Consider the following 72,089-nt stretch of genomic DNA (forward strand, 5'->3'; position numbering starts at 1 on the left):
TGTCGCCCAGGCTGGAGTGCAATGGCGTGACCTCGGCTCACTGCAACCTTGGCCTCCTGGGTTCAAGCAATTCTCCTGCCTCAGTCTCCCGAGTAGCTGGGATTAGAGGTACATGCCACCAAGCCCGGCTAATTTTTTGTATTTTTAGTAGAGATGGAGTTTCACCATGTTGACCAGGCTGGTCTCTAACTCCTGACCTCAGATGATCCTCCTGCCTTGGCCTCCCAAAGTGCTGGGATTACAGGTATGAGTCACTGCGCCTGGCCACAAAACCCCATCTCTACAAACATTACAAAAATTAGCTGGGCATGGTGGCATATTAGTCATTAATGATCTTTTGTATTTTTGCAGTATCAGTTGTAATGTCTCTTTTTTCATTTCTTATTTTATTTACTTGGATCTTCTCTCTGTTTTTCTTAGTCTGGCTAATGGTTTGTCAATTTTGTTTAACTTTTCAAAAAAACCAACATTTTATTGTTGATCTTTTATATTGTTTTCTTCATTTCAATTTCATTTATTTCTGCTCTGATCTTTATTATTTCTTTTCTTCTACTAATTTTGGGTTTGATTTGCTCTTGCTTTTCTAGTTCTTTAATATACATTTTGTTTGTTTGTTTTTTGAAATGGAGCCTCGCTCCACTGCCCCAGCCGGAGTGCAGTGGCATGATCTTGGCTCACTGCAACTTTACCTCCTGAGTTCAAGTGATCTCGTGCCTCAGCCTCCCGAGTAGCTGGGATTATAGGCACCCACCACCACACTCGGCTAATTTCTTTTTGTACTTTTACTAGAGACAGGGTTTCACTATGTTGGCCAGGCTGATTTTGAACTCCTGACCTCAAGTGATCCGCCTACTTTGGCCTCCCAAAGTTCTAGAATTACAGGCATGAGCCACCATTCATGACTGGATGCATCATTAGATTGTTTATTTGAAGTTTCCCTATTTTTGATGTAGGCACTTATAGCTATAAACTTCCCTTTTAGTATGGTTTTTGCTGTATCCCATAGGTTGTGGTATGTTGTGTTTCCATTATCATTTGTCTCAAGGATTTTCAAATTTTCTTCTTAAGTTCTTCACCAACCCACTAGTCATTAAGGAGTATACTGTTTAATTTCCATGTGTTTGTATAGTTTCCAAACTTCCTCTTCTTGCTGATTTCAAGTTTTATTCCATTGTGGTCAGAGAAGATGCTTGGTATTATTTCAGTTTTTTGGAAGTTTTAAGACTTGTTTTGTGACCTAACATACGGTCTATCCTTGAAAATGATCCATGTGCTGAGAAAGATGATGTGTATTCTTGAGCCATTGGATGAAATATTCCATAAATATCTGTTAGATCTACTTGGTCTATAGTGCAGATTATGTCCTATGTTTCTTTGTTAATTTTCTGTCTGGAAGATCTGTCCAATGCAGAAAGTTGGGTATTGAAGTCTCTAACTATTGGTGTCTATCTCTCTCTTTAGCTCTAATAATATTGGCTTTATTTATCTGGGTGCTCCAGTGTTTGCTGCATATATAATTACAATTGTTATATCCTCTTATATCCTGAATTGATCTTTTGATCATTATATAGTGACCTTCTTTGTCTCTCCTTATAGTTTTTGTCTTAAAATCCATTTTGTCTGATATAAGTATAGTCACTCCTGCTCTTTTTTGATTTCCGTTGGCATGGAATATATTTTTTCACGCCTTTATTTTCAGCCTATGTATACCTTTATAGGTGAAGTGGGTTTCTTGTAGGCAACAGATCAAAATCCCAGCACTTTGGGAGGCCGAGACGGGCGGATCACGAGGTCAGGAGATCGAGACCATCCTGGCTAATACGGTGAAACCCCGTCTCTACTAAAAATACAAAAAAACTAGCCGGGCGAGGTGGCGGGCGCCTGTAGTCCCAGCTACTTGGGAGGCTGAGGCAGGAGAATGGCGGAAACCCAGGAGGCGGAGCTTGCAGTGAGCTGAGATCTGGCCACTGCACTGCAGTCCGGGCGACAGAGCGAGACTCCGCCTCAAAAAAAAAAAAAAAAAAAAAAAAAAAAAATTTATTCAGCCAGTTTATGTCTTTTGATTGAAGAGTTTAGACCATTTACATTCAATGTTATTATTGATAAGTAAGGATTTACTCTTGCCATTTTGTTACTTGTTTTCTGGTTGTTGTGGTTTTCTCTTCCTTCTTTTTTTTCTTGTCTTCCTTTAGTGAAAGCGATTTTTATCTTTTGATATGCTTTAGTTTCTTGCTTTTGTGTGTGTTTGTATCCATTATATGGCTTTTGGTTTGAGGTTACCATAAGGCTTGCAAATACTATCTTATAACCCATTATTTTAACCTGATAACACATTAACACTGCATAAACAAACAAACGAACAAAAAGAAAGAAAACTAATAAAAACTCTATGCCTTAACTTCATCCCCCTGCTTTTTAATTTTTTATTGTTTCTATTTATATTTTATTGTACTAAGTCTTGAAAAGTTGTTATTATTTTTGATTGGTTCATTGTTTAGTCTTTCTACTTATGATAAAAGTAGGTCACACACCACAGTTACAGCGTTATAATTGTCTGTGTTTTTCTGTGTATTTACTATTACCAGTCAGTTTTGTACCTTCTGGTGATTATGTATTGCTCATTAATGTTATTTTCTTTCTGATTGAAGTACTCCATTTAGCATTTCTGGTAGGACAGAAATGCTGGTGTTGATAAAACCCTTCACCTTTTGTTTGTCTGGGAAAGTCTTTATTGCTTGTTCATGTTTGAAGTATATTTTCACCAGATATACTATTCTAGGGTAAAAGTTTTTTGTTTTTTTTTTTCCTTCAGCACTTTAAATATGTCATGCCACTCTCTCCTTGCCTATAAGGTTTCCACTGAAAAGTCTGCTGCCTGATATGTTGGAGCTCCATCTTGCTTTTTTTTTTTTTTTTTTCCTCTCTCTCATTGCTTTTAGGATTCTTTATCCTAGATCTTTGGGAGTTTGATTATTAAATGCCTTAAGGTAGTCTTGTTTAGGTTAAATCTGCTTGGTGTTCTACAAACTTCTTGTACTTGGATATTGATAACTTTCTCTAGGTTTAGGAAGTTCTCTATTATCCTTTTGAATAAACTTTCTACCCCATCTCTTTCTCTACTTCCTCTTTAAGGTCAATAACTTAGATTTGCCTTTTTGAGGCTATTTTCTAGATCCTGTAGGTGTGCTTCATTATTTTTTATTCCTTTTTTTTTTTTGGTCTCCTCTGACTGTATATTTTCAAACAGCCTGTCTTTTTTTTTTTTTTTTTTTTTGAGACGGAGTCTCGCTTTGTCACCCGGGCTGGAGTGCAGTGGCCGGATCTCAGCTCACTGCAAGCTCTGCCTCCCGGGTTTATGCCATTCTCCTGCCTCAGCCTCCCGAGTAGCTGGGACTACAGGCGCCCGCCACCTTGCCCGGCTAGTTTTTTGTATTTTTTAGTAGAGATGGGGTTTCACCCTCTTAGCCAGGATGGTCTCGATCTCCTGACCTCGTGATCCGCCTGCATCGGCCTCCCAAAGTGCTGGGATTACAGGCTTGAGCCACCGCGCCCGGCCTGTCTGGGCTTGTTTGTACCCATCCTTCTTGGGAAGGCTTTCCAGATATTTGAAAGGGCTTGGGTGTTGTGATCTAAGCTGTATCTGCTTTAGGGCACAACCCAAGCCCAGCAATACTGTGGTTGGTACAGACTGACAGAGGTACCACTTTGATTGTCTTGGAGACAATTGATCTGGGAGAATTCTCTCTGGATTACCAGATGGAGACTCTTGTTCTCTTCCCTTACTTTCTCCCAAACAGAGTCTCTCTCTTTGTCTGTTCTGAGCCACATGAAACTGGGGGTGGAGTGATACAAGTACCCTTGTGGCCACCATCACTATGACTGCACTGGGTCAGACCTGAAGCCAGCATAGCACTGGGTCTTGCTCGAGGCCTCCTGTAACCACTCCCTGGCTACTGCCTGTGTTCGCTCAAGGCCCTGGGGCTCTGTAATCAGCAGGTGGCAAAGCCATTCAGGTCTGTATTTTTCCCTTTAATGTGGAGAGATCCCCCAGGCCCTGTGTGGGTCCAGAGGTGCCATCTGTCTGAGAGCCAGGGACTAGAGTAAAAAACCTAAGAAGTCTACCTGGTGTTCTATTGTACTGTAGCTGAGCTGGCACTTGAACCCCAAGACATAGTCCTTTTCACTCTTCCTTCCCCTTTCCAAAGGCAGAGGAGCCTCACCCTATGGCCACTGCCACCTTAGGCCCACACTGAATAATGCCAGATTACTGCTGATGTTCCCTTAAGTCCTGAGGGCTCTTCAGTCAGCTTGTGGTGCATGCTGCCTGGCTTGGGACTCACCCTTCAGGGCAGGGGGCTACCCTCTGGCCCAGGACAGGTTCAGAAATGCCATCCAAGAGCCAAGTCCTGGAATCAGGGGCCCCAAGAGCCTACTTGGTGCTCTACCCTTGTGGCTGAGCTGGTAACTAGAGTCAGCAGGTCTCAGAGTCTCACCCAAGGCTCTTGATGTAGTATCTGGGTATCACTGGTGTTTATTCAGGGCCCAAGGGCTCTTCAGCGAGCAGGTGATGAATGCTGCCAGGACTGGGTCCTTTCCTTCAAGGCAGTGGTTTCACTTCTGGCCCAGGGTATGTCTAGAAATGCCCAGGAGCTAGGGCCTAGAAAGGCAGCATCATAACTCTGACCATGCCCTGTTCTTCTGTGGCTGGGTTGGTATCTAAGATGTAAGACAAAGTCCTCCCCACTATTCCCTCTCCTCACCTCAAGCAAAAGGAAGGGATCTCTTCTGGAGTCACAAGCTGTGCATCTTGGGGTTAGGAGAGGGGTGATGCCAAGTACTCCCTTAGCCACCCCACCTGGTGTCTCAGTATGTCTCCTGCTCCCCCAGTCCACTGTCTCTGGGTCCAATTCAGTACTAGGAGCCTCCTAGGAGTCGTAGTCCTTGTGGCCTGGACTGCCTTTCAAGTTTATTTAAAGCCCCAGAGCACTTTCGCCCATGGTGGCAAGGCTTATGGGAATGAGAGTTCTGACCTCTGGGATCAGTGATTCCCCTCTGGCTAGGGCTGGCTTAAATCCTCCCTCTGTGGTCGGGTGGCAACTGAGTTTGATCTGGTTTTCCTTTCTGCTATAACAAAGGCAGCACTTAGTCAATGCCTCACAATTACTGGGTTCTCCCTTCCCCAGAGCCCAGAGATACTCTGGGCACCAGGGGCCCCTGCTGGGGGTGAGGGAGGGGTGGCGTGGGTGATTCAAGACTGTTTTTTCTTTTACCTCTTTAGTGCCTCTTTCAGCCATACGAAGTTAAAATCAGGTACTGTGAGTGCCCACGTTTTTTGGTTCTTAGGAAGGTGCTTTTTTTTCTGTACATAATTGTTAATTTGGTGTCCTTGGAGTGGGGGTTGGGGGACAGGACAGATCAGTGGAGCTTTCTACCATCTTGCTCTACCTCCTCCCTATTTTACATTTTGATAACCACCATTCAGTAGCCTCTCTTGGGCCGTACAATGCAGTGAGGAGCTTTGATGCACAAATGTTTGCATCCTGAATCGATCCTTCACTACGCGTTTGATCTTTAACAAGTTATTTAATGTCTCTGGGCCTGTTTCCTTATCTGAAAATGGAGACAATGAAAGTGTAAACATCACAGGGTCATTGTAAGGATTAAATGAGATAATCTCATGTAAAATCCTTAGTAAGCACTCAATGAAGGAAAGGAGGAAGGATTTTCTGTGTTCCTTGACTCATTAGCAAGCCCCAGAAGTTAAATAAACAGTCAGTTAAATGGGGGGAAGAAAGTTGTGTGTGTGTGCATATGTGTGTATTAAATAATCAGTTCCAAACCACTTAAAAAATTTTTAATATCACCACCACTCAGACTTAAAACTAACATGTAGTAGTCTTTAGTGTTGCCAATAATTACTAATGAGTAATTAGTAATTAGCTTGGTTTTGTTGGTTACATCAATGTTGCTAAATTTAGTTTTTCTTTCCAAGATTTAACTTTAGCCAGATTGGTCTAAGTAATAAAATTAACCCTATCATCTTACACAGTAGGGGCTTATCTTTAGAGAATGAGTGTAAACTTTTCTTAATAACAGAGAAGATAACCTTAAACTTCAAGGATGGGTGGGGTGATTGATAGCGGAGCAAGGTGGGAGAGAAATGTTTCCAGAGAGGATGATCACATTGCCAACACGGATCCATGGATCAGTGGAAGTCCTTTGGCTTGCTGATGAAATAGAGAGCTCAGGGTGGAAATGACAGCCCATCCTCTGGCAAAGTAGACTGTGGACCCCTGCACAGGCTATGAGTGTCCTATTGCCCAACAGGGACTCTGTAGGCTATGGGATCTGGGTGTGGACCAGCAGCCTTTCCTCCATCTGGGTGGACTTGTGTTCATGAAGTATCTTCTGGAAGTCCAGCAGATAGAAAGTAACATACAGAAAGAGCAGACCAGGACTTGAGAATTGGGGGGCACAGGGAATATGAAGGATGAAAATAAGCAGGACAGGGCTTTTTCAAATGTTCTCTTAACACCGAGGCTGAAACAGGCATAGATCATTCCCATAAACCACAGAGAGTTTCATGAGAAACTCTCCTCTCCCCACCTTTTGGGACTATAGATCTTCAACATCTATTTAGTTATCTAGGTGCATTTCCTCAATGTTAGTAATTCTGTGGGGAGGGGAGAGAGCAGTCACCACCAGAAAGATCGAGGCGATGTCTCAGGTTGGCTTGGCCCTGGCTGCCGGCCAAGGTCAGACACAAGCATAAGTGCTGTCATGTCCAGGCAGCAGGAAAGAATGGAAGGAGGTTCAGACTCAGTCTTTCAAGTTCTACTCAAAGCCCAACTCAAATGGTACCACCTGTGGAAAGTCTTCCTTGGTGCTCCAGAGCAGGTAGTGTCCTTTGCCCTTAGATGGACGTATGATGGTATTTACTCAGTTGATTACCTGTTACTCTTCCCCAATGGACAGTAGACTGGCTGCTTGACAGCGGGGATTCTTTTCTCATTAATCAGTGTATCCTTTTGAGAATGATGTATCAGGTATCTTTTGCTGCATAAAACTTCCCACTCTTTATGTATTAAAATTACAAACATCTTTATTATTTATCACAGTTCTGTGGATTATCTGTACAATTCTTATGGTCTGTGTCAGCCTGACTGGGGTTAGATATAGTCTAGGATGGCTTTACTCATGTGTCTGGAAGTTGGCAGGCTGGTTGATCTGCGGACAGGGCTCAACTGGGACGATTCATTTATGTTCCACGTGGTCTCTGATCCTCCGGTAGGCTAGCCCAGGATGCTTTACTTGGTGGTCTCAATTCCATAGAGCAGCAAGCAATGTAAGTCCTGATGCATAGGTTATTACCAAACCTCTGACTGCATCACATTTATTAATGTTCCATTGGTCAAAGCAAGTTACAAGGCCAAGATCAAATTTAAAAGGGAGAGGCTGGGCGTGGTGGCTCACACTTGTTATCTCAGCACTTTGGGAGGCTGAGGCGGGCGGATCACCTGAGGTCAGGAGTTTGAGACCAGCCTGGCCAACATGGTAAAACCCCACCTCTGTGAAAACTACAAAAATTAGCCGGGTGTAGTGGCAGGTGCCTGTAATCCCAGCTACTCGGAAGGCTGAGGCAGAAGAATTGCTTGAATCCAGGAGGTGGAGATTGCAGTGAGCTGAGATTGTGCCACTGCACTGCAGCCTGGGCAACAGCGAGACTCCATCTCAGAAAAACAAACAAACAAAAACAAAACAAAACTCACAAACAAACAAAAAAATTTAAGGGATACAGATATAGACTCCATCTTTTCATAGGAGCAGCTGCAAAGTCACATTATCAAGAGGAATTTATGATCATTTTGTTTGGCACACAGTATGTAATCAAGAATGCATGTTGCAAGAATTAAGAGGTAAAGTCTATTCAAATAATTTTCATGTTCACCCCTCATCCCTCCCCATTGGCACATCTACTTCCATGCCTCCTGTTCATGGTTGGGATCTTTGAGTTGGGAGGAAATGTTATCTAATGGTTTGAAATGTTTGTTGCCCCTGATTTAATACGTATGGCTCCTTTCTATCTGAGAGTTCACACTGGTCATCTTGGCCCTACCCATCTCAACACTGGAGCCGTGCACAACTTTCTGACTTGTGGATTATGTACCCACCCTTAGTGTTTGCGTTTTGAACAGACCCAGAAAAGGGAAAACTGGTTGTCTGCCAAAGCGTGGACAGTCTCAGCTGGCTGCACCTCCTTCGGCCAGTTGCTGCCACTTGGGGCCCTCTGGTGACTTCTTCTTGCATAGCTCCAGGTTAGGTATGAAATTCACCGTGCAAATTGTCATAAGCTTGGATAGAGTCCAGAGCCTTCCAAGGGAAAGCTCACAATGTGGTGGAATGCCAGAGGTATGAAAAGAAGAAGTAATAAACAAAACAAAATTTTAAAAAAAAATACCGTTTAGAGCTTGTAGCTTTCTTGTTTCACCATGACTTTGCCCAGAGAAAAGGCAAAGCAGTGACATAAAGATAATGCATATAAAAGAGATCTGGCTGGGCGAGGAGGCTCACGCCTGTAATTCCAGCATTTTTGGAGGCCAAGGCGGGTGGATCACCTGAGGTTGGGAGTTCGAGACCAGCCTGACCAATATGGAGAAACCCCATCTCTGCTAAAAATACAAAATTAGCCAGGCGTGCTGGCCCATGCCTGTAATCCCAGCTACTCGGGAGGCTGAGGCAGGAGAATTGCTTGAACCCAGGAGGTGGAAGTTGCAGTGAGCCGAGATTGTGCCATTGCACTCCAGCCTGGGCAACAAGAGTGAAACTCCGTCTCAAAAAAACAAAGCAAAACAAAAAAACAGAGATCCATATCATTAAAAATCGGGTGCTGGTGGGCAAGGAACAGTGCCAGGCTCACCGAAGAAAAGTGGTGGAGTTGGAAAACGGGGGAGAGTCATCTGACTTGAGCAGCTCGTCCAGGGCCTGGTAGGTCCCCACCACAAAGCCCACAAAGCCCAGGATGCTGATCAGGGCGTCCTTGAAGATGGTGAGGGGGTTCATGCCCTCTGAGTAGAAGGTGGTGACCTCCAGGAGCGGTGGGATGATGAGGGCCAGGGCGCTGCTGCTCACGGAGCCCACCAGGGAGATGACCAGGTCCAGGCGGGGGATGAGGACGGCCAGGAGGCCTGCAGGGAGGGGATAGGGGACAGATAGAGAATTCCAGGCTTAGCCAAGCTTTGAAAGTTTGTTCTTAAAGTCCTCTTCTTGGCCGGGCACAGTGGCTCACACCTGTAATCCCAGGACTTTGGGAGGCCGAGATGGGTCAATCATTGAAGGTTGGGAGTTTAAGACCAGTCTGTCGCACATAGTGAAATCCTGTCTCTACTAAAAATATACAAATTAGCCGGGTGTGGTAGTAGGAGCCTATAATCTTAGCTACTCAGGAGGCTGAGGCAGGAGAATCGCTTGAACCTGGGAGGTAGAGGTTGCAGTGAGCCAAGATTGCACCACTGCACTCCAACCTGGGTGACAAAGTGAGGTCCTGTCTCATTAAAGAAAAGAAAAAAAAATCCTCTTCTTAAAAAATAAACCAGTTGTTTCGCAGAAATTCAATTACAGAAAGAAAAGTTGAAAGTCCTCCAATATCCCTAATCATATTCCCTAGAAGTTACACATTAAAAATTCAGCCAGGCATAGTGGCACATTCCTATAGCCCCAGCTATTTGAGAGGCTGCAGCAAGAGGATCTGGAAGTTCTAGGACAGCTTGGGTAACATAGTGAGACCCCATCTCAAAACAACAACAACAACAACCACAACAAAATTTGGAGTGTCTCTAATTGTATTCATTCATATTGTTCATTCATATTGTTGGGAGGAAATGTACTCATTCAAAAACTTTTCCCCTACCAACTTAGAGTCAGTGGTTGGGGGCCTGTGAATGTAACTGACAGTAGGTAAGATTAACGAGAGAGAAGACAAAGTGTGTTTATAAGCTCCAGAGCCTTGAGATGAATTGGCTTCCAGAACAGCCAAAGACACCCCCTTAATACGGTGAAAAGGAGGGAGGAGGAAGGGCTTTTATGGAAGAACAAATGGAAGATATGACAATTTCAGATAAAATGTGTTAAACAGTTAGTAATTCCAATGATAATGCTAAGTTTCTTTTCTGGCTCTAAACTTCCCAAAGAAGGGATTTATGGCAGCTGTATTTTTCAGGAGGTCCTGCTTACGTCAGCAAAAGACAATTAGATAAAGTTTCTTTCTGCAGCTTCTTTTTGTTCAGATGTTTTTAGCTTAAAATAATCTTTATGCTACCAAGGTGCATTTTGGATCCTTACATAGCCAATAAAACTTAAGCTCTTACTTAATAAATAACACTAAATAACAGTGCTGGGAACCATTCAAGCTGTTTGGAATGTATCAATGTACAAACTCTCAAGGTTTGTACTATGAAAATTTGTATCAATGTACTAATTTTTTTAGAAGTCTTGTCTTTTTTTAAATGCCTAGCATTTTAATAAATAAAAATAATATAAATAAATTAAATAAATAAATAACTTTTTAAAATGCCAAGCATTTTAATAAATAATTAACATGAGTATGAAAACCTCTTACTTGCAAACAATTAGAATATGAAATCATTTATATACAAAGAGATCTTCAGTTGGAAGAAAATCCACAAGGTGTCTTTAAAGAAGTGTCTTCTCCAGGTTTTACATACATGTCAGAAAACACCTAACAAAGAAACATGAAAAGCTAAACATTTTGAAATTGTGTTTTTTTAGCAGGATGTTTTACAGACCTGGGCTTTTACATTTTTTATTATATTTGATGAAAAATGTTCCTGGTCATCAAGAAGTCCCAGGAGCCATGCGCAGGCCTCCTTTAGAGGAGGAGTGTGGTAGAACAGAACAGGTCTGGAAGGCAGGAGTCTGATTCTTTCTTGTATGGCCTTGCCCAAGTCCCACCCCTTCCTCAGCTTATTTCCTCAGCTGCAAAATGGAGATGAAGGCTACTATCCTTTTAGGTATTGTAATTCATTCTGCATAGGACGTAAAAGTCTTCAATGAGATTTTTCATGTAAAGCATTCAGAAAAGTTATCTTTGCTATTACTTCAAGTTATTTACTCATACATGCTAATTGATAATGTATAAAGTGTAGTGTAGGATTAAGGGATTGTTGTCTTTATACTGTGGGGCAAATTCCTTCATCTATCTGGAATCTCTAAGATACTGGATGGTTCCTGCCTTCAAGGTCAAACTGAGAATGAATCACTTCAAAAGAAGAAAATCAGTGTCGAATAAATGCTGTGGGCTGGCCTAGAAAAGCAAGAATCAAGAGCCACCTCAGCCGGTCAGTCTCAGGGGATCCAGCAGCTGCTGCAGGCCAAGACACAGCCACTGAGAAGGTGTCCAAGTCTGGGCAAAAGACACAGAGGCTGAAGCAGGCCAAGGGGGCAGCTGAGGCTGAAACTGAACAGCACCGCCTGAAGAGGGAGAAAGAGTTCAAGACCAAGGAAGCTGCAGCCCTGGAATCTCACAGTGGCCGTGGCACTCAAGTGGCACAAGAGGCTCAGAAGAAGACCAGCCTCCAGAATTACTTCCAGCAGAACAGGGGTGAAGGCTTGGCTAGCCTCTTGGCTTTTGTCTGTGACACCTGGACAGAAATCCATGAAAACTACTGCATAAATGAAGAAGAGTGGGAGAAAGACGTGCCTGTACCATGGATTGGCATTTTAGATGCCCTTGAAGAATATGAAGCTCAAGTTATATTCTTATGAAAAGGCATTACATGATTTCTGTATATTATGTAGCAGGTCCCTTCACTTCTCAGAGAATATAAAATCTAGCTTCTTTGTACAGACTTAGAACTTATCTATAGATTTTCTTTTTACATCGTATTTCCTAGAAATTTAATGGGTATATGTCATCTGTTTTCCCATGCCTTTTAGCTCGAGTAACAAATATATCAATGTATCAGTGTTGACTTTTTCTTTCTTTTATCTAGTAAAAAAAAGTGATTTGAAGAAAGAAAGAGATTAATCATTTTTTTCCCTATAGCGTTTTCTTGAGCTGTGTCAATCCCTTAGGCTGAACACCAGGATTCTAACTATGAAAAAGTAGTAAATAGTTATTTGTAATCTGTGTGAAGCAGCAGCCACCCTTAAATTAGTCCATTCCTGCTAATGGTTAGAATAATGAATACTAGTATAACTGGGCTGCTTTTAGTTTCTCTTAATTAAAATTACTAGATGGTAGAATTCACGAACTTGTTACATGTTATTACTCGGTGTACCGATAATCATCTAAAAGTAACACTTTGTCATGCAAAAAAAAAAAAAAAAAAAAGAATTTCCTAAATGTCCATGGGCAGATGAATGGATACAGAAAATGTGGTTTGTACATACAGTGGAATACAATTCGGCCTTAAAAAAGAAGACACTTTTGCAATTACAATTAAAAGGCATCTTAGGGACAGCTGGGCCACCTCCACTCTATACAGGAATCTCTAGCCCTCTCCTTTGGCCTCTGGTGGAATACTTGCAGATTGGGGTGCTCCGGGTCATGGGGGCTGCTGTGAGCCGGGGAGTGGGAATGACTCAGCCAACAGGCAAGCACAGGGCCGTCCAGGGGCCAAGGAACCCCAGCTGATTGTTGCCGATGGGAATGTGATCCCAGGCTTGCCCAGTCATTTTATAGTAGCCCCACCAAAAAATTTTTAAAATCTGCATTTGTATGGAAGATTGCCCACATTTTAAATGTTGGCCCACATTTATACAACATCATGAGGTTCAAACAACACCTGTTGCCAAATTAGAGTCCCATTTTCAATGTCTGCCCTGGAGGTAAAGGGCACTGGCTCTAGACTTATATGACTTGAATTCAAATCCTACCTCTGACACTTTCTGGCCAATTATTAATCACTCACTGCCTCAGTTTTCTGTTTCATGAAGTAGGGTTTATCATAGTTCTACCTCATGAGAATTGTTGTGAGGACTGAATAAAATATTATGAAATCTAGACTAGAAAGAGCTGAACACAGTGCCTGGCACACAGTAAGTGTTCAATACATGTCAGTTCTTATGATTTATCTATTTACTAATGTGTTTATTTGAGACAGGCTCTGACTCTGTTGTCCAGGCTGGAGTGCAGTAGTTCAATCTCAGCTCACTGCAGTCTCGACCTCCTGGGCTCAAGCAATCCTCCCACCCCAGCCTCCCAAGTAGCTGGGACTATAGACATGGGCCACCAAGCCTGGCTTCTTCTTTCCTTTTTTTCTTTCTTTTTTTTTTTTTTTGTAGAGATGGGGTTTCCCCATGTTGCCCAGGCTGGTCTCAAAACTCCTGAACTCAAGCAATCTGCCTGCCTTGGCCTCTCAAAGTGCTGGGATCACAGGCATGTGCCAGAGTGCACAGCAAGTTCTTACAATTATTGTTTGATAAGCTGTGTCAATCCCTTTGGCCGAACACCAGCAAATCTGTCTAATTAGGTACATGTAAGAATGGGGTTGTCCTTGAGGCTTAGATGAGTGAACACTTGTAAAGCTTTAGAATGGTCCCTGGAATACAGTAAGTGCTCAGCAAATGCTGATTGTCATGACTGCCCTCTACCATCTGGCTAATTCTTTTTTTTTTTTTTTTAAGATGAATCTTGCTCGTCGCCCAGGCTGGAGTGGCACGATCTTGGCTCACTGCAACCTCTGCCCCCCCACATTCAAGTGATTCTCCTGTCTTGGTCTCCCGAGTAGCTGGGATTACAGGCACATGCCACCACGTGTGGCTAATTGTTGTATTTTTAGTAGAGACAGGGTTTCCCCATTTTGGCTAGGCTGGTCTGGAACTCCTGACCTCAGGTGATCCACCCACCTCGGCCTCCCAAAGTGCCAGGATTACAGGTGTGAGCCAGTGCATCTGGCCTATTCTGGCTGATTCTTGACAGCCCTCAGAAAAGAGCAGCAGGAACACTGCACTCTCCTTTCTACTCACAAGTCAGGCAGACCATGGCGAGGCGAATGGACAGATCCAGAGGCAGTGCCCAGCGTGTTGACACCTGGGAGATGGCAAAGGGGATGATGATTTCTGCAGGGACGTAGAACTGCAGGGCATAGGTGCACAGGATGCCGGCAATGTAGAGAAGCTTGACAGACTGGTACAGCCTGCAAGACAAACCACAGCGCTGCTCTCCACGGCCACTGTGTTCTGACACTGGCCTCCTTGGAACATTAACCTCTGACCTGGGGACAATGACTTGGGCTTTTGTTTTCCTTTCTGAAAGTGACTGAGAGGGACTTCCTAAGAGTCAGGAGGGAGTCACAGCAGAGCATGCAGTGAAAATAGAGGGAAGCTTTCCTGATTCTGTGGAAACAATTGAAAGGGTCATTTCTAAATGAAATAAAAACCATCTTGAGCTTGAGTATATATTGCATCTTTGCAAATCACTACCATCTGATGCTCAATCTTACGTTTTAGAAAAGAGAGGCGCAGGCCAGATACTTTGCCCAGGGAGACACAGATGATAAGTGGCTAAGACCGAAAGCCTGGATCTAAAAGACTCTAGTCTTTTGTGATTTGTCAGTCCTTAGGAATTATCTGGATTCCCCAAAGCTCTTGGCACATAACAGTTGTCTCTAGTTGGTTGAGAGAACTGCAGAATCCCACATCCTTGGAGGAAGAGACAGTTTTTAAATAGGGCTATGTGGAAGTTAGGGGGAGTCGGGGTGGAATACAAGGAGAAACAGGGTTACTTGCTGGCCTCAAGCTAGGGGCAGAGAGTGTGTGAGGCTTCAGGGGATATACTGAGTTCTAGCTAAGCTTTTTTCTTTTTGATCGATTGAGATGTGACTATTTTCCTTCAGTCCACTAATGAAGATGCTTTTCCATGTTTAATAAATGTGTGTGTGACACTGGGCACAGTGGATCACGCCTGTAATCCCAGCACTTTGGGAGGCCGAGGGGGGTGGATCACCTGAGGTCAGGAGTTCGAGACCAGTCTGACCAACATGTCAAACCCCTGCCACTACCAAAAATGCAAAAATTACCCAGGTGTGGTGGTGCACACCTGTGATCCCAGCTACTCGGGAGGCTGAGGCAGGAGAATCTCTTGAACCTGGGAGGTAGAGGTTGCAGTGAGCCGAGATTGCGCCACTGCACTCCAGCCTGGGTGACAGAGTGAGACTCTGTCTCAAAAATAAAAAATAAAAAATAAATAAATAAATAAGTGTGCGTGTGTGTTTAGCCCATTCCTTAAAAAGGCTAACTTCCACATTACTGTGTTTCTTGCTCACACTAGTCCTGCTGCCTGGGCACCCTCTTTACTTCATTTCCATCTGTTCAAACCCCTCCAAGTTTTTGAAATTCCCCTCTTCTGAGCAGGTACCACAGCCAGATGCTTTTAGACACAGCCCAACTTAATCCTCATGACAACTCTGGTTTATAAATGAGGCAACTGAGGTTCAGAGAGGTGAAGTAAATCATCCACTACCACAAGCTAGTAGGTGGTGCAACTGGAACTTGGACTCAGGTGTACCAGAATGGTCCATGTTTGGAGAGAGTTGACCTGCTGGACAATGAGTTTCCCTGTTGTCTCCTTCCGATGTGCTTTCTTTCCTTGGAAATCCCCAAGGCCTGTTTGCTACTCTGGAGAGCTTCTTTTTCTATGTTATAGTTTGTGTCCATACACTATTATCTGTCCCTCCACCATTACCACTGAATCAGGAGCCAATGAAGACAGTGAAGCTCCAAGGTCATAGTCTACTCATACCAGTGTTGCTTGGCATCTGCTTCTAATTGGCATGCAATAAATGCTTGATGAGTGACTATATCATCTTAGGAAAGGAGCCCCATTTAGGCAAATTAGGGCTCCAAGTGACTGTGACTCTCTGCTTGAGAAGATCCAAATGTCCTTTAATTAATGACATTACCTGGTGTGGGAGAAAATCTTGCACAGTGGGATGTGGGTTCATGTGTCTGTTCAATATGGCACTGTTGAAGTCTGTGGGGGCTAACTATTGCATGAATTGGGTATGTTAGAACACAAAACTTTTACAGATTCCAGTGGTCTTCCCAAATCGTTTTGCTTGTTTTTTTCTGAGACAGAGTCTCTGCCACCCAGGCTGGAGTGCTGTGGTGCCTGCCATCTTGGCTCACTGCAACCTCCACCTCCCAGGTTCAAGCGATTCTCCTGCCTCCGCCTCCTGAGTAGCTGGGACTGTAGGTGTGTGCCACCATGCCTAGCTAATTTATTTATTTATTTATTTCTTTTTTTGAGATGGAGTTTCGCTCTTGTTGCCCAGGCTGGAATTCAATGGCACCATCTCGGCTCACTGCAGCCTCTGCCTCCCAGGTTTAAGCGATTCTCCTGCCTCAGCCTCCTGAGTAGATGGGATTACAGGCGCCCACCACCATGCCTGGCTACTTTTGTATTTTTAGTAGAGACGAGGTTTTGTCATGTTGACCAGGCTGGTCTTGAACTCCTGACCTCAGGTGTTGAACTCCTGACCTCAGGTGATCCACCCACCCTGCCTCCCAAAATGCTGGGATTACAGGCGTGAGCCACCATGCCTGGCCTGTTTGTTTTTAAGAGATAGGGTCTCACTGTGTCACTCAGGCTGGAGTGGAGTGCAGTGGTGCGATGACAGCCTTCTGTAACCTCAAACTCCTGGGCTCAAGTGATCTTCCTACCTCAGCATCCCAAATAGCTGGGACTACAGGTATGAGATATCATGCTCAGCTAAGTTATGGTAATTTTTTTGTAGAAGTGGGGTCTTACCATGTTGCCCAGGCTGGCCCAATTGGTTTTTGTTTTCCATTTTTTTATCTGGTTACTCTGACTTGGGGAATGTGAACCATTGGCTGTGGCAAACAAGACTATGGGAAATGTGGCCACCCCCGACTCCTCTGTCCGTCTCTTGCCATCTCCCAGTGCCTCTCCCTTCTCTCCTTAGGAGACCAAGGGCTCTCACTTTTGTCCTCTCTTTTTAAGTCACGTCCTCCTTCAAACTAAGATGTCAACGCTTAACTCAATTTGGAAGGCTGTTGTTGAAGGAGGAACTCCCAGGACAGAGAATCTGGAGACCATGGTTCTAATGACAACTCTGCTTCTTCTGTGAGAGGCTCTCTAGACCTCGGTTTCCCAGCTGTGGAAGAGAGGAGGAAGTGACCTACAAGTTTCCACCCATCCCTGAGTCCCCGCCACCTGACAGCCCATGAAGATACCAGCAGTTAGGCAGGTTAAGGCTTATGCTGGCCTTGATGTCATCTCCAAACCGCAAGTAGCCCAGAGTCGCAATGCTGATGTACAGGGAAGTGACGATGGACATTCCCAAAGACAGGATGGCTGGGAAGTGGCGGGCATTCTTCATCTTGTTTTCCAGAGGCAGAACCTACAGAAACATCACAATGTAAGAAGGAGAAAGAAGGAAAAAGAGAAATATGAACATAAAGAAAAATGGCATCCTACTTCTGGATGTCTACCCCAAAAAACTGAAAGCAGGGCCTCAAAGAGATATTTGTATACTTATGTTCATAGTAGCATTATTCACAATAGCCCAAAGGTGGAAGCAAGCCCAAGGGTCTAGCAACAGAAAATGGATACACAAAATGTGGTGTATCAATGCAATGGAATGTTATTTAGCCCTTAAAAAGAAGGAAGTTTTGTCTCATGCGGACGGATCTTGAGGACATTATGCTGAGTGAAATAAGCCAGTCACAAAAAGACAAGGACTGCCTGATTCCACTTATATGAGGTACCTGGAGTAGGTAGGTCCAAAGAGGCAGAATGCTAGTTGGGAAGGACTGGCATGAGGAGGGTATGGGGAGTTATTGTTTAAGGGGTACAGAGTTTCAGTTTTGCAAGCTGAAGAGTTCTGCAGATGAAAGGCAGCGATGGTTGTGCAATAATCTGAATTTACTTAACATATATGTATACTCGAAAATGGTTAAGATGAGTAAATTTTATGTTAGGTGTGTTTGACCACAGTTAAAGAAAAAAAGGAAATAAAAGAGGAGGAAAAAAGGTAGGAAGATGAGGGTAAGGAGGAGGAAGGAGATAAAAAGAAAGGCCTGGAGTCACCTGATGAGCCCCGGACCCTTAAGAGCTGGAAGGGCCCTGAGATTTTATCCAGACCAAAGATCTCAACACTGGGTCAGCTAGATCTGGCCAGCAGATGCATTTTGTTTTGACAGCACAGTCTTTGATAATTGAATATGAATGCCTTTAGGCACAACATTCTTTTCCCATTCACCAGGCCCTCCTCCCCTCACCCTCAGCCACCAATGAATAATACCTGCCTTCCAAAGGCGTTTGTGTTGGAAACTCCTAATTCCAGTGCAGACTCCCCCCACCCAACCCCATCACTGTACAGTGGGGAGTCTGAGACTCCAGGAACAAAGGGAGCTGGTGGCAGCTGGGACCAGACAGTGCTTCCTGGTTCTGCCAGCAATGCATTTCCCCACACCCCAGGTTCTCACTTTTCTGTTCTCAGAATCCTGCTTCCCCTAAATGCATACCTGGTTCTAAGAGAATCCAAGTTGAGGCCAGTCTGCCTCTTGCCGGTTGGGCATTTGAAGATCTCTTCTGTCTTTGAAACCAATCTTCCTGTCTCTCATCCCATAATTTCCTCCTCAGACTCTTACTGTCCAAGAGACCACCCCTACCTTCTCCTACTCCTTGTTCAGGCTGTGTGCTAAGCACTCTCTACATGCACTATTTAGCTAATCTGTTTTCTTATGTGAAAACGGGCTCAAATGAATTTTGTTTTGTTTTGTTTTTCTTTTTTGGAGAGTCTCACTCTGTTGCCCAGGCTGGAGAGCAGTAGTACAATCACAGTTCACTGCAACCTCTGCATCCCGAGCTCCAGAGATCCCTCTCATCTCAGCCTCCTGAGTAGCTGGAACTACAGGCACGTGCTGCCATGCCCGGCTAATTTTTGTATTTTTTTGTAGAGACGGGGTTTTGCCATGTTGCCCACACTGGTCTTGAACTCTTGGGCTCAAGCGATCCTCCCACATCGGCCTCCCAAAGTGCTGGGATTACAGGCGAGAGACATCACACCTGGCTGAATTTTGCAAATTTTGTGGAGAATTACACAAGCACCATAATGGCACATCAAAGGCTTAGTAAATATTGGCGGTTGTTATTTTTTAATGCTGTGAAGACCATAACTCTATGAAGGTGGTACCTCCATAATTCTTGTTTTACAGATGAGGAAAACAAGGCTCTGAAAGTGAGATAACTTATCCCAAGTTGCAGAACCAGAAAGTGTCAGATTCAGGTTGTAGACCAGCACTGTTATTCAAAGTCCAAGTACCTGCTTCTACTCCTATAGCAATGGATGTATTTGTTACTAAGGAATTTAGTATCTTTTCCCTTATACGGTTGAATTCTTTTCTGTCGTACATGCAGACTTCCAGCCCTGAAACTCCCTAACCCTCCCTCTATTCCAGGCATTTGGAAGATGCTTGAGGGCAGTGTCAGGCTGGGTCATCCCTGTGCCTTTCCACTTTCTTCTGGATTAGGTCTAGTTGCAGCAGGTGCTCAGGAGGATGTTTGACAATTATACAATAATTGTATGGAGAGCAGACAATCCAACCTGAACTCTTGCACCCTGCAACACAATTTTGTTGCATATATTCTCAAGGCCAAAAATGATCTTTCCACAAGGCCTGCTCAGACTGGGTAGCTGGCTTCCTTTCTCTCTCTCTCTCACTGTCTCTCTCTCTCTCTCCACAGTCAATCAATCAAAGAGATAAATGGCTATTGATATCGAGTGGGAGGGTCCCTGGACTGATAGTCAGATGTACTAGGCTTTAATCACATCTGCACAGTTCCTAGCTGGTGACCTAACTGAAGTCCCTTTCTCTCTCTGGGGCTGTCCCTCTTCTGTAAAATTGAAGACTGGGCTAGAAGAGTTCTTCTTAAGATAATTTCAACTAATACTAAGAATCACCAGCACATAGTAGGCATACAAGAAATACTTACTGAACAAACATTGTCATCATTTTATAGTTGGAGTGTTAGAGTTCAGAGAGTAGCCCCGGCCAAAGCAAGATTCCAGCACATTCTGCCTCCAAAGTCACTTGCTGAACCACTGCACTCTGCTTCTGTCCATGACTACTCCAAATTCTAAAAACAAAGTGCTTCCAGTTCCATCTAGATGAAGTAAGCTCACTTCACAATACCTCTTTCACTAATTACGACTAAAAATCCTGGACGAAATACATAAAGCAATTGTGCACAGGTTCTGAAGAGTAAATAGTAGCAGGTAAAATGGGGAGGGAAATCAAAAAGAAAAAACGACTGTCGTGGTGGTGAGTTTCCTGATTTTGTTTCTTCCCATATGTCCCAGTTTAACCTCAAGGGACACCCAAATCTTAGAACTATGTGGTGCATACAGACAGAAAATAACGCAAAGAGAAACTTCTTTTTGGCCAGATGACTTAGAATAGGGTCCCCTGTGGGATGAAAAGCATGGAGAGAATCTCTATTTTTCTGTTTCTTTGTTTTATCTCCAGGCCGAGACCTCAAGGCAAGTCCCAGTCACTAAGCAGCATTCTGGTATATCAGTGGCTGTAGTGGTCACACAGGCACCCAAAAATCTGAGATAAAAATCCTCTCTACACAATAGTACTAGGAAAATGGGCTTTAAGAGTCTGAAGAGTGTGGGAAATCAGGACTGGCTACATAATTTATGGGCCCCAGTACAAAATGAAAATGCAGGGTTCCTTGGTGAAAGATGGTTCCAGCAGAGTGTTAAACTAAGTGCGAGATCCTTCTGAAGGTTGGACCTTATGTGGCTGCATGATTCGCCTGCTCATGAAACTGACTCTGGAAAGAATCACTATTATGCTTTTTCTTTCTCTTTTCACTCATTGCTCATCCCCAGAGGCAGACCTGGTCACAGGAAGTACATGACAGTGTAGGAGGCTAAAATCCTGGCTTTCTAGCCAGAGGATGGGAAAAAGAAGCCACTGCGAGCTGGCGAGTGTCCAGGAAAACACAGAGGAGAGAAAACTGGAAAAAGGAATCTCCTAAAATCTGTGAATAATATCCTGGGCCCAGCCCTGAGCTGTACATGTGTGGAACTGATGGAGGCATCAAAGCAAAGGCTTTGAGAACTGAACTACTGTGTAGAGTCCTGTCTGCCGATTGGCACTAGGTGGCACATGAGCAGGGTAGAGCCAAATATCACTTTACCGGCTTTGAAAACTAATTGGATATTGGAACCATGGCCCATAGAAGGTGAGCAAGGACTTATGATCTGAATCTAACTAGGTAGATGGTTTGCTAAAACCAAAAATCAACATTCTGAAGAGGATTTTAACAGGATCCTGAGTCTCCTAAAATAATATTCACAATGCATAGGATACAGTCTAAAATTATTCAACCTACAAAGAACAAGAAAAATCTCACCAACTTTCAAGAGAAAAGACAACAGATGCCAACCTTAAGATGACTCAAATGTTGGGAATATTAGGCAAAGACTTTAAAGCAGGTAATATAACCATACTTCAAAAAGTAAGGGAGAATGCTATTAAAATAAATGGACAGATACAAGTTCTTAGCAAAGTAGAAGCAATGTAAAAGAAACAAATGGAGATATTATAACTGGCAAATAAAATAAGAAAAATTTAAATACCTCACTGTAGGGGCCTGATAGCAGAATGTAGATAACAGAAAACAGAGTCGGTAAATTTGAGGATAAACAAGAATGACAGAATCTGAACAACAAAGAGCAGAAAGATTTTTTAAAAAAATGAACAGAGCCTCAGAAACCTGTGGGATATATAGTTGACTCTTGAACAACATGGGTTTGAACTGTGCAGGTCCTCAAATAAGTGGATATTTTCAACCAAATGCACATCAAAACTACAGTATTCATGGACTGCAAAACCTGTATGTAGGGAGGGCTGACTTTTCATATACTCAGGTTCTGCAGGGCCACCTGCAGGACTTGAGTAGGTGCAGATTGGTTATACACTGGGTATGTGTGTTTAGGGGAGGGGGGAGCGGGGTCCTGTAACCAATCTCCTGTATATACTAAGGGATGACTATATATCAAAAAGTCTAACATTCAGGTTATTGGGATCTCCGATGGAGAAGAAAAAGAGATTGGTGAAGAAAAAAAAAATCTGAAAAAAATAATGGCTGAAATTAGGTAAATTAGGTAAAAGACAAACTTTCACAGATTCAAGAAATCCTGTACAGGGCAAACTCAAAGAAACTATATTAAATATAATACAGTATAACGGCTGATTAGAAAAGATTTTTAAAAATTATGAAAGCAACCAGAGAAAAACACATAGGACAGCAATGATTCAAACAATTGCAGATTTCTCATCAGAAACCACTGAGGGCAAAAAGAAAGGAAATCATATTTTCAAAATGATGGAAAAAAATTGTCCACCTAGAATTCCATATTGTGAAAAAATATCCTCTAGGAATAAAGGCAAAATAAAGACAATCTCAGATCAAGAAAATGAAGATAATTTGTCACTAGCAGACCTGCTTTAAAAGAAATGTTAATGAAGGTTCTTCATGCTGAAGCCAAATGATGCCAGAAGGAAATGCGATTTCAAGAATAAAGAAAGAGCAATAGAAACGGTAAATATCTGAGTAGATATAATAGCCTATTTTTTCCTAGTAAGTTTATTACAAGGACTATGTATGACTATTGAAAGCAAAAATGATAACATTATTGGTGTTTCAGTGTGTTTAGATACATATGACAATACAACATAAAGGGGGAAGTGCCCTATACGATTGTAAAATGTTGACAGTTTACCAGCAGTGATAAAATATTAATTATCTCAAAGTAAACTGTGAAAACACATATTATAGTACCTAGATAAACTACTAAAAGTACTATAGAAAAAGATATAGTCAAAAAGTCAATAGGCCAATTAAAGTGGAATACTATAGAACTATAGTAATCAAAACTGTGTGGTTCTGGCATAATGGTAGACTTATGATCTTATAGACCAATGGAATAGAATTGAGAGTACAGAAATAAACCTATATATCAACAGTCAATTGATTTTTGACAAGGGTGTCAAAACTATACAACACGGAAAGAATAGTCTTTTCAACAAATTGTGCTGGGACAACTGGATAACCACATGTGAAAACATGAAGTTTGACCCTTACCTCATACCACATACCAAAATTAACTCAAAATGAATCAAAGACCTACATGTAAGAGCTAAAACCATAAAACTCTTAGAAGAAAACTCTGAGGTAAATCTCCATGACCTATGATTTCGTTCTTTCTTTCTTTCTTCCTTTTTTAAGGACAGGGTCTTGCTCTGTCACCCCGGCTAGAATGCAGTGGTACAATCATAGCTCACGGCAGCCTTGAACTCCTGGGCTCAAGTGATTCTCCCACTCAGTTTCCTAAGTAGCTGGGACTACAGGTGTGTGCCACTACACCCAGCTAATTTTTAAATTGTTTTTACAGAGACAGGGTCTCTGTATGTTGCCCAGGCTGGTCTCAAACTCCTGCCCTCAAGTGATCCTTCTGCCTTGGCCTCCTAAAGTACTGGATTAAAGGTGTGAGCCACTACATCTAGCCATGAACCTAGATTTTGCAATAGATTCTTAGACATAACACCAGAAAGAAAGAGGATGATGGGACTTTATAAAAATTAAAAACTTTTGTGCATCACAGTTCACTATCAATAAAGTGAGAAGCCAGGTGTGATGGACTATGGTCATGCAACTATAATCTCCACTACCTGGGAGGCTGAGGCAGGTGGATCACTTGAGCCCAGGGATTAAAAACCAGCTTGGGCAACATAGCAAGATCCCATCTCTCTCTCTCTCTCTCTCTCTCTTTTTTTTTTTTTTTATGGGACAGAGTCTTGCTCTGTCGCCCAGGCTGGAGTGCAGTGGCGCGATCCTAGCTCACTGCAACTTCCACCTGCTGGGTTCAAGTGATTCTCCTGCCTTAGCCTCCTGAGTAGCTGGGATTATAGGTGCATGCTTCCATGCCCAGCTAATTTTTGTAGTTTTAGTAGAGACGGGATTTCACTATGTTAGCCAGACTGGTCTAGACCTCCTGACCTCAAGTGATCCGCCCGCCTCGGCCTCCCAAAGTGCTGGGATTACAGACGTAAACCACTGCGCCCGGCCCCATCTCATTTTCAAGAGGAAAAAATTTTAAAGAAAAAAGAAGGGAGAAGACAAGAATAAGAAAAAATATTTGCAAATCATTTTTCTGATAAGGATTTAGTATCTAGAATAAACAAAGAACTCTTAAAATTCAACAACAAAAAGACAAACACCCTAATTAAAAATAAGCAAAGGACTTGACGTTTCTCCAAAGAAGATGTACAAATTGCCAACAAGCAAATGAAAAGATGTTCAATGTCAAAAACTTGTACACAAATGCTTACAGCAGTATCATTCATGATTGTCAAAAACTAGAAACAACCCAAATGTTCTTTGACAGGTGCGTTGATAAGCTGTGGTACTGCCCAGACAGTGGATGCTCTGCAATAGAAAGCAAGGTGTTATTGATGTGTGCAACAGCATGAATGAATTTAAAATGCATTAGGCTAAGTGAAAGAAGCCAGTCTCAATCTCATACATACTGTATGATCTCATATATGTGACACTTTGGAAAAGAGAAGACAGTACAGGCAGAGAACAGAAGGATAATTGTTCTGTATCCTGATTTTGGTGCATTTATTCCTCTACGTGCTTCTCTAAACTTACAGGAATGTACACCAAAAAAGTGAATGTTACTGTATGTACACTAAAAGTAACTTTTAAAAATATATAAACAACACTAACCTTCCGCAAGTGTGGAAGTAGAGACTATAGACTGTAAATACACAGAACTTTCTAGGTTAAAACTCCACTATGTTTAATCAAATCCTTTAAATTGGACACCATGGTTTGTCTTGATTTTAAAAGATTAGGAAACTCATATCGATAGGAGGACAGATGTTTAATAGGTATGTGGGGACAAAAATAAAACTGTCTCTTGACTGCCTCTCTTTTGTAATCAACTTTTCTCTTGCTGGTGACAGCTGTCCCAAGTGAGGTCAGAGGTTACTTTCTCCCATGGGCATTTTCTAGCAGGCCCAAAACAATGGCCAGTGGGACACAGAAACCCAGAGCTCCCAGCTCCTTTCCAGAAGGTCACTCACAAGCACTAGGGATAAGGCCACCTCAATTTAAACCTTACCACACCAATGCTTTCAAAAGAAAAAATGGCTGTTCCGAAGAAGAGAGGGTAGGTCTTCCAGCTTGCTACCAGTGGCAACCGGCTGGGGTCTGGGATTTCCTAAAGGAGAGAGAAATGCTATGAGATAGTCACTCTTAAAGCACATTTGAGTTCCTTTAAGAGAAGGGTAATCTGAAATGAGACCTGATTTTTTTAAATTGAATATCAAGAAGTTTAGAGAACTTCAAACGGATGTAGGCCACGATCAAAGTTGATTTCAACACTGCACGATACCAAAGAGCCAGAGGACAGTATTGTCAAAGTACTGAAGGAATAGTATCTCATAGAGGGAAGTTTGGTTTATCAAAAACCTCTAAAAAGGCTGGGTGTGGTGGCTCACACCTGTAATCCCAGCACTTTGGGAGGCTGAGGCAGGCAGATCACTAGATCAGGAGTTCAAGACCAGCCTGGCCAACATGGTGAAACCCCGTCTCTACTAAAAATACAAAAATTAGCCGGGCGTGGTGGCGGGTGTCTGTAGTCCCAGCTATTCGGCAGGTTGAGGCAGGAGAATGGCGTGAACCTGGGAGGCGGAGCTTGCAGTGAGCTGAGATTGCACCATTGCACTCTAGCCTGGGCAAAAGAGCGAAACTCCATCTCAAAAACAAAACAACAAAACAAAAAAATCCTCCAAAAGAAAACCTTATACACCAAAGATTAGCACTGAACACGCCCACGAACACCTTTGAATGGACAGTGGTCATGGGTGCTGGAAATTCCTGTGACTGCAGTCATAGCAATAATCTGAGGAGCCCAAAGTATGAAATATGAAAGATCCATTTTCTTCTTTATTGAGCTGTAAATTGAAGAGGAGAAGACTGTGTAAAATAAATATTCTATGTATTGTGTGACCCAGAATGTGAAAATGATGACAGAGCCATTTTTCTAACTGGGCAACCTTTGGAATTGTCCAAAAATGTATTAAAGGTAGCTATCTCTTTAGGAAATTCAATTTTATAGAATTCATCAGTATCTTCTAAGGAATATAAGACTGATCTGCAGTTATTCTAGAAAGGTTGACTTATTTTTACTGAATTTCATGGAGAATATAGCTTTTTTTCTCTTGTGGTTTCTTAAAAGGGAAGAACAACTGGAATTTATTAAATATGCCAAGGGGCTTCTGAGACTTAACTTTCTATGTAGTGTTGTCCATTACAAAAGAAGAATTAGGCTGGGCTTGGTGGCTCATGCCTGTAATCCCAGCACTTTGGGGGGCCAAGGCGGGGAGATCACTTGAGGTCAGGAGTTCGAGACCAGCCTGGCCAACATCGTGAAACCCCATCTGTACTAAAAATACAAAAATTAGCCGGGAGTGGTGGCTGGTGACTATAGTCCCAGCTATTCGGGAGGCTGAGGCAGGAGAATCGCTTGAACCTGGGAGGCAGAGGCTGCAATGAGCTGAGATTGTACCACCGCACTCCAGCCTGGGTGAAAGATCGAGACTCTGTCTCAAATAAATAAAATACATAAGTAAATGAATAAAAGAAAAACTAGAAAGGATAGCAAATTAGGAAACTGAGAGAAAATCAATGTCCATAATTCAACATCAAAGACATCATAACTAACATTATAATAGATTTGCTTATAGGTTTTTTTCAAAATTAGTAACAAGACACTTATTGAAAGCTTATGGTTTCTGAGACTCTCTATGTATACCTCTGTGACTAAATATTAGATTTTTTTCTCTTGCCTTCCTTAGGGGTAATATTGGTTACCTGAAATTGTACCCTATGGGTAACTCAATAACTTTTAGCTGTAGTATAAGAACCTGTTTTCACCTGCCTTTTGCTGTCAGCCAACCATTATAGGAATGGTCTACAGTTCACCAACCAAGATATTTTCCTTGCAAGCACATTTTTTTAAAAAAAAGCCAGAATTTGACATAAAAATAGGTATTTGGAGAAAGAACATGAACAAGGAGACAATCAGAAGAATGGGATTGCACGGAGACATCCTTGTAGAAGAAATGCTACAGTGAGGTGCATGTCTCTCAGAACACTCTTACCCACCTACAGGGTTGCCTCCAGGTGTCTGAAGCTCAGTCTATCCTAGATACAAAAACCCTGCCCAGTGGAGTGGGTAGGTGCGTGGTGTGCACTCACCTGGGTAATGTACTGGGTGATGATGACCAAGCTGACCAGCATGCTGATGTTGGCCAGCATGGAGAAGATGGTCAAGATCCTGAGGTTCCGGATGAAGACCAGCAGCACCAGTAAGGGCAGGAAGGAGAGCATATAGAGTCGTGAGTCCATGGTGGGGGTCAGAATCACCGTCTCATTGGAATGGCAGTTGTTGGTTGTGCTATTAACAGCTTCCACTACCTGAGGAAGGAATGGGAGAAGCAAAAAGGGGAGATGATGACTCTTCTAACCTCATGGTTGACTCAGTGCCTTGCCCCTAATCAAATTCCCTCACAACGAATGGGAGTGTCCCACAGTGCCAAATCTCACAGTGAGTTAGGGTGAATTTAGAACTTATTCTGGGCCGGGCGCGGTGGCTCAAGCCTGTAATCCCAGCACTTTGGGAGGCCGAGACGGGCGGATCACGAGGTCAGGAGATCGAGACCATCCTCGCTAATACGGTGAAACCCTGTCTCTACTTAAAAATACAAAAAACTAGCCGGGCGACGAGGCGGGCGCCTGTAGTCCCAGCTACTCGGGAGGCTGAGGCAGGAGAATGGCGTAAACCCGGGAGGCGGAGCTTGCAGTGAGCTGAGATCCAGCCACTGCACTCCAGCCTGGGTGGCAGAGCAAGACTCCGTCTCAAAAAAAAAAAAAAAAAAAAAAAGAACTTATTCTGAACCCTCTGCACCATACTACCTCAGAAGAGGCTGAACAGGTTGGTCGCAGTGGCTCACGCCTATAATCCCAGTACTTTGGGAGGCCGAGGCAGGTGGATCACTTGAGGTCAGAAGTTCGAGACCAGCCTGGCCAATATGGTAAAACCCCATCTCTACTAAAATTCAAAAATTAGTCATATGTGGTGGCACACGCCTGTAATCTCAGCTACTTGGGAGGCTGAGGCACAAGAATTGCTTGAACCTGGGAGGCAGAGGTTGCAGTGAGCCAAGATCACGCCACCACACTTCAGCCTAGGCAACAGAGTAAGGCCCTGTATCAAAAAAAAAAAAAAAAAAAAAAAAAAGAGGTTGTACAAATAGTTAAAAATAAGTGTAATACCAAATAAATAATTGGATTCACAGTGGGTATTTGTTAGCTTTTAGCAACTAGTGTCCATTTCTCCTGATACCAATTTGATTTTGGTGAGTTTTCTCTTGTCACTGAACGCAGTGTTGGAGGACTGTAAATCACAGTCATGTGGTAGAGCTAGGGGATTAGTCTTTGGCTCAAGCTGGGGCATTCAGACCCTCTTCCAGGAGTCTGAATGTAAACCTAAAGCATAGGGACCTAAGAACGGACTAGAAAAGGGTAAAGATGCCGATAGTGGATTCCTGAGGAGGCTGCTCATTAGTTCTACCATCTACATCCTCCTCGCTACCCTGGCTCCTGTTCTTCCCTCAGATCTGCTTTTTAATTTAGTGGAAAGTAATATCCTTCCATGGAACTTATTTTCTGCTTAAATTCCCTCAGAATCTTTTTTTTTTTTTTTTTTTTGCGTATAACCCAAAAGCTCCATCATTTACTGTTTCCTAATTAACACATACACTTACTGATTCCTAATTGGTACAATACTGGCATTTTAAATAAAAAAGTCTTTCTTGTGTGGATTGGACCACTCGTTGCAGAACATTTAGTAGCCCTGGACCCCACCCAATGAAAGCCATGAGCATCCCCAATTATTGTGATAAACAAGAAACCATCCCCCACTCCCCCACACAATATAAACACCCCCATGTAAAGTCAGGGGTAGGTGGATGCTACCACCCTCCATTTAAAGTCAGCATGACCTAACTGATACAGTCTTATTGGATAAGCAATACAAATCACTGCAGAACAATTAGGAACTAGAGTTTAGCAGGAGGAAAATGTAAATGCATTGATAATCTCAGTACCAAGATGCTAACATCTTGGAAGATACTCATCTATATATTTTCTACACAATATCACAAATTACATATATTATACCCATTCTTTTTATTTTACAAGACTTCAATCATAGCATTCACTCTTTTTTTTGAAATGTCCCTTGTACTTAACAATACACTGTGGATACATAAATGAATCATTTAAGTATTGATTTTTTCTGATTCCTCACTACAATCAGAAAAATAACTGGAACATTAGCTAGGAACACTAGCTAGGACCATTTAGGCTCTCCATAAATGGTCCCTATCAAACCTTCAAAGTTTCTTCCTCTCCCATGACCTACTCTTCCTCCTGTAACCAATTGTATTGCTTCTCCTGGGCAATCCCGTAAGTTCCTGCCTCCTGGTTTTCACTGATTCCTTCTCCCACCTTGGCTGCCACCACTTTTTTTCTCCAACCTGTCAATACGCAGCTCAGATGCACCACCCCCCTGGAGGAGGCTTTCCCTGCTCCAGTGATCTCTGCAATGTAGTTTGCACCCTGACCTCATGTTGTTGTTGTTAGTGGCATCCTGGCCTGGCACCAAAATATCATATTGATATTTAACTTATTAGGTTTTAGAACACACTCAACTTGGCCTGTAAACTCCTTGATACAGTGTTTGCCTTGATAATAAATGCAGATGATAAATAAATGCAGATAATAATAATTGCAGATGGTGAGTATAGGTCTGTACATGTCAGATTGCTTTCTAAAGAGCAATCTGGCAATGTTTTAAGAGCCTTCAAAACAATCAAACTCTTTGACTCAGTAATTTTACTTTAAGAAACATTAAGGAAATAAAGAAGTGCACAAAGACCTTTGCGCCAGCCAACGGATTATAGTAGAGAAACAAAGGGAAATAAGGGAAATGTCCAGCAACACAAGATTGATTAGGTTATGATCAATCTGTGTGATGGAATATTATGAAACTATTAAAAATTACATGACAAAATGTAAGGATATTGCAAAATGCTGACCAGTTAAGGTTACATTAAATTATAACCATGAATAATTGGATTAAGAGTAATTTTATTTTATTTTGTTTTCTTTGCAGAAGAAACACAGCATAGGTTTAAGAACTTGAGCACTGGTGTCAGAAGGCCTGGGTTTTTAACTCCGGCTCTGTGACCTTACATTATAGAGTTTATAATCTCAGTCTTCTCATCTGCAAAATGGGAATAACCACAGTACCTGCTCTAATAAGGTCATGGAGATAATTAAATGAAGGAAAGCATGTAAAATGCTCAGCACTGTACCTGACATAATAGAAGCTAACTCTGAAAGCTTACTATATTTTTCTTCTAGCTAGTTTACATTTTTGAATTGCTGGTATTACTACTATAAGCAGATAAAGAGCCCTAAGGAATAGTTTTCTTTTTAAACTTACTGATTAAGGATGGCCTCTGCTATTACCCATATTATTTTGCTCAAATTGCTGTAAGATAACTTGTAGGTTAGATCAGAAACAATTCCTAGGGAAAACAACTATTAAGCCATAGATTAAGTACCAACGCTGGATGTGGTGGCTCACACCTATAATCCCAGCACTTTGGGAGATAGTGGGAGGGTCACTTGAGCCCTGGGGTTTGAGGCCAGCCTGGGCAACATTGCAAGGCCTCGGCTCTACAAACAATAATAAAAAAATGAGCCAGACATGGTAGCACACACTCGTGGTCCCATCTACTTGGGTGGCTGAGGCAGGAGAATCACTTGAGCCTGGGAGTTTGAGGCTGTAGTGAGCCGTGATCTCACCACTACACTCCAGCCTGGGTGACACAGCAATATCCTGTCTCAAAAAAAAAAAAAAAAGAAGAAGAAGAAGAAAGAAACATGACCCAAAGAAGATTAGGAATCATCAAAAGAAGACCCATATCGATTTTAGAAGCATTAAGTATAATTAAGCTTCGAGGCAGGAAGACTGAGAAAATCCAAGGGTCTTTCCAGTTCAGTAAAGATCAACTTTGAGGACAGGTCTAAGATACAGGACAAAGGGAACTGTGGCAAAAGTAACCACACAGAAATCTGCAGATATATGAAGCAGGGGAGGCAAGTCTGACAACACCCAGTTTAACTTCCTTTGTTGTTTTGATGAGGACCCAAAGAAGCAGTTTGTTAAACAACTAACAGTGGTGTGTCCTTGTCCATCTTTTCCCCTCCCGTTTTCTCTAGAAGCCTCTACCTGTTTTAAATTATCAGCCAAAAACACAATGTACACACAGCAGAAGCCAAGTTGGGTGACAATAAGGAAGAAGCTCACGATATGCCTAGAAGGGAGAAGAGAGGGAAAAAGAAAACTCGTTATAAAATAAGTCAACTTGTCAGTTCCATTTCTTGCCATTCTGCCCTCTGTCCCCAGGGGTTGGTGGCCCTGCACCAGCACACTTGGTCCTTCCACCACAATCAACAATGGGGCAAAGAAGTGAGGTAACAATAGTTCTTTTTTTTTTTTTTTGAGATGGAGTTTTGCTCTTGTTGCCCAGGTTGGAGTGCAATGGCAGGATCTCGGCTCACTGCAACCTCCACCTTCCAGGTTCAAGCAATTCTCCTGCCTCAGCCTCCCTAGTAGCTGGGATTACAGGCATGTGCCACCACGCCTGGCTAATTTTGTATTTTTAGTAGAGATGGGGTTTCTCCATGTTGGTCAGGCTGGTCTCGAACTCCCGACCTCAGGTGATCTGCCCGCCTTGGCCTCCCAAAGTGCTGGGATTACAAGCATGAGCCACCATGCCTGGCCAACAATAGTTCTTTTTAAAAGATGATTTTTAACCACCCTCACACTCTCAGCTCAGCAAGTGGTAAAATTCTTCCGGTCATGAGCCTCCCCCGATACCTGGCTTGGTGGCATTCCTCATCATTGATACTAATTAATGTAGGGCAGCAGGCACAATGTTTTTATTAGCTACCATTCACATTTGAAATTTGTTCTGCCATGTGCCAGAACTATGTTGGGCACTGAGAATATAGACAAATAACATACAGTCCCTTCCTCTTGTGGTTTATAGACTAATGGGTTAGGTGGACAAAAATTCTTATGACATATCGTTAAGGGCCATGGTGAAAAGGGCATTTTATCAAATTATGGGCAGACAGAAAGCCTTGTTAGCCTTGTTAGAAAACCCAATACCTAAGAGACAGCCCCTTGGGAAAGGGAAGAAAGAGAGTTGGGGGGAGGAAGAGAGAGGGAGAGAGAAGAAGGAGAAGGAGAGAAAGAAGAGGAGGAGACAGAGGAGGAAGAAGAGGAGGAGGAGGAAGAGGAAGAGGAAGAAGGAGGAGGAGGAGGAGAAGGGGAGGAGGAGAAGGGGAGGAGGAGGAAAGGAAGGGAGGAGGAGGGGAGAGGAGGAGGAGGAGAGGATAAATAGAGGAGGAGGAGAGGAGGATAGGAGGAGGAGGAGAGGAAGAGAAGAGGAGGACAGGAGGAGGAGAGGAAGAGAGGAGGAGGAGAGGAAGAGAGGAGGAGGAGAGGAGGAGGAGGAGAGGAGGAGGAAAGGAAGGGAGGAGGAGGGGAGGAGGAGGAGAGAAGGAGAGGAGAAGGGGGAGGGGAGGAGGAGGGGAGAAAGAGAGGAGGAGGAGGGGAGGAGAGGAGGAGGAGGAGGAGAGGAAGAGGAGGAGGAGTGGAAGAGAGGAGGAGAAGAGGAGGAGAGGAGGAGGAGAGGAAGAGGAGGAGGAGAGGAAAAGAGGAGGAGGAGGGGAGGAGGAGAGAAGGGGAGGAGAAGGAGGAGGGGAGGAGGAGGAGGGGAGGAAGAGAGGAGGAGGAGAGGAGGAGGAAAAGAGGAGGAGGGTAGGAGGAGGGGAGGAGGAGGAGAAGAGGAGGAGGGGAGGAGCAGGAGAGGAGGAGGAGAGGAGGAGGGGAGGAGGAGGGGAGGAGGAGAGGAGAAGGGGGAAGAAGAACTAAGAAAGAAGAGGAAGAGGAAGAAGAAGAAGAAGAAGAAGAAGAAGAAGAAGGAGGAGGAGGAGGAGGAGGAGGAAGAGGAAGAGGAAGAGGAAGAAGAAGAGGAGGAGGAGAAAGAGAAGGAGAAGAAGAAGAAGACAAGAAGGGGGAGGAGGAGGATAAGAACAATTTTAGGAGAAGGGGAAGAAATGACACATTCAGAATCTGAATCTTTGAGCTTGAGGTTCCTATAGGAGACATTCAGGACAACTAGATGTTGGGGTCTGGAACTGTTGAGTTGTAGTAGTGGATAAAGCCTTGCAAAGGCAGAGCAGTGTTAGAAAGTGTGCAGAATGAGGAGAGTAGAAGGCAGTGTTCAACCTTGGAGAACATCAACATTTAATAGAAACAAAAAAGCCTACAACAAATGCAAAGGAGTGGCTAGAAAGGTAGGAGGAAAACTAGGGGGAAAGAGGTTTAATAGTAGCCAAGTGGGGAGAGAATGTTGAAAGAAGAGAACGGTCAATTATACCCATTACTGCTGAAAGGTTCTCTAGGGCAAGGAAGAAGCAACAAGAAGGTCTTTTAGGACACTGCTTGAAAGACCTTCAGCAGAATTATAAGGACAGCAAAGCCAGGTGGCCTGTGAAAGAGGTGTGGATGGGATGTAAGGCAGTAAAGTCAGAGGGTGGTCCAGTGTTGATGGCGCCCATTTGCTCATTACTGTAGACCCATTGTCTGAAGCACTTTATGACACATTGTAGGTACTGACACACAGTAGACATTTGTTGAATAACATATATTGAATGTAAGATAGGATGGTGGCTACGATGGTAAGGTCCAGGAAGTTTTATTTACTTGGTTTATTATTATTATTATTATTATTATTATGATATCTTAAATTCTGGGGTACATGTGCAGAACGTGCACTTTTGTTACATAGGTATACATGTGCCATGGTGGTTTGCTGGAGACACAGGAACACATTAAATGCTGAGAGGAAGAGCCCATGCTAAAGGAATTCCAGTTATAGGAGAGGCAGTAATTCATGAAAGAAGATCCCTAAATGGAGCAGGGAAATCTTCTTTATATGCCCAACAACAAGTAGAAGGATTTGAGGGTCTGTGACAGGCAAGTCTCCTCCTGGGTCACACAATTGAGAAAATTCTGGTCATTATCCAGTAGTCTTCCTTGTCTGTCCCACAGACTGAATTTGTGGATTACTCTTGTGAGTATGGGCTTTGAGCAAAGGGTGGTGCCAGGCCCATGATACCATACAGACTACCTGCCACAGGCAGGGGCACACCATAAGTACTGCAGCAGTTTACGGAAGCACAGTTCAAAAGAGACTTTGACAGTCTAGATGGTGCTCAACAAGAGGAGACAAGCAGGTGGGGACAGGTCTGAAACAAGGACAAAGGAGTAGATTTAGTCCCAAGTACCAAAGGACAAAGGGTGTTGACCTGTTCTCTGTCACCCCTGAGAGCTAAAAGGTGGGATTTTTCAGGGAGGAAGACTTTGTTCAGCTCGACAAATGGTTCTTAAATTCTTGGTCTTTTCTTCTCTTTTCTTCTCACTATATAACCTCTCCCTAAGAGACCTCTCTGTCCCTGGCTTCATGGCTGATGACTTCAATTCTGGATTGGTGCATGAAGATAGGCTTAAACCCATACATTCCTACTAGACATCTCCACTTGAGTATTTCTCAGGCACCCCAAACTCAACTTGTCCAAAATAGAAGTCATCAGAAATGTGAGTCAACCTCGACTCTTCCTTGTCTCCCAATCCCAGGATCCAGTTCATGATCAAGTCAACTTTTCTTCATCCCACTGTCACCAGCTTGGTCCAGGCCACCACTGTGACCTGGCTGGACACTTGTCAATGGCCCCCCATGAATCTGCCTAAATCTGCTCTTACTTCCTTACAATCTATTCTCCTCACAGAAGCCAGACAGATCTTTAAACAATACAAATATGATGACTCCCCTGATTAAAACCCTCCAATGGCTTCGTGGTTGCTTTTAAGAAAAGAACAAATAGAGTCTGTTTCAGAGGGTCTAAAATGTACCACTTGATTGGGCGCCTGGCTCCTTCTTCAGTTTCACCTCCCTGACTCTCTGCCCTCAAGCTACCTGGTCTTGTTGTACCTTGAATCTGTCACCTATACCTTCTTGCTTCAGGGGCCTTCACACCCTTTCTTCCTTCTTCCAGCCCCACCCTCCAGGCCCCTGTCCACCTTCCCTGAGGTGATTCCTCATTCTTCAGGACTCCTTCCTGCAGAACTCATCTCACCTGTCCCACCCTAGAAAGCCCTCCTCTCCCCCAAGCCAACAAGCATCTCTTAACCTGCCTGGTGGCAACCAGTCCTTCTTTCCTTCATCGTACATATCCAGGCGGTTATTAAATAACTCTTTTTTTTTTTTTGAGATGGAGTCTTGCTCTGTCGCCCAGGCTGGAGTGCAGTGGCCGGATCTCAGCTCACTGCAAGCTCTGCCTCCCGGGTTCATGCCATTCTCCTGCCTCAGCCTCCCGAGTAGCTGGGACTACAGGCGCCCGCTACCTCGCCAGGCTAGTTTTTTGTATTTTTTAGTAGAGACAGGGTTTCACCGTGTTAGCCAGGATAGTCTCGATCTCCTGACCTTGTGATCCACCCGTCTCAGCCTCCCAAAGTGCTGGGATTACAGGCTTGAGCCACCGTGCCCGGCTGGTTATTAAATAACTCTATTCTAGGCTGTTTAATATCTGCCTTTCTCACTGGACTATGGGTTCGATGAGGGCAAAGCCTTGGTTTTCTTGGTCCCCATGGCATTTCCAGGGCCTTAGGAGTAACTGGATAAATGTGGTTTAATAAAAGAGTAAATAATATTAAAGCTGCATAGCAAAGGAATGAGCACCCTGTCACTGGAGATATATAAGAAGTGGGGGTGGATCAGGGATGTTGCCAATGAATCCTTTCCATGGACAACATCTAACACAGAAGTGCCAAACAAACCACTTTTCCAGGGAAGAAGTCATCCCTGATAGCAGCCTTTTCTCCTCCTGTGTCCTACCCCACCGCAGGCACAGCAAGAACAGGTTACCTTCCCCAGTGAGCGTGGTTCTGGAGCCAGGTGCTGGGGCTGGCTTCTAGTCCATGCATCACCGTGTCTCCATAGTCCATAAAGGGCTTGTTAAGCCTGCAGAAGAGAGTGCATAGACAATTTCCAAGAGATAGTTTAGCCTAAAATCACATGGTCAAAAGTCAGGAGACACAGAACAAGGAAGGACACAGCTAAAGAGCAGAAAGAACACCGGGGCAGAGACCTCAGGCTTTGACACTCAGCAGTAATTCCTCAGTGGCTTGTTTTCCTTACCTGTTAAATGAGGTGGAGACTACACAGCAAGAATCTAATGCACACCTTGCATGGGGATGGTAGTTTTCATATCCATGATCCCATTGGATCCTCATGACCATTCTCTGCACAGTTTGTGCCCAGTTTCCAGAGGAGCCAACCAGATAAGCACAATGGCCTGACTGAGATCTCCTAAGGAGCCATGCAGAAGAGCCTCACCTGAGCTCCCTGCTCCTGAATGCTCTTCTCTCTTTCTTGGCCTTATTGGAGAAAACTAAGAAGTAAACTTCTATTATGCATAGGATGTTTCTGGGCTGTCCCTGAGAACCATGTACCAAAGAATTGACACAAGGAGGCTGTTTTCCTCACCTCTTACAGAAGCGCTGGGCACACCTGACCAGGATGTGCATACAGTGGCAGGCGATTAAGCCCATCACCAGCAGACTGAGTGGACCCATCTGGAGGAAGGGAAGGCAAGGGGTGAGGGAGGAGAGAAGAGAATGCATTTATGAAGAATACTGCAAGCTGGGATTGGTAGCGCAGATATCATGCAGGACTCAAATAACTCTCTAGCAAACTGGGTTTAAAGCCCTTTTGTAGCAGCAACAGCTGTTCTTTCAAATATGACCTCAAGTAATATTCCAATAAAGCACATAAAGCAATTACAATGGGGTATACTGATGGGAGTAGGGGGACACAGAATCCTGACCATGTGTGCACTTTGTGGCCCCTGAAACATCCCCAAGGAGACCTGGTTCTCTATAGAGCATACTTGGAAAACTGGGCATAGTCCAATCCTTGCATTCTGCAGGGGAGGAAACTAAGGCCCACAGAGCAGGCAAATGACTTACCAAGGGTATAAAGTCTGTGGCGGAGCCAGAACTCAAACCCAGGCTAGATGTCTAGACCCTAACCCCGCACCAAGCTGCCTCCCAGAAAGACTGCTCACCACAGGTTGCTAAACCGCTAGAGCCTCTCCTCTTACTTCCCTTCTGCAACTGACCATAAAGCCCCCACATGTGGCGCCTCTCTTACCAGGATGCCCGCGTTCTTCACAGCGAGGGATAGTCCCAGGATCCCTGTGCCCATGTTGCCTTTCACCAGGTGAATCAAGGCCTGGATCACTCTAAAGGAGAGGAAGGAGATGTGAAGTATGGGTGTGTGGAGGTGAGAAGATCCAGCAGTCATTCCCTCGCAGCATGCCAGCATCTGATAGGCGGGCTCCTAGCCATCTCTCAGTCCATGTGTCCTTGCCTGGCACATCTGGGTCTCCTGTAAGGTTACCAACCATCCAGTTTGCCCAGAACTGTCCTGGTTTTAGCAGATAACACTCAATATATGCTGCAACACTTGCTATATGAGACACTGCTAGGTGCTTTGAATGAGTATTATCTCATTTAATCTTCTTGCCGAGGCTCTGACAAAGATACGATTATCATCTTGCAGGTGAAGAAACGGAGGCATAGAGATTTATTAATGACTTATCCACGATATATTGGGGAGCCAAGATTTAATGCAGGCCTGCTTCAGAGTCCCTGTTCTTCACCCCTACTTCTGCTGAGCTGCCTCCCAGAGATAAACTCAGACAGCGTAAGTAAAGAAACAACCCCATTTCATAACTGAGGAAATGTAGTCTCAGAGCGGGGCAGAAACTAGCTCAATGTCGTAAAACTAGTAGTAGAGACAGGCTTGAACTCAGAGAAAAGCGGAAAGGGCAGGCAGAAAGAAGAAATCATTACGACTTCTGAATAAACAGGTCAAATGACTGGGTCCCCAGATGGGATCTGACGGGACATAATCATTGAGCTCCAGAGGGGTTTCTTTTCTCAGCCCAGGGTATCAGGGCTGGAGAATGCACGCCTCCCCTCCCCCAAACAAAAACTCAGACCCTTCCTTTAAGACAGATGTGAAGGTTTGCCCAGAGGACAAGGTCTAAACCATGAGGAGAAAAAAATGTTTCAGGGAGGTACCCTCTCTATTAGTGGACTTACAAAACAACCTATTTCTACACATTTTTGTACCTGGACCAGGTTAAGTCAAGGTGACCATGGGACTTACACGTGCAACTTTAGAAACTTTGGAAATTTCCCATGAGAGCCTTCTGGTTAGGAGACTTATTCTTTGTAAAACAACAGAGGTACTTTGGAAGGAGCCCAGTCTCTGGGATTTGACAAACCAGAGATTGAACCTCCAGGCCACGACTTAACTAGCTGTGTCATCTTGGGCAACGTGTTCAACTTTGTTGACCCTCTGTAAATGTCAGGAGTGATGCTATTTTTAAAAGATGCTATTTTAAAAGAATCTATGGGCAGAGGCTCAGGAAGCTTCGTATTGAAGCTCTAAACCCTCTAGCTTCCTGAGTCTCTGTACATAGATTAATCAAGGGTTAAAGAGAACAATCGAGGGAGAAAGGGGGTGGAGAGTCCCCGCATGCCTTTCTCCCTGTGGGTGTCCACATCGCTGACTGAGCACTACACTCTACTCGCCAGGCCAGCAACGGGCTTGTTTTGCAACTAGGAAAGGGTCAGCGGGTTACTTTGGAAATTTCTAACTAAAGGACTTAGGAAATCAGAATTTAACTATGGGCCACTCAACCAACTTGAAAATATAGCGCGGTAAGTCATGCAAAGCACCAAACTGGGAGTTGGGAGACGTGGGTTCCAACTCTAACTCCTTTCTTTGGTCACCTTAGACTGTCATCTTATTCACAGCAGCCAGTGCTTATAGACACTGTGTCTGGGGGATTTATGCTCAAATCTCCCAGGAGGAGAGAACTATCATTGACAGAGGAGAAACTGGGCACAGAGAAGTTCTAGCATTTGCTCTAGCTAGTAAGTAGCTAAGTGGGAATTCGAGCCTGGGTGAGCCAACCCCATCGTTGCCACGCTTACCCAGCCCCTATCTGGCTTCTCCCCAAGCCACAAGTCTCCCTTTAGCTCTCACTTGCTTTACTCCTTTGATCCTTAAGTTGCTGAAATTGCCACCAAACCTTGCATCAGTTCAGGACACAAGAGATAGGTGGTTCCCTCAAGGCCCCTGACTGAGAAATGCCTCTACTTAGCAGTGGCTGGCCCCAACTTATAGACAGCTCACTCTAAGGGTCACTAATACTTAGCAACTCCCAGGACTAGCCCTGGAGCAACAGCACTGGCAGCAGGCCAGTCATTGTGTCCATCCCTAAATTGTCCTGCTGGATGGCTATGGGGAGGGGCTTTGCTTGCCCCTTACAGTCCCTCCCTGCAGTGCACCCCCAAAAAACACATCCTTCGATTTTGTTTCCATGCACCCTTCTTTAGTTCACACTGCCACCTGTTTCAAATATCAGAAAACTGGGACTTAGAGAAGGAGCAGAGCCACCACTTGAACTCAGGCCTTCTGATTCTCTGTCCAGTGCTCTTTCCACTATGCTAGTGGCGCAAAAACTTTCTTCTTAAAGCAGCAGAACCTCTTCACTACCACACCCCACACCTTTTTTTCCTAAGTAAACTAGCAAGTCTGCTTGGGTGGTGGGGTCAGGTGTGGGGAAGCGAGCTGTAGCCCGGTAACTCGGCTTCCCTCTTTTTTTGTGTTTTGAAAGCCTAGTGAAAACCCCCCACTCCCCACCCCCTGGAAAGTGGAAAACCTTCCACAAAGTGTGTTTTTTAGTGTCATCTGTGCCTCTCAGTTGAAGTAGAGGCCAGGCTTACTGCAGGAAGGAGGCAGGGAGGAGGCAATACTTAGTGGTCAGTGAGGCCACTGTGGTTTTAAGCTCAGGACTCACCTTCTCCTCCAAGAAGTTAGGGATTCTACCTCTATCCCCAACATTAACATCGCTGGCCAGGAACAAAAATGTGGCTTTAGGGCCAGCACTGAATTCTAGCCCCTATCCTAACAATGACTCAGTGTATGGTCCAGGGTAACTGAGCCTCAGTTTTCCCACCTGTACCTGTTGGGGGCTGGATCACTATATCCCTAACGGCTTTTCTGACAGCCTTTACTTCTGCCCCTTTAATCTCTCAGCTTGACTCAGCCCATGACTGCACCTTTTGCAACCTTGGTCTTTCATCTGCACAGTGGGTTGAGGGTCATACACACCCACCTCAGGGTTTTTGCCAGTGCAAGCTTCAGGCTAGAAAGCGGAAATAGGGATGGCAGAAAACAGCACTCACGTGATGCCCTTGGTCTTCTTCAAGCCTGGTGACTCTGAAGGACTTTCATCCAAGAATGTAGAGTCCTTGTTCTCCAACTGCTTGGCACTTTCGGGAGGCGACATAAGGTCCAGTTTGACAGCAACGGCTCCCTCGGTACTTTTTGTCACAGACATGACTGCTTAAGAAATGAGGAGCTCAGGGTGACTAAGAGGTCTGCTCTGGAAGGAGAGAAGCAGGAAGGTGTCTAGTATAGATGTACACCCCAGCACAGTGATGTGTGCCCGGCCTGGCTCCGGCCAAGCTGGAACAAGGCCCCGCCTACCTCCCTGGAGGGCACCTCTTCCTGCCTGGAGAAGCCAGTGGAAGAGGACTCCTGGGAGGAGGAGGAGAGGAAGGAGGGATTTGGAAAAGGCATCACCCATTCTTATTGGTATTACTTAATAATAATCCTAATGATAACTATTATACTGATAATTTTAATAACGAATATCTATTAAGACCTTTACTAAGGAATAAGCAATCTTCTAAGTGTTTTATCTACATTTTCTCATTTAACCCTATCAATTAAATAAGGAGAAAACTGAGGTTTCTTGAAGTAAAGGAAACTGCCCGAGGTCAGACAGCTAGAAAGTGACAGAGTTAGAACCTAGCCCAATTTGTCAAGGTTTTCAACCAGTAACCTATTTCTGCCTCCAAGAAAATACCTACAGATCCCTCTCCTTTTATTCATCTCAAGGTAGCGGTTTCCATATCTCACTGGCTCCACAATCTGCTGTAAGACATGCCTTCTGGGAGCACCCCATTCTTAAACTGAAACAAAAAAGGGACAGTCACTCACTTATCTCTAATTAATTCTTAGCTTTTGTGAGGCTCCATGGAGTGAGTAAAGGGTGTTCTTTTGGAAACGAGGAAGAGGCTGAGATTGTATGACTCCCGGCCACATTTCGCTGGGAAAGACACTGGCGCCAGGAGGTGGTGAGATTTGTCTAAGGTCACACATGACATCCAGGACAGAACTCTGCAGCTAAAGATAGTCTTGGGCGTTTCTCTAGTATCCCACTCTGTCATTATCTCTGCTTCAGTGCAGATGAACAGGCCAACATTTCCTCCTCCCTCAAAATTACAACTTTTGACTCAAGCCATACCACTCTCTCCTCCATCATCTCATAACCAAAACTAACATTTCTTAAGGGCTTATTACATGCCATGAGCTTTGCTTAGCTAATGTCACTGCTAACTGGTAGCATCCAAGACAGATTTGTCAGGCCCCTCCCTTACATGGGGCTCTTTCCAAGGTCCTATATGCAATTTTGAATGCACAATTTTGTACTGCTTTTTTCTTTTTTTTTTGAGACGGAGTCTTGCTCTGTCACCCAGGCTGGAGTGCAGTGGCCGGATCTCAGCTCACTGCAAGCTCCGCCTCCCGGGTTTACGCCATTCTCCTGCCTCAGCCTCCCAAGTAGCTGGGACTACAGGCGCCCGCCACCTCGCCCGGCTAGTTTTTTTTTTTTTTTTGTATTTTTTAGTAGAGACGGGGGTTTCCCTGTGTTAGCCAGGAGGGTCTCGATCTCCTGACCTCGTGATCCGCCCGTCTCAGCCTCCCAAAGTGCTGGGATTACAGGCTTGAGCCACCGTGCCCGGCCTGTACTGCTTTTTTCTTAAAGAGGTCTTCCTTAACACTACTTTCCCCTTCTCCACGGGATAAGCTTCAAGCTCCACAAAGCCTGGCTACTTCTCTGGGTAGCTTTGTTAGTTTGTTCTTACAGATGTGGAAATTGAGGCTCAGAGAGGTAAAGAATAACTTGCTGGAGATCACAGCTGGAATTTGGTAAATCTGAACTCCCCGCTAGCCAGATTTTTTTTTCGTTGTTGTTGTTTGTTGTTTGTTTTGTTTTTGTTTGTTTTTTGTCTGAAGCCTGCAGCTTTGACCACAGCACTATCTCCTTTGTTTTAATACTGGCCCCACCCTGCAAGTTTCTTGTCCTGAATCAACTGAAACACTTGCTGTGATTTGAGAAGCGCTATTCCCTTGTCTGGCACCATTACATGGCAGTATGGCTGGTCTTTAAAGTAGCAGGCTGCATCCTGTGACCCGCTCATTTACAGCCTGAGATTCCACTATTTAAATTTGTAATCTCAGATTTAAGGTCACAGGTGCAGCTCTGTGTTCCTGCTCGAACAAGGTCAGTAAATAAGATTGTTGAGGAGCTTGCTATGTTTAGAGCTAGCCTTCCTCTCCAGGTGGTGAGAATAACTCTGAGTTATCTTCAGGCCTTTTGGAAAGGGGTGGCTGGAATATCAGCGTTTGGCCAGAGCTCTTCCCAGGCATCATTAGTGGAAAAAAAGCTTGTAGGGTGGGGGTCTAGATCCCAGCTCATTGCATCACCTGTTAGCAGGCAGGAGGTCTTCTCCCAGGGTGGGGATGTCCAAAATAAGCCCTTCTCCCAGGGTGGGGATGTCCAAAATAAGCCCTTCTAACATGGGTGGCCCAGGCATTTGAACCCCTGGGTTCCACTATGGCTCTAACCACGAAGCTGAGGCAACCCTTGGAAAGATATTATTCCCTTTCAAACTCCAGAAGCTGGAGTTTGGAAGCTTTGGAAGATGGATACTAGATTGTAGATGACTTCCAAAGGCATGAGAACCCCAAGGGCTTGGATGGGGTGTTCGGTAATGCTGAGATGCAGGCCAGCTTTTCTTGGGTGGGGCAGGCAACTGGTGAAAGACAGCCTGCCCACTAGACATCTTCAAAAAGGGTGGAGCAAATGGGATGTAAATAATGATAATAATCTCTTATGATCCTTTAGAGTAAACACAGAGCCTTGTTCCTTTCATGGCTTATGACAGTTTTGAAACATGGTGTGCATCAAAGCATCTGAAGAGATAATAAAGAATAGAGATTCAGATTTGTTGAAGTAGGATAGAATCTGTGCCGTGATCTTTTCCCAAGTTCATCAGGTGATTCTGATACTGGCTAAAGTTTGACTCCACTGTTCTGTGGAGTGGGAATAATTGCTTCCTTTTTAATAGATTAGAGAACCAAGGCAGAGAGCTGGGAAATGATTTGCCAGGGGAGGGGGGAGGGGGAGGGGGAGGGGGGGGAGGGGGAGGGGGAGGGGGAGGGGGAGGGGGAGGGGGAGGGGGAGGGGGAGCGGGGAGGGGGAGGGGGAGGGGAGAGTCTCACTCCATTGCCCAGGCTGGAGTGCAATGTTGTGATCTTGGCTCACTGAAACTTCCACCTCCCATGCTCAAGTGATCCTCCCACCTCAGCCTCCCAAGTAGCCGGGACTACAGGTGCATGACACCATGCCTAATTTTTGTGTTTTTATAGTGATGGGGTTTTGTAGGCTGGTCTTGATTTCCTGAGCCTGCCTCGGCCTCCCAAAGTGCTGGGATTAAAGGACAGTGTTTTTAATGCTAACAATGTTGCTCCCTTTCTGATGGCCACCACACTGTGCTTTGGTGTTTCTCAACTGTAAAATACTAATGAGGGTGTCTTTAGGTAGGTGTGAGGATTACATGAGAAAATAAACAAATACAGTGCCTGAGTCACAGTCAGTGCCGAGACAGGAGAGCCATTTTTATTATATCATTTTATTGCTGGAGGGAACTTGAAAGGTCATTTTGTTGACTCATACTGTCTCACCGATTGGGGAACTGAGGCCCAGATAGGAGAAGGAACACAGTGAGTGAATAGGGATTCAGTGATGAGATAGGGACTTTAACCCAGCCCAGGTCTTTTGATTTCCAAGCTCTGTTACAGTGAGCCGAGATCATGCCACTGCACTCCAGCCTGGGCAAAAAGAGTGAAACTCTGTCTTAAAAAAAAAAAAAAAAAGAAAAGCTATTCCTCAGAACCCCTCAGTGGCCTAATCACATATTCATGTGTGTAGGTATAGGCTCTGACACATTTCTAAGTTTCTGAACTTGTTGCAGAGAGTGAATTGGGGATGAGGAGCGGTCAATGGCATCAGCAAGTGGCTTCTTCTGGTGAACGGGAATGGGGTCTCTCACTTGTTGCAGGTGTCAACTCTGCTCTTATGACCCAACTGAGTTTCATTTATCTGTTTTTTTTTCAGCAAAAGCTAATAATGATAATCACAGTTATCATCATCATCATCATACCATAATGAGAGCTGCCATTTATTAAGCATTTTATGTTAAACAATATTCACAGCAATCTTTCATCCTCACCACCTCCATTCTCATCCAATCCAGCATCATTCCTCGCTTGGAAACCTGGCTTCCTAACTAGTTTCCTGGCCTCTCCACTTCCCTGTTTAAAACCTATTTCCTCACAATAGCAAATGATGATGCAACTCCCCTTTCTGAAACCTCCTCCCACTCCAAATTGACCTGAAAACATATCAGGATTCTTCACCACAACCCACAAGGTTCTGCAGGATCCAGCTGCTATCCGTCTTTCAACTCACCTTGTTCATGTCTCTCCCTAAAACAGTATGCTCCAGTCACATGGACCTTTTTTCCTGCAATAGACTTTGTCCTTTCCCTCCTTGGATACTACATTTGCTGCTCTCTGTGCCTGCACTTTTTATCCTCTGCTTTTGGTTATGCTGGTCTTAGGTCAAGACTTTTCTGCTCCCACGACCTCCCTTGACAACCCTATCTAAAGGAGGCCCCTCTGCTTGACTAGTTACTCTCAGTCATACCCCTGCTTTTTTTTCATGTTGCTTCTCACAATTTGTAATTATCTTGATTACGTGTGTGTATCCCCATTGTTGTTTATCTCCTCCCATTAGAATTTAAGCTCCATGAAAATGGGAAGTACTTGGTCACTTTCCCAGTTCTCAGGCTTGGCTCATGGTAGGCTCTCAAAAAATATTCAGTGAATGAATGTGTTATTGCTTCCATTTGACAGATGTGGAGTAAGCCTCAGAGGTCCTTTCCTTTGTCTGTATTGGTTTCCTATGGCTGCTCTAACAAATTGCCACAAACTTAGTGCCATAAAACAACACACAAGTTTGTTCTCATAGTTCTGAAGACCAGAAGCCCTAAATCAGTTTCAATGAGCCAAAGTAAAGATGCCAGCAGGGTTATGCTTCCTCCAAAGGCTATGAAGGAGAATCTGTTTTCTTTGTTGTTGTTGCTGTTCTTCCTAGGTTCTAGAGCATTCTGTACATTCCCTTGGCTCATGGCTCCTTCCCTGATATCCCCATAGTGTCTTCTGTCTCTGACTCTGCTTCTATCCCATGGTCTTCTTATCTCTTGTCTGTAGTTAGATCTCCCTTTGTTTTCCTCCTATAAGGCTACTTGAGATTAAACATAAGGATAATCCAGGATAAAGCTCCTGTCTCAGGATCCCTAACTCAATCACATCTGCAAAGTTCCATATAAGGTAATATTTGCAGTTTCTGGGGATTAAGATATGGATGTCTTTGGGAATCATATTCATCTTTCATAGTCTTCTCTCTGACCCCCAGTGATTCTCATCCATCCCACATGTGAAATACATTGACCTCATGCTATAATAACATCTCCAAAAGTCCCAATCCATTATATCATCAATTCAAGTCCCAAATCTTATCTAAATACTATCAGCTAAAAAGTCCCAGATCACATCATCTAAATTACCTAAATCAGGTAGGGATGAAACCAGAAGTACAATTCATTTGAGAAAAAATTCTACTTCATATGTTGATCTGTAAACTCAAAAACAAGTCATCTGTCTCTAAAACACAATAGCGGCATAGGCATAGGATAATAGTTACAAATGTTCTCATTCCAAAAGGGAGAAAAATAGAAGAAAGGATTCATCAGCCTCAAGCAATTTAAAAACCCAACCAGGCAACCTCATTAGGTTTCCAGGCCTGGGAATAATCCTTTGTGTCTTGGGGCTTCCTCTGGGCTCCAGGTTCTATTTTTGTATTCATCTTCCTTTTTCCTTGAAGGATAGTACATATTTGGATCTGCGTAGCTTTATCCACCTGTCTGTGTTTGTAGAATTTTGGGGAATCCAACAACCTTCATTTATTTTGTTCTCTCTCTGTCACTTTCAGTCCAAACTGAAAGTGTTTCTGCTGGTAAAACATTTCTCAAAACCCTGTGGGCCTCTCATGTATAGCACGTGGTTCACTTCATTAGATAAGAGGGTCCCACACAGATGCTTCCTGGAAAATTCCATCTCTGTTTCTGGATTCTGCTGAGATGGTTGAGGGGATCCACGAGTCACATACTGGATCTCTTCAAAGAGCCCTCTGAGTGAATAGTTTGGTCTTTTGCTTCTTCCAACGCACTAGCAAAAGATAATTCAGCTTCAACCTTGGCTTTCTCTCCAGAGCACACTTTCCCGACAATGAACCTCATGATTTTAGTGTCTTTGGCAATATGGATAGGCTGAGAATTTTCCATATCATCAAGCCCTGGTTTCTTTTTAAGAGGACTCTCAGTTTATCTCCTTCCTCTCACATTTTACTATAGGCAACAAGAAGAAACCAGGCTACAACTTTAACATTTTGCTTAGAAATCACTTCATTTAAATATCCAAGCTCATCACTTACAAGTTCTGCTTTCTACAGAACTACAGGACACAATTTAGCTAAGCTTTTTGTCACTATGTAAGAATCCCTGTCTTAGTCAGCCTGGACTGAAGAAAGTACCTAGACTGGGTGGCTTAAACAACATATATTTACTAACTCACAATTATAGAGGCTGGGAAATCCAAGATCTGAGTGTTGGCTGATTTGGTTCCTGGTCAGAGCTCTTTTCCTGACTTGCAGACAGCTGCCTCCTTGCTGTGTCTTCACATGGTCTTTTCCCTGTTGTGTGCATGTGGAAAGAGAAAGAGAGCTCTCTCTCTTCCCCTTCTCTCATAAGGTCACCAGTCCTGCCAGATGAGGATCCCACCCTTATGACCTCCTTTAACCTTAATTACCTCCCCCAAACCCTATCTTCAAATGTAGTCTCATTGGGATTTAAAGTCAACATATGAATTTTGGGAATACACACTTCAGTCCACAGCGATCCCCTTTCCACCTGTTCCTAAAAACATATTCATTATTTCTTTCTTAGCTGTCACTAGCAGCACCTTTAGTGTTCATATGTCTACCAACAATCTGCTTATGACAATATAGGAATTCTCTAAGCTAATATACTCTTTCTCTACCATTCTCTTCACTTCTCCTGAGTCCTCACTGCCTGAGTTTTTAACACTCGTAAGTCTACCAACCGTCTATTCAAAAAACTCTAGGCTTTTTACATCATATGCCTCAAAGTTCTTGTAGCCTCTGCCCATCACCCAATTCCAAAGCCACTTCCACATTTTTAGATATTTCTTACAGCAACACTACACTTTCAGTGCAAAAATCTGTATTAGTTTCCTATGGCTGCTGTAACAAATTGCTACAAACTCAGTGCCTTAAAACAACACAAATTTATTCTCTTATGGTTCTGGAGTCCAGAAATCTGAAATTAGTTTTAATGGGCTAAAGTCAAAGTTTTGGCAGGGCCATGCTCCTTCTAGAAACTCTAGGGGAGAATCTATTTTCTTCTCTTTTCCAGCTTCTCAAACTACATTCATTGCACTCCTTGGCTCATGAACCCTTCCTTAATCTTCATGTAGTATCTTCTCTCTTTCACTCTGTTTCTATCACATGGTCTTCTCTTTTGTTGGCAGTCAAATCTCCTTCTGCCTCTCTCTTATAAAGATACTCGGAATTACATTTAGGGTCCACTTGGATAATCCTCTCATTTCAAGATCCTTAATTGCTCATATCTACAAAATCCCATATAAGGTAATATTTGTAGTTTCTGAGCATTAAAACATGGATATCTTTGGGGGCTATTACTCAGCCTATCACAGTTATACAGCCAATATTCAAACCCAGACCTATTTGACTTCAGAAGCAAACCATTGACCATTAGGCTGTAGTATTTAAATGCATGCACTTTCGTGGTTGGGTTACAGCACCTTCCATAAGTCTGTGCACACAATTAGTGCTCACTTAGTACTCATCACATAAATGTAACATTTTTTGGGGCATTGAGCTTTTCTCATTCAATCTGAACTGAAGACCAAGATGTGGCTCCTGGGCCAACCCATTTCCTTCTCCCAAAGAGCATACTGTTCTGTCCCAAAGAGGACACCATTGATGGCTTTGGCTCAGTCTGACTTCTTCTCTAATTCCCTTAGCTACCACTTAATGGTTTTGTGATTTTCTTTTCCTTCCTTCCTTCCCTCCCTCCCTCCTCCTCCCTCCCTCCCTCCCTCCCTCCCTCTCTCCCTTCCTTCCTGCTTCCTTCCTTCCTTCCTGGAAAAAAATACAAATTCAAACTATGCTTTTTTCTCTTCTCTCACTCAACAACAACAACCAACACTTTGGTGACAAAATGTGTGGGTTTCTCCCCACACATCAAGAAGCAATGAATTCTGCAGTGGACACCAGCTGGGTGTCCTCCAATTCAACTTAATTCTGACTCTGTCTACTTGGAGACGGCCTCAGAAACCACAGGTTGAGGGTTCAGTCCCACAAGACCACCCCCTCCTTCCCACCCGTTGCAAGTTCAGGCCTCCACAAGTTTCAAGGTGGAGTTCCCACTACACCCTCTTCGGGTTTGATTAATTTGCCAGAGTGGCCCACAGAACTCAGGAAAGCACTCATGCTTCCTGGTTTATTACAAAGACTATTTTAAAGGATACAAATAAACAGCCAGATGAAGGGATACATAGGGTGAGGTCTGGAAGTGTTCTGAGCACAAGAGATTCTGTTCCTGGGGAGTTGGGATGTGCCATCCTCTTGGTACATAGATAAATTTTTGTTCACCTTTCTATCAGCCCATTTGTGTTCGGTTATCCAGAAGCTCCTTGAACCTCATCCCTTTAGGTTTTTTATGGAGACTTCATTGGATAGGCATGATTGAAGCATGGATAGCCATGTTGGAATGTGATTGGACAAAAGGGTATGATTTAAATCCAGCAAGTCCTGTCCAGATTCTTCTTGGCCTCTCTATGCAGCATTCCTTACTCGAGGGGATGGAGCTAGACCCCCTCTGGAATAAGGGTCTTATGACCTACAATCAAATTAGAGTCCTGCCTTAGGCAGGTGAAAGGAGGGCAGGAGAAAGCTAGAGATAAACAGATTCTCTTTACTCTTACAAGGGCTATGGGAATTATGAGCCAGGAACCATGGATGAAAACATATGTGTTGAAAACCATGAATGAAAACATATGTATGTACATGTGTGTGCATATGTATATATATAATAGATATAGATATCATAGACTCATAGTACTTAGTTAGTGGCATAACAGTCCCTTCATTCTATGCATTGTGAAACTGAGGCCCAGAGAGGAGAAGTGAGCACACACAAAGACACTATGTTTAGGACAGAACCAGGCATAGCATCTAAAATATGGTTCCCATTTTAGAGACTATCTACCAAAACCGAATGTTGTCTTTAAAAATAAATGATAGACCATTCTTTTAGAGCAGTCTTAGGTTCACAGCAAAATTGAGCCAAAGGAGCAGAGAGTTCCCATATACCCCCAGCCCCATGCATTCAACAGCACCCCCTACTATTGACATCCACCAACAGAGTGGGACATTTGTTACATCGGTGAACCTACACTGACACATCATTATCACTCAGAGCTTACTTTGGGGTTCATTCTTGATCATGTGCATTCTGTGGGTTTCATGCATGCACAATCACATGAGCTAAATTGATTTTAGAGGTCACAGAGTCCAACCTCCTCATTTTACAGATGCAGAAACTGAAGCACACAGAGATTTGACCTTGCCCTGTCCCTGAGGCCCTGTCCCTCAGTGGGGTTAGGGGCCATTTGGATTGGATTCTGCTTTGGTAGGGGGACAGAAAGGACAGACAGTTTCATGCCCACTCTCCCTTTTGCCTGGTGGCTCCAGGAATAGTCTTGGCACTAACTCCTGTTGTCTAGATTGGGACCTGTGCACATGCACATACCTGAACCAATCATTGTGACCCTAGTGGTCAGGATTAGGTCACTGCCTCACCCCTCTATGGGAGACAGAGTCAGCCTCACCAGAACTATATATATGAGGAGTGGCAGAAGTGGTTTTCCAAAGGAAAATCAGAGAGTAATCACCAGAAAAAAAGGAGGCTAGATGCTGGGTAGCAGAGTAGATGTTCACCATAAAGGGGAAGTACAACTTGAACATTAGCAGCTATAACGCAAGGAAGACCATCGTAAGTCCTCCCTGCTGACCAAGGAAAAACACAATAAAATGACAACAATGTTCTGTAACCAAAACATTGTTTGGTAAGCAGTAAAAGGTCTGGCTGCTCGCTGCTTGTAGAAAGAAACATGAGTGAGGTGTGATAAAAAGAAAGTGAGATTTTATTATCCATGAGAGCAAGGGGTAAGTGGGTGGAATTCATTCCAAAATTGTTTATTCTTCAATTTGTGGAGGGAACACAGGAGTTTTTAAAGAGAGGGGTTGGAATGGCATAGGCGTGGGAGCATAGAATAGGAAAAGAAAAATAATGGAGGAAAGAAAGCATTCTGAGGCTGCTTGAAACTGCAGGGGAAAAGAGGAAAGGGGGAAGAAAAAATACCTTTAAATGGCGGGTTGACGCCAGGCTATTTGGTTACAATACCACAATACAACATACTACTGGAAGTGAATTTGGTAATATCTATAAAAATTTGAAAAAGTACATTCCTTTTATAATTCTGCAATTTCATTTCTAATAATCTCTCCTAGAAATGCTCACACACATATACCCCAAGGTGTTTACTGCAGCACTATCTGTAATAGCAAAAAATGGAGACAACCTGCATGTACCACAGGAGGATAATTGTTTATAAATTATTCTAATTCTATTGAGTGAAATATTGCCATGGCTATTAAAAAGACTCAAGCACATCTGCATATACTGATGTGGAGGGAGATTTAGGATATATTACTGTGAAATATGAAATGTTCATCACACTAAATACAATATGAACTCATTTTTCAAAAAACAAATGGATTCAATTCATTTTTGAGAAAAGCATAAAACTGCATACATCTCCAACTGCAAGAACCCAAACATACAAAATACACATGCATACATATCTTTGTTTTTTTTTTTTTTTTCAAAACGGAATCTCGCTCTGTCACCCAGGCTGGAGTGCAGTGGTGCCATCTCGGCTCACTGCAAGCTCTGCCTCCCGGGTTCACACCATTCTCCTGCCTCAGCCTCCCGAGTAGCTGGGACTACAGGCGCTCGCCACCATGCCCAACTAATTTTTTGTATTTTTAGTAGAGACGGGGTTTCACCGTGTTAGTCAGGACGGTCTTGATCTCCTGACCTCGTGATCCACCCACCTTGGCTTCCCAAAGTGCTGGGATTACAGGTGTGAGCCACTGTGCCCGGCCCATACACATCTTTTATACACATGGTTGTATATGCTTGAGAAAGATCTGGAAGGATTCACAGTAATTCCTTCTGCAGTGTGAGAATATAAGTGGACACTTAGGGGTGAAGCAGATGTGGGAATTTCATATTTTAATTCCAATGTTTTCTTTTTATTTTAAAGGCATATTTAAAAATTAATATGAATGTGCTATTTTGTAACAAAATTAAAATTTTACAAAGGATATGTTAAGAATACTGGAGGATCCCAGAACTTTGGGAGGCTGAAGTGGGTGGATCACTTGAGGTCAGGTGTTCAAGACCAGTCTGGCCAACATGGAGAAACCCCATCTCCACTAAAAATACAAAAACTAGCTGGGCATGGTAGCTTACACCTGTAATCCCAGCTACTTGGGAGGCTGAGGCAGGAGAATCGCTTGAACATGGGAGGTAGAGGTTGCAGTGAGCAGAGATCACGCCACTGCACTCCAGCCTGGGCAACACAGCAAGGCTCCGTCTCAAAAAAAAAAAAAAAAAAAAAGAAAAGAAAAAAAGGATACACGAAGATCTCATCAAGTGCTAGAAGAGAGAGATGAGGCGTATATCCGTTAGTCACACCTCCCCCGAGCTGGAGCCAGTAAACTCTAGGAGGAGAGGGGCTATCATCTTTGTGTTCCCTTTCATTCTTAGGAACTATGTATGCTGGGCATATAGTAGGTGTCTTTGGTGTGCTGAATCTTCTCCCTGAAATGCCCCTCAGGCACTGGCTTTCCTCCTGAATTTTTGCAAGAAGAAATTCGACATTGAAGTCCAGTTTCAAGCAACCCCTTCTCATCCACTTACTCAAAGACAAAGAAAGAAGCAGTTCAAAAAAATCCCTCCGCATTAAAGTTTACCGCTGGGCATTCGGTTGTGGTCATCCCCTCTCCTAGGCCATAGTTCTCTGTCATAAATTCAGTGAAGAACATGCTACACAACTGGGGGCATTTTTCTCTCTCAAATTTAACTTCAGATCTAAGATTTCCCTTCAACCTGCTCATGATTCCCTGTTCAAAAGTGTGGATCAATAAGGAAGAAAAAAATAGGAAGCTACGTGGGGGCGAGGGAATGAAGCCAGGCAGCTGATGATAATATTCACACAAGCAGGGTGCTCCCATGGGTAGTGGACTATGCAGGTCCCCAAGCACTTGACCCATCCAGAATCTCACTGAGGTTAGCAAATCTGGGAGGAAGAAGGGTAGGAATTATAGTCTCCAAGTTACAGATGAGGAACTTGAGGAACTCGAAGTTCATAGGTTTAGTGATGCCCATGTGTAGTGGTGGACAACTGGAAAATCTTCATTTCCTAGATTTCTGACCCCCATTCACAAAGCCACAAAAGCCCTTTCCCTGGATCACAGCCTGAACCTCACTTAAGCCACAGGCCCACATAGCTAAGGACTTCAGCGGTGGTTGTGCGATAATAGGAGGTAGGTAGTGAGAGAAAGGTGGTTGGCTGCCAGTATCAGCATGACAAAACTCATCATTGTTCCTGGCACTAAAAGGAGCACTAGCCAGTTTGGGTGACTCTTCTGTCAAGGGAGAGATGGAGCTTCCATTGCTGGTTTTGGAGAGTAGGAGATTTTGTGGACTTTTACTTCCTTACAAGATGAATGATAGGCCTTTTGGGCCAAATATTAATACTAATCTTATCTTATTTATCTCTTCTTTTGAAATAACCTAAAGCAGGGGTTAGTAAACTATGGCCTATTGGCCAAACCTATCCTGACACCTGTTTTTAGAAGAAAGGTTTTATTGGAACTCAGAATGTCTATTCATTTACATATTAAGTCTGCCCTCATGCTACATTGGCAAAGTTGAGTAGTTGTGACAGAAACCATATAGACCACAAAGGTGAAAATATTTACTATCTGGCTCTGTATAGAAAAAGCTTGCCAACCTCTGATTTAAGTTAACATATATTTTCTGAGCATGAACTCTGTGCCTTCTTGCTCTTTTACTTCCAGAAATCCACTGGTATTCTACAAGATAAAAACCTAAATCTTGTGGTATCTGTTAAAAGAAAACCTACAGACAGATAAGATTTAACAGTGTTTAATTGAGCAAAGAATGATTCATGAATTAGGCAACCCCAAGACCAGAATAGGTTCAGAGAGCTCCAGGCTGCACTGTGGTCAGATAACTTTTATGGACACAAAACGGAAGTGAAGGACAGAGAGAACTTGATTTGTTAAGGCTCAACATTTGCCCTATCTGAGCATGGTCTGCTCAGTTGGCTGCCTGTGATTGACTGACTAGGCAACTGTGATTGGCTGAGACTCAGCTATTTGTTACAAAAAAGTATACACTTAAATTAGGTTTTCACTTAGTTTGCATACTAAGTTAGGTTGCAGTGTCTTATGCAAAGACACAAGTAGGGAGACAGCCCCAGGCCAGTTTAACTTTTTTTTCTTTTCTTTTTTATTTTTTTGAGACAGGGTCCTATTCTGTCACCCAGGTTGTAGTGCAGTGGTGATCCTCACTCACTGTAGCCTTGAACTCCTGGGCTCAAGAAATCCTCCTCCTTCAGCATCCCAAGTATCTGAAACTACAGGTATGCACTACTGTGGTCAGCTAATTTTTGTAGAGATGGGATCTTGCTATGTTGCTCAGGCTGGTCTTGAACTCCTGGCTGCCTCCTACCTCAGCCTTCCAAATGCTAGAATTACAAGTTTAGTTTAATTTAACACTTCTCATCTGGTGCTTGTTGTACATGTTTCCTGATACATTTTTCTACCAATTACTCGACATTATTGACTGGAGAAGTGGTTCTCAAACTTCAGTGGGCACGACACCTGGGAAGTTGGTTAAAGTGTTGATTCTCAAGCCCTATCCCAGAGTGTTGATTTAGGAACCTGCATTTTTATAAGTGCCTCAGTGATTTGAATGATGTCATGTAAGAGATCATGTATGGTGAATTACTGAGTCCTAAAGCTATAAAACAGACATGTTGGCCCAATGATCTTTCTACACAGAGAAATAGCAAACTGTTTCAACCATCATTTCTTTGGCTCCCAATACATCCATGTCTTCCAGAGTCAGCTAACCTTCAAACAACATCCACAAATGTTTTAGAAATCTCCTGGCTATTCCCACTCAACCCCCATTCATCTCTAATGAATCTCTCCTGATAGAATATAGAATTGCAAGAAAAACATAAGCTTATAGTTAGAAACTTTTCAGAACAATTTCTGGAGGAGGCATATTTTTTCTTCTCTCTTTCTCTTTTAGTCTAATTCTCCTAAAAGGCTTTCAGCTAGCAAATAAGAGGCTAAGAGGTGACATTCCATTATTTAAATAGCCTTATTATTATAATTTACATGCCATAAAATTCACCCATTGCAAGTGTGCAATAAATGACTTGCGTAAATTTATAATTGTGCAATCACCACCACAAGCCAGTTTTGAACATTTCAATCACACCTAATAGTCTCTTCCTGCCCATTTGCTATCCCCAGTCATGCCATCCTTCCAGCCCTAGGGAGCAACTGATGTGCTCTTTGTATCTATGAATTTGCCTTTTTTAGACATGTCATCTAAATGGATTCACACAACATGTGGTTGTTTGCATTTGGCTTCTTTCACTTAGCATAACGTTGTTGAGGTTCATCCATGCTGTAGAATGTTTTGAGGTTCATCCATGCTGTAGAAACAAACCAATAGTTTGTTTCTTTTAATTGCTGATTGATATTCCATTGTATGGGTATGCTACATTTTATTTATCCATTTACCAGTTGATGGATCTCTGGACTGTTTTTAGTTTTGGCCTATTATGAGCCATGTTATCATAAATATTTGCATACATTTTTTTTGTGGAGGTATGTTTCATGCTTTCATTTGCCTTGTATAAATGCCTATAAGTAGAATTGTTCAGTTGTATGTCAAATACTTGATTCTTCTTAAAATTTATTTTACTTTTATTAAAGATTTAAAAAAATTTTTTGCTTAAAGTTGTGGATCCTCAACAGTTGATTCTTAGATAATGCAGGGATTAGGAGCACAGACTATAGTGAGATGAACCTGGTACCTCAGTTGAAAATGCAGAAATCACCTGTCTTCTGTGTCGCTCATGCTGGGAGCTGGAGATTGGAGCTGTTCCTATTTGGCCATCTTGGGCATGCCCCATCCAGGAAGAGGGTAATCTTAATGCTTTACCAAGGGTCTTAGCAAACGGCACACCAGGAGATTATATCCCACACCTGGCCCAGAGGGTCCCATGCCCACGGAGACTCCCTCATTGCTAGCATAGCAGTCTGAAATCTAACTGCAAGGTGGCAGCGAGGCTAGGGGAGGGGTGCCCACCACTGCTGAGGCTTAAGTAGGTAAACAAAGCCACCAGAAAGCTCGAATTGGGTGGAGCCCACCACAGCTCAAGGAGGCCTGCCTGCCTCTGTAGACTCCACCTCTGGGGACAGGGCATGCTAAACAAAAAGCAGCAGAAACCTCAGCAGAAGTAAATGTCCCTATCTGACAGCTTTGAAGAGAGCAGTGGATCTCCCAGCATGGAGGTTGAGATCTGAGAACAGACAGACTGCCTGCTCAAGTGGGTCCCTGACCCCTGAGTAGCCTAACTGGGAGACATCCCCCACAAGTTGCAGACTGACACCTCACACTTCACACGGCTGTGTACACCCCTGACATGAAGCTACCAGAGCAAGAATCAGACAGCAACACTCACTGTTCAGCAATATTCTATCTTCTGCAGCCTTCACTGCTGATACCCAGGCAAACAGGGTCTGGAGTGGACCTCAAGCAAACTCCAACAGACCTGCAGCTGAGGGTCCTGACTGTTAGAAGGAAAACTAACAAACAGAAAGGACACCCACACCAAAACCCCATCAGTATGTCACCGTCATCAAAGACTAAAGGCAGATAAAACCACAAAGATGGGGAAAAGCAGTACAGAAAAGCTGGAAATTAAAAAAATCAGAGCACATCTTCCCCTCCACAGGAATGCAGCTCATCGCCAGCAATGGAACAAAGCTGGACAGAGAATGACTTTGATGAGTTGAGAGAAGAAGGCTTCAGTCGATCAAACTTCTCAGAGCTAAAGGAGGAACTACGTACCCAGCACAAAGAAATTAAAAACCTTGAAAAAGGATTTGACAAATGGCTAACTAGAATAGCCAATGTAGAGAAGTCCTTAAAAGAACTGATAGAGATGAAAACCACAATACAAGAACTACATGACAAATGCACAAGCTTCAGTAACCTACTCGATCAACTGAAAGAAAGAGTATCAGTGATTGAAGATCAAATGAATGAAATGAAGTGAGAAGAGAAGTGTAGAGAAAAAAGAGTAAAAAGAAATGAACAAAGCCTCCAAGAAATATGGGATTATGTGAAAAGACCAAATCTACGTCTGATTGGTGTACCTGAAAGTGACGGGGAAAATGGAACCAAGTTGGAAAACACTCTGCAGGATATCATCCAGGAGAACTTCCCCAACCTAGTAAGGCAGGCCAACATTCAAATTCAGGAAATACAGAGAACACCACAAAGATACTCCTTGAGAAGAGCAACTCCAAGACACATAACTGTCAGATTCACCAAAGTTGAAATGAAGGAAAAATGTTAAGGGCGGCCAGAGAGAAAGGTCGGGTTACACACAAAGGGAAGCCCATCAGACTAACAGCAGATCTCTCGGCAGAAACTCTCCAAGCCAGAAGAGAGTGGGGGCCAATATTCAACATTCTTAAAGAAAAGAATTTTAAACCCAGAATTTCATATCCAGCCAAACTAAGTTTCATCAGTGAAGGAGAAATAAAATCCTTTACAGACAAGCAAATGCTTAGAGATTTTGTCACCACCAGGCCTGCCCTACAAGAGATCCTGAAGGAAGCACTAAACATGGAAAGGAACAACAGGTACCAGCCATTGCAAAAACATGTCAAAATGTAAAGTCCATCGATGCTAGGAAGAAACTGCATCAACTAATGAGCAAAATAGCCAGCTAATATAATGACAGGATCAAGTTCACACATAAAAATATTAACCTTAAATGTAAATGGACTAAATGGTCCAATTAAAAGACATAGACTGGCAAATTGGATAAAGAGTCAAGACCCATCAGTTTGTTGTATTCAGGAGACCCATCTCATATGCAGAGACACACATAGGCTCAAAATAAAGGGATGGAGGAAGCTCTACCAAGCAAATGGAAAACAACAACAACAAAAAAGCAGGAGTTGCAATCCTAGTGTCTGATAAAACAGACTTTAAGCCATCAAAGATCAAAAGAGACAAAGAAGGCCATTACGTAATGGTAAAGGGATCAATTCATCAAGAAGAGCTAACTATCCTAAATATATATGTACCCAATACAGGAGCACCCAGATTCATAAAGCAAGTCCTTAAGAGACTTACAAAGAGACTTAGACTCCCATACAATAATAACAGGAGACTTTAACACCCCACTGTCAACATTAGACAGATCAACGAGACAGAAAGTTAACAAGGATATCCAGGAATTGAACTCAACTCTGCAGCAAGTGGACCTAATAGACATCTATAGAACTCTCCACCCCAAATCAACAGAAGATACATTCTTCTCAGCACCACACATCACACTTATTCCGAAATTGACCACATGGTTGGAAGTAAAGTACTCCTCAGCAAATGTAAAAGAACAGAAATTATAGCAAACTGTCTCTCAGACCACAGTGCAATCAAACTAGAACTCAGGACTAAGAAACTCACTCAAAACCACTCAACTACATGGAAACTGAACAACCTGCTCCTGAATGACTACTGGGTACATGACGAAATGAAGTCAGAAATAAGATGTTCTTTGAAACCAATGAGAACAAAGATACAACATACCAGAATCTCTGGGACACATTTAAAGCAGTGTGTAGAGGGAAATTTATAGCACTAAATGCCCACAAGAGAAAGCAGGAAAGATCTAAAATTGACACCCTAACATCACAATTAAAAGAACTAGAGAAGCAAGAGCAAACACATTCAAAAGCTAGCAGAAGGCAAGAAATAACTAAGATCAGAGCAGAACTGAAGGAAATAGAGACACAAAAAACCCTCCAAAAAAATCAATGAATCCAGGAGCTGGTTTTTGGAAAAGATCAACAAAATTGTTAGACTGCTAGCAAGACTAATAAAGAAGAAAAGAGAGAAGAATCAAATAGACGCAATAAAAAATGATAAAGGGGATATCACCACCGACCCCACAGAAATACAAACTACCATCAGAGAATACTATAAACACCTCTACTCAAATAAACTAGAAACCTTAGAAGAATGGATAATTTCCTGGACACTTACACTCTCCCAAGACTAAACCAGGAAGAAGTTGAATCCCTGAATAGACCAATAGTAGGCTCTGGAATTGAGGCAATAATTAATAGCCTACCAACCAAAAAAAGTCCAGGACCAGACGGATTCACAGCCGAATTCTACCAGAGGTACAAGGAGGAGTTGGTACCATTCCTTCTGAAACTACTCCAATCAATAGAAAAAGAGGGAATCCTCCCTTACTCATTTTACGAGGCCAACATCATCTTGATACCAAAGCCTGGCAGAGACAGAACAAAAAAAGAGAATTTTAGACCAACATCCTTGATGAACATCGATGCAAAAATCCTCAATAAAATACTGGCAAACTGGATCCAGCAGCACATCAAAAAGCTTATACACCATGATCAAGTGGGCTTCATCCCTGGGATGCAAGGCTGGTTCAACATTCGCAAATCGATAAACGTAATCCAGCATATAAACAGAACCAAAGACAAAAACCACGTGATTATCTCAATAGATGCAGAAAAGGCCTTTGACAAAATTCAACAGCCCTTCATGCTAAAAACTCTCAATAAATTTGGTATTGATGGAACGTATCTCAAAATAATAAGAGCTATTTATGACAAACCCACAGCCAAAATCATACTGAATAGGTAGAAACTGGAAGCATTCCCTTTGAAAACTGGCACAAGACAGGGATGCCCTCTCTTACCACTCCTATTCAACATAGTTTTGGAAGTTCTGGCTAGGGCAATCAGGCAAGAGAAAGAAATCAAGGGTATTCAGTTAGGAAAAGAAGAAGTCAAATTGTCCTTGTTTGTAGATGACATGATTGTATATTTAGAAAACCCCATTGTCTCAGCCCAAAATCTCCTTAAGCTGATAAGCAACTTCAGCAAAGTCTCAGGATACAAAATCAATGTGGAAAAATCACAAGCATTCTTATACACCAGTAACAGACAAACAGAGAGCCAAATCATGAATGAACTCCCATTCACAATAGCTTCAAAGAGAATAAAATACCTAGGAATCCAACTTACAAGGGATGTAAAGGACCTCTTCAAGGAGAACTACAAACCACTGCTCAGTGAAATAAAAGAGGACACAAACAATTGGAAGAATATACCATGCTCATGGATAGGAAGAATCAATATTGTGAAAATGGCCATACTGCCCAAGGTAATTTATAGATTCAATGCCATCCCATTAAGCTACCAATAACTTTCTTCACAGAATTGGAAAACACTGCTTTAAAGTTCATATGGAACCAAAAAAGACCCCGCATTGCGAAGACAATCCTAAGCCAAAAGAACAAAGCTGGAGGCATCACGCTACCTGACTTCAAACTATACTACAAGGCTACAGTAACCACAACAGCATGGTACTGGTACCAAAATAGAGATATAGACCAGTGGAACAGAACAGAGCCCTCAGAAATAATACCACACATCTACAACCATCTGATCTTTGACAAACCTGACAAAAACAAGACATGGGGAAAGGATTCCCTATTTAATAAATGGTGCTGGGTAAACTGGCTAGCCATAAGTAGAAAGCTGAAACTGGATCCTTTCCTTACTCCTTATACAAAAATTAATTCAAGATGGATTAGAGACTCAAATGTCAGACCTAAAACCATAAAAACCCTAGAAGAAAACATAGGTAATACCATTCAGGATATAGGCATGGGCAAGGACTTCATGTCTAAAACACCAAAAGCAAAGGCAACAAAAGTCAAAATTGACAAATGGGATCTAATTAAACTAAAGAGCTTCTGCACAGCAAAAGAAACTATCATCAGAGTGAACAGGCAACCTACAGAATGGGAGAAAAGTTTTGTAATCTACTCATCTGACAAAGGGCTAATATCCAGAACCTATAAAGAACTCAATCAAATTTACAAGAAAAAACAACCCCATCAAAAAGTGGGCAAAGGATATGAACTGACACTTCTCAAAAGAAGACATTCATACAGCCAACAGACACATGAAAAAATGCTCATCATCACTCGCCATCAGAGAAATGCAAATCAAAACCACAATGAGATACTATCTCATACCAGTTAGAATGGCAATCATTAAAAAATCAGGAAACAACAGGTGCTGGAGAGCATGTGGAGAAATAGGAACACTTTTACACTGTTGGTGGGACTGTAAACTAGTTCAACCATTGTGGAAAACAGTGTGGCAATTCCTCAAGGATCTAGAACTAGAAATGCCATTTGACCCACCATCCCATTACTGGTATATACCAAAGGATTATAAATCATGCTGCTATAAAGACACATGCACACGTACGTTTATTGTGGCACTATTCACAATAGCGAAGACTTGGAATCAACCCAAATGTCCATCAGTGACAGACTAGATTAGGAAAATGTGGCACAAATACACCATGGAATACTATGCAGCCATAAAAAAGGATGAGTTCATGTCCTTTGTAGGGACGTGTATGCAGCTGGAAACCATCATTCTCAGGAAACTATCGCAAGAACAGAAAACCAAATACCGCATGTTCTCACTCATAGGTGGGAACTGAACAATGAGATCACTTGGACACAGGAAGGGGAACATCACACACCAGGTTCTATTGCAGGGAGAGGGGAGGCGGGGAGGGATAACATTAGGAAATACACCTAGTGTAAATGACAAGTTAATGAGTGCAGCACAACATGGCACATGTATACATATGTAACAAACCTGAACGTTGTGCACATGTACCCTAGAACTTAAAGTATTTTTTAAAAAAAAAGATTACCCTCTTCCTGATATCATTGATAAAAGTCCAAAGGCTCATGAACACTTGATTATATGGCCACCTCAGAACAAAGCACCATGGACAGGAGGATTGAATGTTCTTATTTGCCAAACCCAGGTCGTGGGCTCACTTCCTGGAGTTGGGGTAGAGTCTGCTCCTCTAAAATCACTTAGGGAGTGGGTGGTTCCCCAAGGCAAAAACAGGGCACTGTTTCCAGAAGAAAGGGAAAGATGATGAGAAGGCAATGATGGGACATCACTGGAGGTCCACTCTCTTCAGCTTGCTAGTAGTAGTCCTGGAACTAAAATCTAGTTTTGTATAAACCTCTGCTCAGTGCTGTTCCTACTGAATCAAGATGTTGCCCGTGTCATATAGATGCAATGTTAATACTCACACAGCATCTTCACCTGGTTAAGGTGCCCAGTAATTGTAAACACATCAACATTCCTGTTCTATTTGACAGGATCAGGGAAAGTGGCCAGTTCAGGAGGCAACAGAAGGCTGGAGACAAAGTCACAATTGGCCCCACCAATCAGCAGGGAGACCAAACTCTTTCTAAGAAGTTTCTAAAGTGGGGAGAGCAAAGATGGTTTAGAAAGTGTCCTCAGAAGTCACTAGTCAATCCTCTCATTTTACAGCTAGGGAAATGGAGGCTCGGAGAGGAAAAGTCACTTGTCTATAATCAGGCAGCTGAGATAGGGACAGGGTTTAGTGGTTATGAACAAGAGCTTCAGTACTAAATAGGCCAGTGTTTAAATCTGGCTCCACCACTTACTAACTGTATGAGTTAGCACTAGTTCCCTAACTTCTTGGAACCTAGGTGTCCTTTTCTGTGAAATGGAGAAAACACCATCTACCTTATAGGGTTCTGCAGATGATTCAGTGGCATAACGTATGGGATGCATTTTGTACATTGCCTGGCCCATGGTGTTGAGTTGAAAACTGGTCACTGTTTCAAGGTGCCAGTAGAGTTGGGAAAGAGGAGAGGTCTTGAGGCTGAATCAGCTCATCGAGAGCCTGGTATGTCCTCACCAAAAATCCCACAAAGCCCAGGATGCTGATCAGAGAATCCTTGGTGATGATGAGGGAGCTCATGCTCTCTGAGTAGTATGTGGTCATCTCCAGGAGGCGCAGGATGATGAGGGGCAGGGTGCTGCTGCTCACCAAGCTCATCTGGGTAAGGACCAGGTCCAGGTGGGGGATGAGGATGGCCAGGGAACCTGCAGGGGAAGAAGATAACCTGGTTTCCACTTGCCTCAGAGGGTAACACACTTACTATTAAAATCCTAGCATGGCAGAACATTTGCAAACATTTCATAGAAGCACTGAAGTGATCTCCTTGTCTTGCTAATCTATGGGGACAGAATATTTTGGCAGGATGTTAAAAGAAAAATCCAACATGAAGATGATTATGTCAGGAAGGTGTCCTTTCTAAAAAGGAGCCAGTAGGGTAGGAGGAGTTTGACCCCAGTTATGTACACATCCAGATGGAATTCAACCTGTTCAACTAGGCCAAATTGTACAACCAGCTGCATTTGATTTGAACTATTTATATTGAGCCTGATCATCAACCTCCTGGAGAGTTCAGCTACACTGAACTGGATTGATCATTGACTAGAGACATCCTAAGCTGCTAACCTGCCATCATCAATCATAAACTGTGCTAAAACCTTCCACTTACTGTGGCCCTTATAAGCCCCTGCTTGACCTTGCCTAGATGGAACATAATTTAGCTGCTTTGCTAGATCGGTGTCTCTTGAATTGCAATTCCTAAGACCCTAATTATAATGTGTTTTCTTTTGTTTACCACTCTGCAGTGTTGGTTTTATTTCTTACTAGTTGACATTACATGGTGTCAGAAGTGGGATGCAAAGTGACTCTCTCCTGATCTCCTGTGCCACCACAGACCCTAGCAAAAGTATCTGCAAGAACTCCTTGTATTTAATTGACTCCCAATGACCCCAAACTTCACTTTATGAGTTTTCTTGTGTCCCTCTTACCCTAGCTGAGGTTCAGGCTTTTTTTTGGTTGTCCTCTGTTGCTAGTTTTTGCAATGGATTTCTCCTTTGTTCTGGTGACCTTGGTTGCAAAGAATCTTTGTTTTGGTGAGCAATCATGGGGAGTTCCCATCCAAAGAGTGTGAATAACGAGTTGTCCCCATCTGGCATTTCTACTGGTTACATACATAAAAATTATGATCCTTTGTCTTGTAAATTTTTGAATTGATGGACCAGCTTTACTAAAAATGATCTTGAATTGCAATGCCCTCTTTAAGATTCCTTTGTTCTTCCTGAAATGGCTTTTCTCTGGGGACAATGGGAAGGATTGTGCTCAAAAACTTCTCAGCCTAAGTGGGACTCGTTTTTTTAACCAGTACCTTGAGGCATCTAAAAAACTTCAGGAATCTAAAATTGCCTCTAAAAGAAAATATCTTGAAGCTAGATCATAAACTTTCCAAATTAGAAAAATCTTCTGACACCTGTAAAATTGAAACCACTACTGAACCAACTGCTCCCTAGTATATCTACCCTCTGCCTTGCCCTCCCCCAAGTTCAAGTCCCCTCATTCCTCTACCTCCTCCTTGCTCTTCACTTAGTTACCCAAACTTATCTGAACTCCCCTTCTACCTCCTCCTTGCTCTTCACTTATTACCCAAACTTATCTGAACTCCCCTTCTTTAATGAACCCCTTGGCCCTATTTCTGATTCCTCTGCCCCCCTCATCCATGCCCCATTTAAGGTTAAATATAATGAAGGAGACTGAAGGACCTCTTCAGTAACTTAGTCCCCTTGAACAAAGGCAGAACTCAGGGCTAGAACAAAGGACTTTCCTGACTCCTTAGAAAATCTAACTGTCTTTGCTAAAGAATTCAACTTGGTTACTAAAACGTACCAGCCTGGCTATTCCAACCTTTACCAGCTGATACACGTGCTTACTGGTGAAGGACGTGCTAACACGTATACGGAAAAGGCTGACTAGTAAAACCCTTTAGATGATTTCTCTAAGAGAAGAGTGACTGATCTTACCGATGTTCAAAAATTGGCAAAAGATCTCATAAACAAATCCCTGAAGTTTTCTAAAAACTGTGGACTGGAAAAACAAAATCCAACAATGCACCTAAGAACCAGATGACCTAGTCTACAAATTCATTATAGACTACAGAAAGTTTTAAGGCAATACTCTGGCTTTGGCAAAAGAACTTACACAACCTTCTTTTGTAATTCAACTGTTATCCGTGGAGTGGAAGAAGAACATGATAGTAAAGTGAAATCAACTCAATTGGGCTAGTATGAAAACCTCTGACTTGCTTAATCTGTCCAAAAATCTCTCTAACACACCCCTGAAAGGGCAGCTGGGAAGAAAGCAACTCATGCATTAGATCTTCAAATTCAAGCTGCTCAAGTAATGAATTGTCAAATGCAGCAATTAAAAACTAAACCTGTTCCCACCCCAGACTGAACTCCCTCAGGCTGGAGCACAGTGGTACGTTCACAGCTCACTGCAACTTCAAACTCTTGGGCTCAAGTGATCCTCCTGTTTCAGCCTCTTGAATAGCTGGACCTACAGGCAGGGACACACCACTATGCCTGGCCAATTTTTAAATATTTTTGTAGATATAGGGTCTCGCTATATTGCCCAGGTTGGTCTGGAACTCCTGGCCTCAAGGCATCCTCTCACCTCAGTCTACCAAAGTGTTGGGATTACAGATGTAAGGCACTGTACCTGGTGTATTTCTCATTTTTATTTTTATTTTATTTTATTTTTTGAGACACAGTCTCCCTCTGTCACCCAGGCTGGAGTGCAGTGGTGCGATCTCAGCTCACTGCAACCTCCACCTCCCAGATTCAAGCCATTCTCATGCCTCAGCCTCTGGAGTAGTAGGGACTACAGGCATGTACCACTGCACCCAGCTACTTTTTGTATTTTTAGTAGAGATGGGGTTGGGGTTTTGCCATGTTGGCCAGGCTGGTCTCGAACTCCTGACCTCAAGTGATCTGACCACCTCAGCCTCCCAGTGTTGGGATTTCAGGCATGAGCCACTGTGCCTGGCTTTATATCTCATTTTAAAAAGGCCTTTGTTCCTAAATGTTCTCTGAACTCACTGGAAATTTACAACTGAAGTTAACTAAAAATAAAAACCGGGGCGGAGCAAGATGGCCGAATAGGAACAGCTCCAGTCTCCAACTCCCAGCGCGAGTAACACAGAAGACCGGTGATTTCTACATTTTCAACTGAGGTACTGGGGTCATCTCTCTAGGGAGTGCCGGACAATCGGTGCTGGTCAGCTGCTGCAGCCTGACCAGTGTGAGCTGAAGCAGGGCGAGGCATCGCCTCACCTGGAAGCGCAAGGGGGAAGGAAATCCATTTTCCTAGCCAGGGGAACTGAGACACATAACACCTGGAAAATCGCGTAACTCCCACCCCAATACTGCGCTTTAAGGAAACAGGCACACCAGGAGAATATATCCCACACCTGGCCGGGAGGGTCCCACGCCCACGGAGCCTCCCTCACTGCTAACACAGCCGTCTGCGGCGATCTATCCGCAAGGCAGCAGCGAGGCTGGGGGAGGGGCGCCCGCCATTGCTGAGGCTTAAGTAGGTAAACAAAGCCGCTGGGAAGCTCGAACTGGGTGGAGCTCACAGCAGCTCAAGGAAACCTGCCTGTCTCTGTAGACTCCACCTCTGGGGACAGCCCACAGCTGAGGTCCAATAGGGAAAGCAGCGGGGGCGGTGCAGAGGCGAACGACTCTGTCTGACAGCTTTGGGGAGAGCCGTGGATCTCCCAACGCGGAGGCTGAGATCCGAGAACGGACAGACTGCCTGCTCAGGTGGGTCCCTGACCCCTGAGTAGCCTAGCTGGGAGACATCCCCCACTAGGGGCAGTCTGACACCCCACACCTCACAGGGTGGAGTCATCCCTGAGAGTAAACTTCCAAAGGAAGAATCAGACAGGTACACTCGCTGCTCAGCAATATTCTATCTTTGGCAACCTCTGCTGCTGATACCCAGGCAAACAGGGTCTGGAGTGGACCTCAAGCAATCTCCAACAGACCAACAGACAGTCCTTCTGACTGTCAGACGGAAAACTATCAAACAGGAAGGACACCTATACCAAAACCCCATCAGTACGTCACCATCATCAAAGACCAGAGACAGATAAAACCACAAAGATGGGGAAAAAGCAGGGCAGAAAAGCTGGAAATTCAAAAAATAAGAGCGCATCTCCCCCTGCAAAGGAGCGCAGCCCATCGCCAGCAACGGATCAAAGCTGGTCAGAGAATGACTTTGACGAGATGAGAGAAGAAGGCTTCAGTCCATCAAACTTCTCAGAGCTAAAGCAGGAATTACGTACCCAGCGCAAAGAAACTAAAAATCTTGAAAAAAAAGTGGAAGAATTGACAGCTAGACTAATTAATGCAGAGAAGATCATAAACGAAATGACAGAGATGAAAACCATGACACGAGAAATACGTGACAAATGCACAAGCTTCAGTAACCGACTCGATCAACTGGAAGAAAGAGTATCAGCGATTGAGGATCAAATGAATGAAATGAAGCGAGAAGAGAAACCAAAAGAAAAAAGAAGAAAAAGAAATGAACAAAGCCTGCAAGAAGTATGGGATTATGTAAAAAGACCAAATCTACGTCTGATTGGGGTGCCTGAAAGTGAGGGGGAAAATGGAACCAAGTTGGAAAACACTCTTCAGGATATCATCCAGGAGAACTTCCCCAACCTAGTAGGGCAGGCCAACATTCAAATTCAGGAAATACAGAGAACGCCACAAAGATACTCCTCCAGAAGAGCAACTCCAAGACACATAATTGCCAGATTCACCAAAGTTGAAATGAAGGAAAAAATCTTAAGGGCAGCCAGAGAGAAAGGTCGGGTTACCCACAAAGGGAAGCCCATCAGACTAACAGCAGATCTCTCGGCAGAAACTCTACAAGCCAGAAGAGAGTGGGGGCCAATATTCAACGTTCTTAAAGAAAAGAATTTTCAACCCAGAATTTCATATCCAGCCAAACTAAGTTTCATCAGTGAAGGAGAAATAAAATCCTTTACAGATAAGCAAATGCTTAGAGATTTTGTCACCACCAGGCCTGCCTTACAAGAGACCCTGAAGGAAGCCCTAAACATGGAAAGGAACAACCGGTACCAGCCATTGCAAAAACATGCCAAAATGTAAAGACCATCGAGGCTAGGAAGAAACTGCATCAACTAATGAGCAAAATAACCAGTTAATATCATAATGACAGGATCAAGTTCACACATAACAATATTAACCTTAATGTCAATGGACTAAATGCTCCAATTAAAAGACACAGACTGGCAAACTGGATAAAGAGTCAAGACCCATCAGTCTGCTGTATTCAGGAGACCCATCTCACATGCAGAGACATACATAGGCTCAAAATAAAGGGATGGAGAAAGATCTACCAAGCAAATGGAGAACAAAAAAAAGCAGGGGTTGCAATCCTAGTCTCTGATAAAACAGACTTTAAACCATCAAAGATCAAAAGAGACAAAGAAGGCCATTACATAATGGTAAAGGGATCAATTCAACAGGAAGAGCTAACTCTCCTAAATATATATGCACCCAATACAGGAGCACCCAGATTCATAAAGCAAGTCCTTAGAGACCTACAAAGAGACTTAGACTCCCATACAATAATAATGGGAGATTTCAACACTCCACTGTCAACATTAGACAGATCAACGAGACAGAAAGTTAACAAGGATATCCAGGAATTGAACTCATCTCTGCACCAAGCGGACCTAATAGACATCTATAGAACTCTCCACCCCAAATCAACAGAATATACATTCTTCTCAGCACCACATCGCACTTATTCCAAAATTGACCACATAATTGGAAGTAAAGCACTCCTCAGCAAATGTACAAGAACAGAAATTATAACAAACTGTCTCTCAGACCACAGTGCAATCAAACTAGAACTCAGGACTAAGAAACTCAATCAAAACCGCTCAACTACATGGAAACTGAATAACCTGCTCCTGAATGACTACTGGGTACATAACGAAATGAAAGCAGAAATAAAGATGTTCTTTGAAACCAATGAGAACAAAGATACAACATACCAGAATCTCTGGGACACATTTAAAGCAGTGTGTAGAGGGAAATTTATAGCACTAAATGCCCACAAGAGAAAGCAGGAAAGATCTAAAATTGACACTTTAACATCACAATTAAAAGAACTAGAGAGGCAAGACCAAACACATTCAAAAGCTAGCAGAAGGCAAGAAATAACTAAGATCAGAGCAGAACTGAAGGAGATAGAGTCACAAAAAACCCTCCAAAAAATCAATGAATCCAGGAGTTGGTTTTTTTGAAAAGATCAACAAAATTGACAGACCGCTAGCAAGACTAATAAAGAAGAAAAGAGAGAGGAATCAAATAGACGCAATAAAAAATGATAAAGGGGATATCACCACCGACCCCACAGAAATACAAACAACCATCAGAGAATACTATAAATGCCTCTACGCAAATCGACTAGAAAATCTAGAAGAAATGGATAATTTCCTGGACACTTACACTCTCCCAAGACTGAACCAGGAAGAAGTTGAATCCCTGAATAGACCAATAACAGGCTCTGAAATTGAGGCAACAATTAATAGCCTACCCACGAAAAAAAGTCCAGGACCAGATGGATTCACAGCTGAATTCTACCAGAGGTACAAGGAGGAGCTGGTACCATTCCTTCTGAAACTATTCCAATCAATAGAAAAAGAGGGAATCCTCCCTAACTCATTTTATGAGGCCAACATCATCCTGATACCAAAGCCTGGCAGAGACACAACAAAAAAAGAGAATTTTAGACCAATATCCCTGATGAACATCGATGCAAAAATTCTCAATAAAATACTGGCAAACCGGATTCAGCAGCACATCAAAAAGCTTATCCACCATGATCAAGTGGGCTTCATCCCTGGGATGCAAGGCTGGTTCAACATTCGCAAATCAATAAACGTAATCCAGCATATAAACAGAACCAAAGACAAGAACCACATGATTATCTCAATAGATGCAGAAAAGGCTTTTGACAAAATTCAACAGCCCTTTATGCTAAAAACGCTCAATAAATTCGGTATTGATGGAACGTACCTCAAAATAATAAGAGCTATTTATGACAAACCCACAGCTAATATCATACTGAATGGGCAAAAACTGGAAAAATTCCCTTTGAAAACTGGCACAAGACAGGGATGCCCTCTCTCACCACTCCTATTCAACATAGTGTTGGAAGTTCTGGCTAGGGCAATCAGGCAAGAGAAAGAAATCAAGGGTATCCAGTTAGGAAAAGAAGAAGTCAAATTGTCCCTGTTTGCAGATGACATGATTGTATATTTAGAAAAACCCATCGTCTCAGCCCAAAATCTCCTTAAGCTGATAAGCAACTTCAGCAAAGTCTCAGGATACAAAATTAATGTGCAAAAATCACAAGCATTCTTATACACCAGTAACAGACAAGCAGAGAGCCAAGTCAGGAATGAACTTCCATTCACAATTGCTTCAAAGAGAATAAAATACCTAGGAATCCAGCTTACAAGGGATGTAAAGGACCTCTTCAAGGAGAACTACAAACCACTGCTCAGTGAAATCAAAGAGGACACAAACAAATGGAAGAACATACCATGCTCATGGATAGGAAGAATCAATATCGTGAAAATGGCCATACTGCCCAAGGTTATTTATAGATTCAATGCCATCCCCATCAAGCTACCAATGAGTTTCTTCACAGAATTGGAAAACACTGCTTTAAAGTTCATATGGAACCAAAAAAGAGCCCGCATTGCCAAGACAATCCTAGGTCAAAAGGACAAAGCTGGAGGCGTCACGCTACCTGACTTCAAACTATGGTACAAGGCTACAGTAACCAAAACAGCATGGTACTGGTACCACAACAGAGAAATAGACCAGTGGAACAGAACAGAGTCCTCAGAAATAATACCACACATCTACAGCCATCTGATCTTTGACAAACCTGACAAAAACAAGAAATGGGGAAGGATTCCCTATTTAATAAATGGTGCTGGGAAAATTGGCTAGCCACAAGTAGAAAGCTGAAACTGGATCCTTTCCTTACCCCTTATACGAAAATTAATTCAAGATGGATTAGAGACTTAAATGTTAGACCTAATACCATAAAAACCCTAGAAGAAAATCTAGGTAGTACCATTCAGGACATAGGCATGGGCAAGGACTTCATGTCTAAAACACCAAAAGCAACGGCAGCAAAAGCCAAAATTGACAAATGGGATCTCATTAAACTAAAGAGCTTTTGCACAGCAAAAGAAACTACCATCAGAGTGAACAGGCAACCTACAGAATGGGAGAAAATTTTTGCAACCTACTCATCTGACAAAGGGCTAATATCCAGAATCTACAAAGAACTCAAACAAATATACAAGAAAAAAACAAACAACCCCATCAAAAAGTGGGCAAAGGATATGAACAGACATTTCTCAAAAGAAGACATCCATACAGCCAACAGACACATGAAAAAATGCTCGTCATCACTCGCCATCAGAGAAATGCAAATCAAAACCACAATGAGATACCATCTCACACCAGTTAGAATGGCAATCATTAAGAAGTCAGGAAACAATAGATGTTGGAGAGGATGTGGAGAAATAGGAACACTTTTACACTGTTGGTGGGATTGTAAACTAGTTCAACCATTATGGAAAACAGCATGGCGATTCCTCAAGGATCTAGAACTAGATGTACCATATGACCCAGCCATCCCACTACTGGGTATATACCCAAAGGATTATAAATTACTCTACTACAAAGACACATGCACATGTATGTTTATTGCGGCACTATTCACAATAGCAAAGACTTGGAATCAACCCAAATGTCCATCTGTGACAGACTGGATTAAGAAAATGTGGCACATATACACCATGGAATACTATGCAGCCATCAAAAAGGATGAGTTTGCGTCCTTTGTAGGGACTTGGATGCAGCTGGAAACCATCATTCTTAGCAAACTATCACAAGAAGAGAAAACCAAACACCGCATGTTCTCACTCATAGGTGGGAACTGAACAATGGATCACTTGGACTCGGGAAGGGGAACATCACACACTGGGGC

The 72,089-nt window shown here is 43.1% G+C and overlaps 1 protein-coding gene across 4 annotated transcripts; it reads right to left on the reverse strand.

The window, feature by feature from the left end:
• Positions 1–7,082: 7,082 nt before the first annotated feature.
• Positions 7,083–40,886, reverse strand: SLC36A2 (solute carrier family 36 member 2). Of its 4 annotated transcripts, XM_033180654.1 has the most exons (10): positions 40,602–40,886; positions 37,489–37,579; positions 36,823–36,911; positions 36,202–36,297; positions 31,434–31,518; positions 27,329–27,547; positions 25,188–25,286; positions 17,215–17,381; positions 13,987–14,156; positions 7,083–9,185 (listed from the first exon to the last, which is right to left on the reverse strand). In XM_033180654.1, the coding sequence occupies exons 1-10, from the start codon at positions 40,754–40,756 to the stop codon at positions 8,914–8,916; spliced, it is 1,443 nt and encodes a 480-aa protein (XP_033036545.1). In that variant the 5' UTR covers positions 40,757–40,886; the 3' UTR covers positions 7,083–8,913. The 4 variants fall into 4 exon arrangements, with proteins under 4 accessions (XP_033036545.1, XP_033036547.1, XP_033036548.1 ...); XM_033180656.1 differs by lacking the exon at positions 25,188–25,286 and having other exon boundaries at positions 8,786–9,185; XM_033180657.1 differs by lacking the exon at positions 13,987–14,156 and having other exon boundaries at positions 8,786–9,185.
• Between the last annotated feature and the right edge of the window lie 31,203 nt (positions 40,887–72,089).

The sequence above is a fragment of the Trachypithecus francoisi genome, unplaced genomic scaffold (assembly GCF_009764315.1).
Source record: "Trachypithecus francoisi isolate TF-2019V2 unplaced genomic scaffold, Tfra_2.0 Lachesis_group2, whole genome shotgun sequence".
Lineage (NCBI taxonomy): Eukaryota > Metazoa > Chordata > Mammalia > Primates > Cercopithecidae > Trachypithecus > Trachypithecus francoisi.

Excerpts from the sequence above, each read along its gene's own strand:
- SLC36A2 (XM_033180654.1), bottom strand. The coding sequence starts at position 40,756 with ATGTCTGTGACAAAAAGTACCGAGGGAGCCGTTGCTGTCAAACTGGAC. Across the intron at positions 36,912-37,488 it reads TGAAGAACGCGGGCATCCTG|ATGGGTCCACTCAGTCTGCT; the intron begins GTAAGAGAGGCG and ends CCCTTCCTCCAG. Across the intron at positions 27,548-31,433 it reads TGGCTGATAATTTAAAACAG|GTAGTGGAAGCTGTTAATAG; the intron begins GTAGAGGCTTCT and ends TTCCTTCCTCAG.